Genomic DNA, 72,089 nt, shown 5'->3' with positions numbered 1-72,089 from the left:
GGTTGTGAATGCCTTGAAGAGTAAAAAGGAAGCAAAGATAGGCTATAAAGATACAATGTTGGGAGTTCAATACAAAGACCAAGACATGAGAGGAGTTCATAAACGTGGAGATGTGTGCCAACTTCCAAGAAGATTCAAGTTAATTCACTAGTTGGAATGGCACAAAAGCGAGTCACATCTTCATGTTCCTTCTCTTTGTGAAGATTGCAAGACTTCTCAAAGATACGTCAATGAAGAAAAAGTTTTATAGCCTACCACATGGACGTGTGCCCGGACATGTGGCTTCAAGAGAAGTGTGTTTGGACCGCGTTTTTGCGAAAGCACTGTAGTAATTTCACTATAGCAGTATTGTAACAATTTCACTATAGCAGTACTGTAGCAATTCCTGCAACCCACACGGCCGCGTGGAAAATCCACACAAGCGCATGAGGGCACGTGACAGGCGCGATCTAAGGCCTATAAATAGCCGTTTTGCCCTATTCTTTCTCATCTTTTGTGCGGCACTTTAGGTGTGAGACTGCTAGGGTTTGGAGAGGAGGTCTTTGCGGCTTTGGAGGCGCTTCGTCACCAACTTTGATCGATTCCTCCTCCGTCATAGCATCAAGGAAGCCACCGGTGAACCTAGCTTTGGAGTGGCTCCTTCAAGACGTCGAAGCTTTCCATCAAGGCCATCAGTTCATATATAAGGGGGTTTATTTCTATGGTTTTAATGTACTTTCATTCATTGATGATGTGTTTTTGTATGTTGCTCCAAGGAGAGCTAAAAACCATAGAGGGTATTTGGGCTTGTGAACCCTAGGATTCTCATCTTTTGTGGATTTGCTTAGTGTTTCTATTTAATCCGAGTTTGATTAAGTTTTTAATCTTGATTGTCTAATGCTTGCTTGCCTTATTGATCTTTTTGGTTATTTGGTTTGCATGATTTGTTACCTTGGTGAGAAAGAGGTCTCCATTAGGGTTAGAACCTCAAGATTGAAGAGGGTTGAGAGGCGAGTCATGAGATAGTGAGCATCTCCTTTCCCCTCCGATTGGTGTATTCTATCTCCGTTCCCTAAGCTCTATGCAACCATATTTAGTGTGAGACGTGAGATTGAGAGATTTCTCCGCCGGGACCTTGTAGGGGGTTAGGACCCTTCGCCAGGAATTAGGGTTGGATCAATCTTTAGGAATCGGATACACCTCTTGGAATCCCTAGAGTGCTTTGCGGTCATATGTGGTGTGAGGTGTTGAGATTGAGTGATTTCTCCACCGGGACCTCGTAGGGGACTAGTATCAGTGATCGGGAGGCTGGATCCGATTATATTTGGATTTCCACGACTTAACTTACTCTTCATAGAAACACTTTGCTTATCCGGTACATAATACCTGAATCCTAGGTGGAGCATTTTCCAAATACCCCACTTTTACTGATTGAGATCTCCATCCATTTCACCTTTGCATATTCGTCTCAGGTATTCATTTCTTCACACATTAGATCACCACACCTTTCCATTTATCATAAGGCTAGAAAGCAGAGAAGAAGTTAGTACTAGTAGCCCTGTTCCCTGTGGATTTGACTACCCACTCACCGGGGTAATTATTACTTCGACACCCGTGCACTTGCGGTTTACACGCATATTCGGACGTGTCACCTGCCCTTTCTTGTTTACTGTATGGCAAGGGACTTTATTTGACCCACATCAAAGGGATAAAATGAATTCTTCAAGTAGATAGATTACCTTTTTTTCTACAACTAGCTCTTTAGGCACCGATTATCTAGGCTTTGGTAGATTAGATAGGGTCGGGCAACTCTCACTCTAATCGGCAACTGGCTTTCTACCAATGGATTTAGGGAACTCACATCTTCCTCCACCAAACTTCATCCTCCTTCTCCTGTTAGGGTTTTCCACGACCATCCATGGTCCGCACAAACCCGTCAGCTGAGCACCAATCAGCTTATTCTCGTCCCCTTTCTCATCAAAGATGCCGTGATCTGTCTTCTCCGTGCCGGCCTCGCCAACGACATTACTAGCTCCTTGTCTTTCTTCGAAGTTCACCACCCGCCTACTGCTCCCCCTACCTCTACGATTACCGTACCTTCTACAATAGCCTTTTCTTTATTCTCTATTATATCTTTGTTTGCTATCAACCGATCCCGAAGACTTTTTTTTCGAATCTCAAAGACCAGGGCTTTTCTTCCTCTCCGATTGTTCCTATCTTGATTGCCGACGAGTGTGCTTGTCTTGAGCGAGTTGATCTTTCGCGGATGAAGCCTAGACACTATTGTCGAATGAAAGAGAAAACATCTGAGCAGAAAGAAAGATATTCAATCACAGTTTGATCCGTCCCGGTAAAAAAATCTGTTATAGAATTTCGACTGCTTTTTAGTTACATTTAGAGCAGTGCTCTTGGTCTGTCTGTCTCTGCCCCCTCTTCTTTGTTTCTGTGCTGTGCTGCGAGACTTTCTACGTCTTTTGTTCTCTTGGTTGGTATTCTCTATTCCTCATCTTCTATTTCTTTTTTTCTCTTTAGCTGACGCAGGCTTTCCAAAGCAACTACCCCCGTTGTCTGCTTTGCTTGGTAAACAAACGTAGCCCATGCGTCTGAATTTCTGGATAGTATGAAAGATACATCGGTGTAAAGGATTGAGTAGAGTAGGATGATTTGAAGAGATAGTTCTCTTAAGTCAGTATAATATACAATATTATTAAAGAAAGAAGTTCTAAGAAAGAAATGTGCGCAGTCTGAAGAATGAAGAAAGAACAATAGAGCAGTGTTCATTCAGAAAGAAAATAGCGCAGTGCTTTAAGAATACGAGAATCCATACTCAATTTGACGAGTGATCAAGCCCTTGTCCACATCCCGACGGTGAAACTTCTTCCAAACTTGACTTGAGGAGTTAGCTTCAGCCAAACCCTGTCACCAACCTTGAACTCCAAGGGCCTCCTCCCTTGGTCAGCATACTTCTTCATTTCATCCTGCGAGAAGCTTTTGAAAGCACCTCTTCTTTCTTCCTCTCTTGGCGGTGAGATTCGAACCCTTCCACGACCCCCTTACGCGATGATGACAACTGGGGGCTACCCATACGAGAACTGGGCCACATCAAGTTAACTTAACCAGTTCCTCTGCGAAGCAGACACATAGTGACGGAGATACTCCTACAGCAAACCATTGATCCTCTCGGTCTGCCTGCCGGGATTGCCAAGGCCTTTCCGGGACAGGCAAAGGCTGAAGAAGACCAGCTTCGCGTCTTCTCTCAGACTTGTCTTGCTGGCACAACTTCACATAAGCTTCAATGTCCTCGCCCATATCGGGCCAATAATTATGCCGAGATAACAATGCCTTCATTCTCAAGGCACTCTGCCTGCTACCGCCTGGGCCTGGGAGTTGATTGCCTTGACACGGCTGGTGTGCGCGCCAACGCTCAACCCAAACCGTGCAATGGTTGCCTCTCGAATGAAATTATGAGTGGCTCCAGTGTCCACCATGGACTGGGCTTCCCTGCCATTCAAGGTCAGTGGCACATAAAGAAGAGAATGAGAAGGGATACCTTTCACTGCCCGTCGAGTCCCCAACAATTGAAGAGGATTGATCCGGCTCCGAGTCACTGTCGCCCTCAGTGACCAATGCAGCCAGCTTTTCCCTCTTCGCGCAATCCCGCAACACCTTCAGAAACTCATCCCACGAGCCGAAGGTAGTCCGACCAGCCCGAGCATCATCGGCCTGCCGAGTTCTCCACCAAAGCTTGGTATCGCCAGTAAAGTACATACCCCACCAAGGGTACTTACTCGACTTAAGCTTTTCTTTCTTCGGGTCTCACGACCTTTGCTGCTGGGAAAGGCTGTCCTTGTTCTTCTTCTCCTTGCTTTTTCTTTGTTTTTTTCATTCGAAAGTTCAAGCAAGAGATTCAAAAAGCTCAAAAAAAGGTACTCTGTAGAGAATGAATGCGAGTCAAGCAAAAGCCTTGGAATTCTTCGGACTAAGGAAAGAAGGCGTAAACTAACTATCGGAAGCTAAGAGCACTTGTCTCAAGAGTAGAAGAACTAGCAACTTGAAGAGCTTTCCTCAAGAACCCAGGAGTCCCACATCATCCGGACAATCGACTGAGCCACATTCGAGCCTCTAGCACTTCAGTCCCTACAAACCGAGTTTATCCACTACAGCATGATAGCTCTTCCCCCTTCTTGTGGGATTTATCCATTAGACCTTCTACCCAATCCACTCAGCAGAACTAAAGTAGAACAAAAGAAGGCAAGAACTTCGAAAGCCCATTTTGAAGCGAAGAAATATAGTACTTTGCTGAGAGCACTAGACCTTCTCTCTTTTCTGGATTGATTCCCACTCAATGCCCTGATAGCTGGCTTGGCCCATGAGATCTATTGTCTTATTGTCCTGGCAAGGGCCGAGACTGAGAAGCTTGGGCTTGTGGGTGCAGGTAGTTTCAAATCTATGTTCTTTTTTGGTGAACATTGCTCATCTTCCTCTGAGATGCTCTGTACGAAGTTTATGGATTTGAGCCCTTACTATATAATGGGGCAGTCCTCTTAGGCTTTTCTAGTGACAGCGAGACGGTAGGAAGCAAATCAGATCGACTAAGAATCCTCTGTTTTCCTCTAGATGGAATGGAGAAGAGTCAACAAGAAAGGCTCAAGCATAGATAGGGCGAGGAAGGAAGATGGACCAAGCCTGGAATCAGAGGTAAATGGAGGACCACATACAAAGCATTGTCCTCCGAAACAGCGAATGGATGACTTTACTTTATAACATTTTGGCACTTCCCTTTCTTCATGAAATAGGTGTCTGATCGCTTCCCCGCAAGTGTACGGGATCGCAAAGTAATACCCCTCGTGCGAGCACGAGGGGGTCGTATTCCCAAGGGCCCGAGAAGCTACTCTTACATCCTCTTCGCTATGTTGTTCAACCTCCAAGTTTGAATCTGATAGTGATAAAACAAATAAACAAGTAAAATGCAAATAAAATGCTAACAATGAAGGTAAGATACGGGGGATAATCAAGGGAACAAAGCGGTCGTGGATGAGGATCCTCTCAGGGGCTACTAAAGTGTGCAGGATGCCAGAACTAACATGCAAATGCCTAGTTGGACCGAGAAAACCCTAGATTAGGTTAACCCGATGGTCACGGCAATTGATCCCTAATCTGGTACGAGTATTGGATATGGAATCTCTTCCACCCAAATCCAAATCCTCCTACGATTGCAATGGGAAAGGTGGTTTTCTCAAGTTAGGGTTAGAATACAAGCTAATACTTAACCCTAGAATTGGAGGGGTATAAATGCCCGATGGTCACGGTGTATTTATACGTATTTCCCTTCCAAGCTTGGTGAGTCTAACACTAGGGCAATGGTCATGCAACCTAGATTATTTCAAGTTTTTGGTGAGCGATCCGCAAGTGCATGGAGTCGTCAAGTAATACCCCTCGTGCGAGCACGAGAGGGTCGTATTCCCTGGGCCCAAGAATCTACTCTTACTTCCTCTTTGCGTATTGTCTAGCCGAATGATTCGAAGGGTTTCTCTAATTTATTACTTGAAATAAAAAGAACTACAAATGGAGTCTATGATAAGGTAGGGGTATAAAAATCAGGGGAAAAGAAATGGTCACGGATGCGGATTCCCTAGGGGCTACTAAAGTGCAAAGGATGCTAAGAATGTCATGCAATTGAAGGTTTGGACCTAGAGATTTCCTAAATTAGATCAACCCGATGGTCACGGCAATTAACCCCTAATCTGGTATAAGTATTGACACGCAAATTTCTTCGCTCAAATCCTCATACGATTGCATTAACAAGTGGGGAAATCCCTAATTAGGGCCGGAACACAACTTGGTCTAGCCCTAATGGTGGAGGGATATAGAATACCCGATGGTCACGGCGTATTCATACATGAATCCCTTCCAAACTTGGTGTGTCTAGTACAAGGACGATGGTCACGCTACCAAGTACAACCTAGCAGTTGGTTTACAGAGTTCTCATGTAAGCAACACATCAAATGCACCAAGAATGAATCACAAATACACAACAATTGCAATAGACAAAATTAAATCATCCAAATACATAAAGTTCATCCCAAGGTTCACCGGCATCCGGTGACCTTTGGGGTCTACTCTTCCATGCAAACAAATACAAGCAACAAGTCCATGAAAACAACTATAAATGGCATAAGAAAACTCCCTCAAACAATAGAAGTAGGAAGACAAGCCAAGCTAGGTGGAAATGCTTCCCACGGACGCCGCGATGAGGGGCGGCTTCCCTCATCGCTCTACAAACTCCCAAAGAAGAGATCGATGAAGATCTAGCCAAAACCGAGCTTCTCCCTTTGATTTCCCTTCTCCAAAATGTGTGATCTTGCCTACTAAAGACCGGTGAAAAATCGGCTCCAAGAACTCTCCCAAAAACTCCTCTCCTTGCCCTAGAAAAATCGGTTTCATTTATATCCTGTCAGTTCATGCGGGCATCCATGCGGGCGCATGGACCCGTGAAGCTTACAGCCAAATGCCCAGAAAACATGCCGGTGATACAGTACTCAGCTACAGTGTTTGCTACAGTAACCGAGTATTTAGAATTTCCAGCAAACCTCACTGGCACCCATGCGGGCGCATGGAGCCCGTGAAACTCATGACCAAATGCCCGCAGCAAGAACAATGACTGCTACAATAACGCCTACAGATTGCCGCTCATGGTCTGGGACCCCAAAAATGCCGCTTTTTGGTATCGAATTCATCCGATTTACATTTTTTTAGCATCGTTCGACTCATTTAAGACCTGTAACACCGAAATAACCAATTTAGACATAAAACAGGCATCAATTCGTTAACATATTCACAAATGATACAAGATTAATACATATAAAATACATACATTTAGGCGCTTTATCAAACATCCCCATACCTAAGCGTTTGCTTGTCCCCAAGCAAAACCCACATGAAAGAATAAGGGCGGAATGATAAACGACTAAACGCATAAACCTCAAGCTCAAATACTCGAAGAACCCCACGAGCACGTATGAAATGAATTCAAGGAAATGAGTTGTACAATAACTAACTCGAGAGAGATAGTCATGATTCCTCTAGAGTACTTTCCTCGTGAGTGTGTGTATGCTTCATCCCTCGCTCTCCCTATTCACACCACATTCAATTACTACTGGTGTTAAAAATGTTAAAGACACCCTCAATAGTAGGTCAAGAGTCCTTCGGGTCCACATTCAACACTTTAGTAACTAAGTGAATGCATGATTGAGTCCGTGAGAACAAATACTTCTTTCTTTCTTTATTTATCGAGTCCGCCTAACGTAGATCTGCACAAAAATATCTTATAATCTTTCGGAAGGATGCACATGCTAATTAGGGCACAAGAGCCACCCAACTTACTTGATTACAATCTACATAGACGCATTCACGCTAAATTAGCAGAGGAATACTGACATAGACTCATTTTGTTTTCATTTTTCAAAATTATTATTATTTTTTTTTATTTTTTTTTAGATAACAATTATATACATGTCTCCTGAGCACTTTCATGCAAAACTTCAGTTAGGGATAAAACAAAATGAACAAAAGAACCAAAAGCTCTTAAAAGAGCATTGAGGGATGAATTTACCACTCTAACACTTTAAATCAAAGCAGTGGGTTAGCTGGGGCAAACAAGGTAGAAGTACTGTGTCAAAGCTGTGAAGAAAACACTAGAAAGAAAACATGACTTCCTTATAACACAAATAACACTACAACTCATTACTATCATTCATTCAAGACAGGAGGTTCTTAACAATAAATCATAGCTATCACCGGTGAAGTAAGCATGCAAATAACCCATCCCCACACCTAGAATCATACATTGCCCTCAATGTACATTAATTAGCAGAACATGGTGTAAAATCCATAATAAAGAAACGAAACATGAAAAGGAAGGGTAAAGAGACTGCCCCAATTGGTTCATGAAGATTGTTTAGTGAAAGCACAGTCAATGGGCAACAAAGCCAGCAAAGAGCAAAGGAGGTGGGGCAACAATCCATGAGAAGTCCTACAAAAATAAGTAAGGTGATCACGATGCGTAAGAAAATAAAGGAGAAGGAAAACATGCATAATAGTTAAAAATAAAAAGTAAAAACAAGCCTAGTAAAAATTCAGCCTTTCCTACAGTAACTCGTGAAAAAAATAAAATTTTGCAAGAGTTTCTCCTAGACATGGAGCTTTCCAAAATTTACAAATGAAGGAAAAAAACTCAAAAGAATTAAGCATACACCACATCACAACATCCAAATATGTCATACAAGCTTCAAAGATAAGATAAGAACACAACAAAAAGCCAAGTTTGAGACAAAAACCTTGAATTAGGGGCTTGAAAGTTTGGAAGGAAGAGATCCCATGAAAAAAAGATGGTAAAAATTCCGATTAAATTCCAAGGTTGAGTTGGCAAGATGGAGGAGAGGGGATTAGAGAAGAAAAAACCAAGGAAAATGGTGGAGAAATGATGTAGAATGAAAGAGAAATGAGAGAAAACTTAAGAGGAGATGATGGAGGTTGGAGTAGAGAGAGAAGGGGGAAGAACACCCTTAAATGGGCAGCCCAGCCCATGTGGGTCCCATGCGGGCGCATGGTGCCCGCATGGGCTGGAAAATTCCAGCCTGAAAGGCACATGGGTGCCATACGGGCGCATGGCGCCCATGAGCTTTTCAGCCCGCGCGCGCAGCGTGAGGCCGAGAGCCTCACGGCCAGCCTCACGGGTGCATGGCGCCCGTGAGACCCACAGCCCATGAAAAATACTCCTCGCGAAGGGTCTCTTGCGGCTGCAATGATGCCCGCAAGGCCCCTGAACATGCTACAGTGTCCATACGGGCCGTATACAGCCCGTGATGGACCTGGAAAAATTGAAAAATTGGCATGGTTCCTCTTGCACACTCAATAAAATACTGAATTACAACCATTTAAGCTGCCGGGATGACAATGAAACACAACTAAACAATACTAATTCAAGGCCAAATACAAGCGAGCAAACCAAAGCATTAGTTGAGCACAAAAAAACATCAACAAAAAGAAAAAAATACGAAAAAACACACAAACATAAGCATTCAACCACAATATAGAAACTAAGCAACTAAAAGAAATACGAAAATTTAAGGACGACGAATTTAAAGACTTGGGATGCCTCCCAAGAAGCGCTTGTTTAACGTCATTAGCTCGACGTACCTTTTTCTTACCTCAAGGTGGATCAAATGGTAGGGACTTACCTCCAAGCCCAAGAGAAGTGCTCCAAGATGGGAAACTCATCGAGAGGCATGAAAAGACACGGAATTTACCCTTTCCCTCGAAGAATAGTCGAACGATCTCCTGCGGTGGTGATAGTGTGCAATTCATCCCCAATTTCTGTTTCTTGTCCCTCTTACACCAAATTTTCCTTGTGGTTGATTTCTTCTTATTACTCGGCCACGGAAATGTTCCCACATAGCCTACATGCTTTACATGTGTGGGAAATGGGTTGTTCAACTTGCACTCATCGCTATCCATTCCTTCCAAGAATTCATCCAAGGGGTTAATTGCCAAGAACTCCCTGCACACAATCAAGTAATAATCATATCGGTTTCATCAAGTAAAAGTAGAGGGGATCGTCGTGGTCCAAGGTGTGTTTCATGGCCACGGAAAGAGTGAGAATGACTTCCTCATCCCCCACTCTCAATGTCATTTTTCCCCCTTTTACATCAATGAGGGCACCGGCGGTGTTAAGAAACGGTCGCCCGAGGATCAATGGGACTTCAACATCATCATCCACATCAAGAATAATGAAATCCACGGGGGATAATGAGCTTGTTCTACTCTAACTAGCACATCCTCAACAACACCATGGGGCTTCTTGATAGAACGATCCGCAAGTTGTACCGTCATCCTTGTGGGCCTCATGTCTTCTAATCCCAATTTTAGAAACAGCTTGTAAGGCATTACATTGATGCTAGCCCTAGAGTCTGCTAAGGCTTTTTTTCTTGCATGCCTTCCCCAATCACACATGGAATAATGAAACTCCCGGGATCGACTCAATTTCTCAGGGAGCTTCCTCTGAATCATTGCAGAGCAAATCCGTGGTAGTGCAACTGTTTCTAATTCCTCCAATTTTCTCTTATTAGTCAGCAGGTCTTTCATAAACTTTGCATACTTGGGCATCTGAGTTAATGCTTCAACAAGAGGGATATTTATGTGCAACTGCTTGAATACATTGAGGAATTTCTTGAATTGAGCCTCGTCCTTATCTTGCCTCAGCCTAGCCGGATAGGGGATCACCGGCTTGTACTCGGGTATCCTTGGTGTTGGTAGTTGAATGGTTCCTTCATCTTGTTTTTCCTTTATCCCTTCAAGTTCACTCTCAGATGGCTTAGGGTCTTCCCGTGTGGCTACCATTATGTTTAGTGCTTGAGCCCTCCTCGGCTCGTGCTTCAACCTGCTTCTCGCTCCTGAGAGTGACGGCTTTCAAATGCTCCCTTGGATTATTTTCAGTGTTACTAGGTAAGCTACCCGGCGGTCGCTCCGAGTTTGCCCTAGCAAGTTGCCCCACCTTGTTTTCCAATGATTGAATGGAGGCTTGAACATTCCTCAAAACAGTGTTTACTTCAACGAATTGGTTGTTGATGTTCACAAATTTTGCCTCGGTATTGATCATAAACCTTGCTAACACATCTTCAGTGGTGAACTTCTTCTCGGGCTGCTGAAGAGGTTGAGGTGGAAGTCCCCTGGCGTAGATGGGGGCCGATGTTCACGTTGTTAACCCCAAGAAAAAAATTTGGGTGATTCCTCCACCCCGGATTATATGTGTTTTCATAAGGATTCCCCGGGCCTCGGGAGCTCCCCCAACATAATCAACTATCTCAACCGGGGGCATCCGAGGCTATTGAAATTGCGACCTGAGCAAGATAGCATGCCCAGACCCCACAAGTCTCGCGAAGACAAAACCGCACTGAATTTGAGCTCGTACTCAACACAAACCGATCGAATCTCTTTGTTAGGGGCCTCAACCTTGGTGGCTAGTCAGGGTGTTCTCATTTATCTCATAAATTCCAGCTACCTTAGGGGTTTTTGCCTAGTAGACCAATGACACTCATTACTTGCCATGTTTTCAATCAAGATTTCAAAGCATCCCGAGGGGTTTTTACTACTCAATGACCACCCTGCTGCAGCATCGATGAGCTGTCTGGTTGCATAATTCAGGCCATTACAAAGCATCTGGATCCTCATCCACGAGGAAAAGCCATGATGGGGACACTTGCGTAGGAGATACTTGAATCTCTTATGTGCCTCAAAGAGTGTCTCGGAGTCCCCTTGTCGGAATGTAGAAATCTCTTGTCTCATTGTAGCGGCTTTGCTTGGTGGGAAATACCTACCAGGAAATTTGTCCACCATTTCCTTCCATGTGGTGATCGATCCTGGAGCCAATGAAGTGAGCCATCTATATGCTGCTCCCCTTAGACTAAAAGGGAATAATCTCAATCTTATCGCATCATCGGACACTGAGTTAATCTTGAAGGTGGAACAAATTTGGAGGAAGCGAGACAAATGAGCATGCGGGTCTTCATCAGCCAACCCATCAAATTGTACGGAATTTTGGACCATCCCAATTGTGCTTGCTTTGATTTCAATGTTATTAGCAGGCACGGTGGGAGCATGCACACTGAATTCCTCACCGGTAAACTGAGGTCTTTCATAATCAGACAAGGTGCGCCTTGGTTCTGCCATGACTGAAGGTTCACTAATCTCAACTCATGTTCCTTGATGTTCTGAACTCTCAGCCACCTCTCTCAGTCTTTGATGCAAGGTTCTACAAGATTTGGTTGATTGGCGCGTGTCATAAGATGGTGCCTTGCACGATGAATGAGAGTCAATGATTAGGAAATAAGAGGGACGATAGTAAAAACAAAAATAAAGGCAAGTAAAAAGGAAAAAAATATGTGCAAAAAATGAATAAAAAGAAGCAAATGTACAGAATTGAAGAAATAATGGCTAAATCAATAAACTCTAAGTTTTCCGAGTATTCCTTGTGGGTCCCCGGTAACGGCGCCAAAAACTTGATGAGCGATCCGCAAGGGCACGGAGTCATCAGTAATACCCTCGATGCGAGCACGAGAGGGTCGATTCCCTCGGGCCTAAGAATCTACTCTTACTTCCTCTTTGCGTATTGTCTAGCCGAATGATTCAAGTGTTTCTCTAATCTATTACTTAAAAATAAAAAGAACTACAAAATGGAGTCTATGATAAGGTTGGGAGTATAAAAATCGGGGAAAGAAATGGTCACGGATGCGGATTCCCTAGGTGCTACTAAAGTGCAAAGGATGCTAAGAATGTCATGCAATTGAAGGTTTGGACCTAGAGATTTCCTAAATTAGATCAACCCGATGGTCACGGCAATTAACCCCTAATCCGGTATAAGTATTGACACGTAATTTCTTCTGATCAGTGACCTTGGGGGTTTAGTTGTTCATAGTCATCAAATACAACAAGAAATCCATGCAAACAACCGGACAAAAACATAAGAAACACTCTCTCAAAGAATAAAAGGCTGAAGAAGCTTCCAAAGACAACACACAAGAGGTGGCTTCCCTTGTCTTCAACCTCCTCTACACAAGACCTAGAAGTAGATCTCACAAAAATAGCTCTCTCCTCATCGAATCCTCCGTGGAAATGCCCTCAAAACCTTACTTCTAGCTCCGATTTGGTGTGGTGGTGGTGAGTGATAAGTGCTTGTGTGATATGAATGCGAAGCGTTCATTCCTTATGTTGAGCATTACTTTTTCTCGGGGCTTTTACACTAATATGTGTTTTTTTATGTTACTTTTATGCAGGTAGGGTTGTGAGGCCGAGTGTGAAGGAAATAGGCCAATGTGGATCACAATGCACCGATTTTGGAGGAAATCTTGGTAAGGATCAAACGCGAAGACATAGGTCGATGTGAGATGATAGAGTGTGTGCCAACCTCCTCGTATTCGAGTTGGCACATCCATTTGAGGGGCACAAAGGCGGTCACACTCGAGCATTCTGACTTATGCACATAGAACAAGAGTTTCACCAACGTGTACACCATTGAAGAAGCAAGTGATCCACGACGTGAACGTGTGCCCATTTGCGTTACCCCGATGAAAGTATGGAATTGGGAAGCTATTCGTGTCGAATCATCAGTAGCGAGCACTGCAGCAACAGCGCAGTATGTACTACAGCAGCACTGTTCACAGCCGGTCGAGAAACCAGAGAAACAGAGAATCCACACGGGCGTGTGAAAATTATCCACGCCCATGTGGAAATTCCGCATGGGTGTGGGGAGCATCCACGCCCGTGTAGTCGCCCGATTCCAGCCCTATTTAAAGCCGATTCGGCCCCGATTTTGGTATTCTTTTCTCCATCTTTTCGCCAACATGAGAGAGGGCTTCGGCTAGGGTTTTGAGGGGTATTGGCTAAGGTTTTGGAGAGGTTCTACGGCTCCGACATCGTCATTCCTTAGGGAAGAAGGTTGGTAGGGGAGCTCCGTCGAGGCGTATCCTATACCAGATGAGGGAATCCTTGGACGACGAGTAGAGGACTTTCCACAAGACCATCGAAAATGACTATCGAGGGGGTTTCCTTTATGGATTTATTGCTTTTTACATTCTATTTCTTTGATTATACTTAGCTCCATGGAGAGCTAAACCCCTAGTGGGTACTCGGGTATTGTGAACCCGTAGGATGTATTTGTTTCTTTGAACCTCTTTATTATGCTTTCAATAAATTGATGTTTATTGTGAGTTCCAACCTTAAATGCTTAGTTGTATGAATATTTCCCCTAGAGTGACACTAGGGTTGAGAGTTCTTGTTGGTAACCTTGTGATTGAGTAACACACCACGAGCGTTAGATAAAGCTAGGTTGGAGAGGGTTGAGAGGGTGAGTCGAGAGGTACAGGAGCGTCCCCGTTCCCCTCCGGTGTGATAGATTCTACCTCCATTCCTCGAGTTCTTTTGCGGCTATAATAGAGTGAATGGTCTAAGGGATGAACTTCACTGGGGGCTTAGTTGCGCGTGTAACGGAGTGAAGCGTTGAGGTGATCTTATTATCTAGGGCTTAATTGTGGTTAGGGACCTTCCACCTGGACCAAAGGGTTAGGTCTATAATTAGGAAGAGATTTATCACTTGGAATCCCTAGAGCTCATTGCAACTCTATGCGAGTGCGAGGTGTTGAGATTGTTCGATTTCTCCTCCGGGACATGTATAGAGTTAGGCATAGTTGACCTTAGATTTGGGACTATGTAATTAAGGATTTCCACGACTCACCATTGAATTGATTAGGAAGCATAATAGAGGGTTTCTTGCACTTGAAACAATTATCCTAGGTGGAGCATTATCCGGGTACCTCATCTTTATCGATTGCCTTACCCCTTCTTTACTTTTTGCTCCCTTTCTTGTTGCTTTTTATTGTTGAGAATTGAATCATTATCACACTCATTATCATTGATCTTTCACATAGCTAAGAATCGAATTAAGTATTTTTTTATTCCCTACTCCCTGTGGATTCGATAGCCCGCTCACCCGGGATTATTACTCGACAAACCCGTGCACTTATGGGATATACGCAAGGGGACCTTGTCAAGTTTTTTTAGCGCTGTTGCCGGGGAGTAGGCGTTTAGAGATACTTTTGCACTTTGTTTTCTTAGCTATTTACCCTTCATTCTATTTCACATCTCTTCTCTATCACCGTTCTGATTTGTTCCAAAAATTATTTCACACTTTCTTATTCTTCCATAATTTCGATTTGTTTTTTTTGTCATGTTTTTACTTTTTCTTGCAAGGATTTTAAATGATGATTGACCCAGTCGTTTCTCTAAATTTGTAGGTCGAAGCTCTCAGTAAAAAAGTTGATAGAATTGTTACTTCACGACAACAAAACATTCCTTGTTATAACACATATCATCCAATTGAAATGGGCTACCCAAACGTATTATGGGATAATGGTGAACAACATTGGGAGGCACCTCAAGAGGAAAGTCAAAAGGGTGAGATACTCGGAGAGGATGCACTTCAGTTGCAAAGAGTATTAGCTAACTTTATTGAAGCATCCGATGTCTGAGTCCAAAATATGGAGACCACACTAAGATGTCATGAAGCCTCCTATAAAAACCTTGTGCATCAATTAGGATGGATACTTGACACACTCTCCAAGGAACAACAAGCATTTGAGCAAGCAATTCAAGTTCCTTGTAGAGATGATGTGGTAGTGAACGGCAATGAAGAAGTTGGGTCAAATTGAGTACATTGGTGTAGAAAAATGGAAAGGGAGAAGCTGAATACCATTTTGAGATTTTGGACAGTGTGAATGAAGATTGTGGTTGTGAGCGAGAAAATTTTCAAGGGGATTTGCTAGTGTCATGTTACTTTCAAGCTGAAAATATACAAGAAGAAGTAAATCCTAAGGTAATGGAACAAGCACCACTCTTTCGGATTGATCAATTCATAAATTGCAAGAAAAAGATTTTGGGTTTGGGAGAAGATGTGGGTAGGAGATTGAAACCATCTAATGACCCACCTATGCTTATAAAGGGATGAACTCGGGCTTCCCTATGGATGGCTAATGCGAGATCCGCAAGTGCACGGAGTCGTCAAGTAATACCTCTCGTGCGAGCACGAGACAGTGGTATTCCCTGGGCCCAAGGATCTACCCTTACTTCCTCTTTGCGTATTGTCTAGCCGAAAGATTCGAAGGGTTTCTCTAATCTATTAATTAAAATGAAAGAACTACAAATGGAGTCTAAAATAAGGCCAGGGTATAAAATTAGGGGAAAGAAATGGTCATGGATGCGGATTCCCTAGGGGCTACTAAAGTGTAAAGGATGCTAAGAGTGTCATGCAATTGAGGGTTTGGACCTAGAGATTTCCTAAATTAGATCAACCCGATAGTCACGGCAATTGACCCCTAATCCAGTATAAGTATTGATATGGAATTTCTTCCGATCAAATTCTCACACGATTGCATTAACAAAGGGGGAAATCCCTAATTAGAGTCGGAACACGACTTGGTCTAGCCCTAATGTTGGAGGGGTACAAAATACCCGATGGTCACGGTGTATTCGTACATGAATCCCTTCCAAACATGGTGTGTCTAGTACAAGGGCGATTGTCACGCTACCAAGTACAACCTAGGAGTTGGTTTACAGAGTTCTCATGTAAGCAACACATCAAATGCACCAAGAATGAAAAACAAACACACAATAATTGCAATAAACAAAACTAGATCATCCAAATACACAAGTTCACCCCAAGGTTTACTGGCATCCGGTGACCTTGAGGTCTACTCATCCATGCAAACTTATACAAATAATACGTCCATGAAAACAACTACAAATGGCATAAGAAAACTCCCTCAAACAATAGAAGTGAGATGACAAGCCAAGTGAGGTGGAAAGCTTCCCCAGACGCAGCAATCGGGACGGCTTAACTTGTCGTCTATAAGCTTCCAAAGAAGAGATCGATGAAGATCTAGCCAAACCAAGCTTCTCCCTTTGATTCCCCTTCTCCAAAATGTGTGATCTTGCCCCCTCTGAACTGGTGGAAGTCGGCTCCAAGAACTCCCCCAAAAGCTTTCTACAAAAACTTCCTCCCTTTGTCCCTAGCAAGTTGAGTCCAATATATACCCCGTCATGTCCATACGGGCTCCATGCGGGCGCATGGAGCCCGTGAAGCTCACTGCCGTTTCCCCCAGAAAATATGTCGGTGCTACGATTTGCACACGAGTCGAGGGTCGTGAAATTCTAGCAAACCTCACGGGCACCCATGCGGGTGCATGGAGCCCGTGAAGCTCACAGCCGAATGCCCGAAGCATGAATAGTGACCCCGCTACAGTGCTGGAACCCCAAAAATGCCGTTTTTGGTGTCGAATTCATCCAATTTGCATTTTTGAACTTCGTTCGTCTCTTTTAAGATCTGCAACACCGAAATAACCAATTTACAGTTAAACGGGCATCAATTCATTAAAATATACACAAGTAATACAATATTAATACGTATAAAATACGTACATTTAGGCGTTTATCAGTGGCCTCACCCTCACAATACTTCCCACAAGGATGGTCATAATACTGCCTGTAAGGAAATCCAGACTTACACTTTTTCTGAAATTTTCATTTTCCGGGCTGCTACAGTGCATGTACAGTGCCCGGGGTCCAAAATGACGTTTTTGATGTCGATTTCTTCTTACATTCCATCGTTGAGCCCACCTAGGCTTCTTTTGTGCCTGAAACATGAAATAAAATGATTAAACCATAAAAAGGCATCAAGTTCTCAATTAAATACAATAAACATGTGCATCGGTACGTATAAAATACGTACATTTAGACGTTTATCAAACATCCCCACACCTAAGCGTTTGCTTGTCCCCAAGCAAACAAACATGAAGAACAGGGGCAAGAAGATAAATGGCTAAATGCACGACCTCAAGCTCAAGTGTAAAGGACTCCACAAGCACGAATGGACAGAAATCAAGAAGTGAGTTGTTCAATGAAATAGTGAAGTGATAATAGTTCTGCCTCATCTAGAGTGCTCCTGTGAGTGTGTGTGCTAACTCCCCCTTGACCTCCACACCCTGGATTACCCCAGGTTGCCCATTCACGCCACACAAAATGAAATTGACATTAAGACACTAAAGACATCCTCAATACTCAATTAAGAATCCTCTGGTTCCTAGGTAAAACTCTAACTTTCAAGTCGCTACGTAGCAAGCATCAGGAGAACAAGAGAGATACTTTATTTCTTTCACACAAATATACAACATACACACTTCTTTTTTTTTTTTCTGAGTCCGACTAACGTAGACTGCACGAAAAATTTTACAATCTTTTTGAAGGATGCACATGCTGATTAGGCACAAGAGCCACCCAACGTACTCGAATACAGTCTACATAGATGCATTCATGCTATACTAGCAGAGGAATACTGTCATAGACTCAATTTTTTTTTTTTTTCTCATTTTTTTTCTTCTTTTTTTTTCTTTTCTTATCACATGCACAACTATATCTCATGTCCCCAAGTATAAAACTTGCTACAATAGTTCACTTTAAGGTAGAGAAAACAATAAATGAACTCAAAAGCGCTTAAAACTGCATTGAAGATAGAATTTAACAAATTAATGCCAAAATCATAATGATGGGTTGGTTGGAGTGTACAAGGTGAAAGTGCTCATAAACATGTATAAAGGTGCAGAAAAGATGAAACAGATCTACATTCAAGCACAGATAGAGTACAACTCACAATTATCATTCTACCAATCTAGGAAGTCCTTAACAATGAAATCATAGCTATCATTGTTGATTTAAGCATGCAATTGTAAAAATACTCCATCCCCACACCGAAAGTTGTACATTGTCCCCAATGTAACTAAATACAAGGAAATGGAGTAAGAAACTTCCCGTAGTCATGTGATGAAGAGATTCACACTCGGGTCCGGACTTAGGGAAAAATAGTGTGATGAGGGTCTGCAGTGTGCCGTGACTTGAACAATGGAAGCCCAATACTTCTCACTTGTTGAGACGTCTTACGTGTCTTCCAACAAGTTGCCATGGAAGCCCAATACTTCTCACTTGTTACCGGGTATGAAAAATCTTGTGATAAGTCTTTGAATCCGGGTGTGAGTGTATATGCTTCGGTGTAAAGTCCCAAGAGTACACCCAAGTGATCTTGTGTAACCCGATGCTTCTTCCCGAATGCACGAAAGGAGATAGAACTTGGTTGGTGAGTGAATGGACAATGCTTCGCAACCTCGACGGTGCTCAAAACTTCTAGTGTTAACTCCTTGTAGGTGGGCTCTTCAATGGAGAATAATTTGTCCAACCCACTATGGGAGATGAGCTCCAAGATGATACCATCTAATCCCAACAGCTTCAAGACATCCCAATCTATTCTCCGAATGGTTCCAAACCCCTTCCGCAATAAAATTGCATAACGGGTCTTGTGCTCTTCATTCTTAAACTTTGGTTCATTGGGAGCGGGAGAAGGGTCCCTCCTAGCCTTCTTGTAGGCCACTTTCTTCACCCTCATGCCTACAAGACCAAGGGAAGAACAATTAACCAAGTTTTAAACAAATACAAGCTCAATGGAATGAAAACTAGTGAAAAATGCCAGTTCTACAGTAAACCCGAAAACTTTTTTCAAGACCCTTGTTTGTAAATGGAGCACAAAAAATTTACAATCACAAAGTTTCATTCCACACGTGTTCCACCATCAAAAGAGAGCAAAAACTCGACAGAATCAGCCCAAAAAAAGAACATCAAAAAGCTCAAGGTTTGAGAGATGAGAGATATACCTTAACCCTAGAGTAAATAGGGGTGATTCAAAAAGCTTAAAATGGCCAAGAGAGTGTTTAAACCTTGAAATTCCTTCACAAAAATAAGATTATAGGAGGAGGAGACTGATCTAGAGCAAAAAGAAATGAGTGGAATTTGGTGGAGAAATGAGAAAGTTATGAGAGAAAGAAGATGAGTGTGTGAGTGAGAAGAAAGAAGATGAGTGAGGGGCTAATTTAAACACTCACTCGGCTGTCCTTGCGGGTGCCCTTGCGGCCGCAAGAGCAACCGTAAGGGCTCTCGAGATGGCTCACGGGTGCTTTTAAGGGCGCAAGGGCATCCGTGAGAACTCTCTGGATGCCTCACGGGTGTCCTTACCGGCGCAAGGGCACCCGTGAGAACTCTCTAGATTGCCCACGGCTTCTCTCACGGTCATCAAACGGGTGATTTCAAAATTTTCATCAACTTAGCCTCCTCCAAACCTAAAAAACAATGAAAACAAAGACAAATTAAGCACATAAACGCTCAAGAATTTAATTTCATGCAGTCTAAACATCAAATCACTCAAGGCATTCTCAACGACATGGATGAAAAACATAAGAAAGACGATGAAGAAGGCTATCAAACATGCACATAAACTAAAGAACACAAACCACAACCACTCGAATAATACAAAAAGAGAAGGTAAAGAGTTCAAAAGCTTGGGTTGCCTCCCATGAAGGGCTTGTTTAATGTCGTTAGCTTGACGTGTTTTACCTCATGATCATGGTGGGACATATGGTGGAGAGTCACCTCCATTCTTTGGAAAAGTGTTGTTACGCGGAAAATAATGTTTCAATCATTGACCATTGACCTTGAACATTCCATTTTGTGGATGAGATATCTCAACGGTCCCATGAGGGAACACATGTGTGACTGAATATGGTCCATGCCACCGTGATTTCAATTTGCCGGGAAAGAGCCTTAGTCAAGAGTTGAAGAGTAGTACTTGATCTCCCTCTTGAAAGCACTTAGCCTAATTGATGTGTCAGTCATGGCTTTCGCCATTCATCTAGCTCATTAAGTTGGAGCTTTCTCTTGCGGCCTATCAAGTGGGGGTCAAAATTTAACTATTTTATGGCCCAATATGCTCCGTGCTCCAATTCGACGGGTAAGTGTCATGCCTTCCCATAGATTAGTTTATATGGTGTTGTTCCAATGGGCGTTTTGTAAGCCGTTCTATAGGCCCAGAGTGCATCGTCAAGCTGATTAGCCCAATCCTTTCAATGATGACTCACTATTTTCTCTAAGATTCGCTTCAACTCCCGATTTGAAACTTCAACCTGACCGCTCGTTTGGGGGTGATATGGAGTCGAATTATGATGGGACACCCTGTACCATTTCAGGACCTTGTCGAATTGAGAGTTACAGAAATGAGTGCCCCGGTCGCTAATGATCACTCTAGGGGCACCAAAACGGGATAATAGTTTCTTTAGAAATTTCACTACCACTCTGGCATCACATGATGGAAATGCCTGAGCTTTCACCCACTTTGAAACATAGTCAACTGCTACCAGAATAAACTTATTACCATAAGAGCTAGGGAACAGGACCATGAAATCAATCCCCCATACATCAAACACTTCGCAAAGATGGTTCCAATTTTGCGGCATCTCATCCCTTTTTGAAATATTCCCCGTCCTCTGACATTTATCGTAGTGCTGCACAAATGTCTGCGCATCTTGGAATATACTAGGCCAGTAGAATCCCGCATCCAAGATTTTTTTGGCTGTTCTGTTTCCACTGTAGTGACCCCTAGTTGGACCTGAATGACAATGCATCCAAAATTTCTTTCTTTGTTGATATGTGAGCCACCTCGGAAAAATTTTCGCCGCTAGATAATTTGCGATGTCAGCGAACCACGGGGTCTCATCCTCTGCTACCACTTGAATACTGCATAGTTGTTCCCCAGGGAATGCATCATTTATCTTTCTCCTATCCATCACATCATCAGTGGGTCCCTTATTGCGTGATTGGTGATCCGCGGCCAAGTTTTCTGCCCCCTTTTTGTCTTTAATCTCCAAGTCAAACTCTTGTAGCAAAAGTACCCAACGAATCAATCGAGGTTTGGCGTCTGATTTATTCAGCAAGTATTTGAGTGCAGAGTGATCAGTGTACACAATTACTCTAGACAACACCAAGTTTGACCGGAATTTATCGAAAGCAAGCACTACTGCAAGGAGTTCTTTCTCAGTGGTGGTGTAGTTCTCCTGGGCTGAATTTAAAGTTTTACTTGCATAATAGATAGGATGGAAATGACTGTCCCTGCACTGCCCAAGCACTGCACCAACTGCATAATCACTCGCATCACACATCAATTCGAATGGCAAATTCTAATCTGGAGAAACTACAATTGGTGCCTCCACGAGTTTTTTTTTTAGACTGATAAAAGCATTCATACACTCATCGTTAAATTCAAATGGAGAATCTTTTTCTAGTAGCTTTGTCAAGGGTCGAGCGATCAAGGAGAAATTCTTGACAAACCTCCTATAAAACCCCGTATGTCCCAAGAAGCTTCTGATAGACTTCACTGACATAGGGGATGGTAGTTTCTCAATGGTCTCCACTTTTGCCATGTCCACTTCAATCCCTTTCTGTGATATCTTATGCCCGAGAACTATACCTTCCTTTACCATGAAATGGCACTTTTCCCAACTGAGGACCAAGTTAGTCTCCTCGCACCTGTTCAAGACTCGTTCTAGATTTTTGAGACATAACTCAAACGAATCACCAAAAACAGAGAAATCATACATAAATACCTCCATGATGTCTTCCACCATATCTTCAAAAATTGCTAACATACACGTTTGGAAAGTAGCCGGAGCATTGCATAGTCCAAAAGGCATGCGACGGTAAGCAAATGTGCCATATGGGCAGGTGAAGGTGGTCTTTTCCTTATCTTCCTGGCCAATAGGTATCTAATAATACCCAAAGAGCCCATCTAGAAAACAGTAATAAGAGTGTCCTGCAAGTCTTTCGAGCATCTGATCGATGAAAGACAAAGGAAAATGATCCTTCCTCGTGGCATCGTTGAGTTTCCTGTAGTCTATACAGACTCTCCAACCTGTTATAGCTCTGGTAGGAATAAGCTCATTCTTCTCATTGGTGACAAGTGTCATTCCTCCCTTCTTTGGTACCACCTGTACTGGGCTTACCCATGCACTGTCGGAGATGGGATAAATTATACCTGCATCAAGTAGCTTGATGACCTTGTTTCTTACTACCTCCTTTATGTTAGGGTTAAGCCTTCGTTGGGGTATCGCTGTGGGTTTGTGATTGTCCTCCATGAGAATCTTGTGTGTACAAAAAGATGGACTTATTCCCTTGATATCAGCTATTTTGCACGCAATCGCCCTTTTGTGCTTTTTCAGTACAGCTAGAAGCTTATCCCTCTGCTCAGCTGTCAAGTCAGATGCTATGATGACCGGGAGCTTGGAACCATCACCCAGAAAGGCATATTCTAAATGCTCGGGAAAGGGTTTCAGCTCTAATTCAGGCAGATCTACAATTGATGATTTCAATCTCCCATATTTCCCGAGATCACATTTCTAAACTCTCTCATCCTCTGCTTCATATGAATTGTCACTGCTCGAACTATTTTCTGTCACCAGAACCTCTGCCCCAGTCGAATATAAGTCACTCACTTGAGAATAATCCATTTCCTTTGAAACTCCTGACCGCGTTAGATCTGTCTCCTCTTCAACCAGACTTGTTGATTGTGAGGGTCCATCGGAACTGTCTCTTGATTCAACACTGACAAGGTCGAATTGGCAATTAAGTGAACAAAAATTCCCTACCAGACTCGCCCCATCTGTCTCCATGTATTCCTCAAGAAATAACTGGACCTTCTACCTCTCTAGAGTTGGATTGATCGACTCCTCACAATACTGTTTCTTCCACTGATCATTATCAAAATAAAAACTGCCCCATCCAGTTGGCTCGTATGAGTGACGAGGGTACGAATCCTGTGACCAATGGTAAATAACCCGATCATTAGTCAAAGCCATAGTTAAAGAAGGCAAAAGAGACATTTACAGAAATAGAGGTCAACACACAAAGATTTACATGAGAGAAAGATAAGGGGATATGGCGGGATGAAATAAAAATAGTAAATGCAAGAATGGTAGTACAAAAACCAAACAATGGTCAAATCAACACGCTTAAAGTTTTCCGAGTATTCCTCGTGGGGTCCCCGGCAACGGCACCAAAAACTTGATCGCTTCCCCCGCAAGTGTACGGGATCGCAAAGTAATACCCCTCATGCGAGCATGTGGGGGGTCATATTCCCAAGGGCCCGAGAAGCTACTCTTACTTCATCTTCACTATGTTGTTTGACCTCCAAGTTTGAATGTGATAGTGATAAAACAAATAAACAAGTAAAATGCAAATAAAATGCTAACAATGAAGGCAAGATACGGGGGATAATCAAGTTAAGAAAGAGGTCGCGGATGAGGATCCTCTCAGGGGCTATTAAAGTGTGCAGGATGCCAGAACTAACATGCAAATGGCTAGTTGGACTGAGAAAACCCTAGATTAGGTCAACCCGATGGTCACAGCAAGTGACCCCTAATCCGGTATGAGTATTGTATACAGAATCTCTTCCGCCCAAATCCAAATCCTCCAATGATTGCAACGGGAAAAGTGGTTTTCTCAAGTTAGGGTTAGAATACAAGCTAATACTTAACCCTAGAATTGGAGGGGTATAAATGCCTGATGGTTACGGCGTATTTATACGTGTTTCCCTTCCAAGCTTGGTGAGTCTAACACCAGGGCAATGGTCATGCAACCTAGCATTACCTAAGAATTGATACACCGAGTTCTCATGCATACCAAAGCATTCAATTACACCAAGCAAGGATCACAAACAAGCCAAAAATACAATAGAAAGAACCAAGCATCCATACAAGCACAAGTTCACCCCCAAGGTTCACCTACATCCGGTGACCTTGGGGTTTAGTTGATCATAGTCATCAAATGCAACAAGAAATCCATGCAAACAACCAAACAAAACATAAGAAACACTCCCTCAAAGAATGAAGGCTGGAGAAGCTTCCAAAGATGCCACACAAGAGGTGGTTTCCCTTGTCTTCAACCTCCTCTACACGTGCCCTAGGAGTAGATCTCCCACAAAATCGTGCTCTCCTCATCGAATCCTCCATGGAAATGCCCTCAAAACCCTACTTCTAGCTCCGATTTGGTGTGGTGGTGTTGAGCTCAAAGAAAAAGGCCTCCCCCTTTCAAAAGAAACCCTAACAATGCTTATAAAGGGATGAACTCGGGCTTCCCTGCGGGTGGCCTCACCCTCACAATACTGCCCACAAGGATAGTCATAATACTTCCTTTAAGGAATTCCAGACTTAGACGTTTTCTGAAATTTTCATGTTCCGGACTGCTACAGTGCATGTACAATGCTCGGGGTCCAATAATGACGTTTTTGATGTCGATTTATTCTTACATTCCGTCGTTGATCTCACCTAGGCTTCTCTTGTGCTTGAAACATGAAATAAAAATGATTAAACCATAAAAAAAGGCATCAAGTTCTCAATAAAAATACAATAAAAATCGAGCATCGAGTACGTATAAAAATACATACATTTAGATATTTATCGATGTCCCCCCAATCTGAAGCTCTAGACTAAAAGGAAACTGAATCCGGGTCATCTTTTTCGGAGAATGACGAATCCAGGCTATGCACGACGATCAATGATGAAAGAAAATCGATTCGAGACCTTTTCCTGAGTACTCCATCTTGACTGGAAATCGGGATGATATTTTTTTTTTTGCTAAGCCCTGGAAACAAGCTTCTTCTTGCTGACTTGCCCTCTTTTTTGACTTCTTGCTTGCTGTGCCCGGTGCGAATCTCGTTCCTTCCTTTCTTTCTTTTTCGGGTCAAGGAGAATCGCTTGGTTGGGTTCTTTGGTCGCTTATTCTACTTCTTTCAGTGGGAGGACTTTCATCAGCAGCAGCAGGTGGGCTTAGGCTCAGTTCATCGATTGCTGTGAATTCAGTTTCAGTATAGAAGATTCTATTCATGAGGAGTGAGGAGTAGCGATTCGCCTTCTTTCAATAGTAGTTCTCTCTCCCCTGAATCTGATCCGATCTCTTGCTTGGTCTGGTCCTTCCATGAAGAAAAGGCTCGCAATGAGCTTGATTCTTTTAGTGAAAACGTGAGCCGAGGCTCTGCTCTCTTCTGCTGGGTCTAGGTATGTGATGGTGATGTGATAAAAGTGCTCCAAAGGGCATTCTTATTTAGTATAGTCACATCTGCCCTTCCTCTAAGTCTTTCTTAGCCAGTCTCCTCAAGGAATCCAAGGCTTGGCGGAAGAAGCGCTGTGCTAGTGAATCGATAAGTCTTTTACAGTATTATTGAAGTGAACTTTCAGCAATAGCCGAGTTCATCGAAGGAGCAGAAAAGGGGAGAGGAGGAATAGAAGAGGACAAGGCCTATAGCCTATCTATATAAGAGAAAATGGCAAGACATTGGAAGATTGACATGAGAAGCCGAAGCAGAAAGCCCACATACATGTACCAGGGATGAAGTGTCTGGTTTGATAGAACCAGGCTTTGGCAAAGCTAGTGCCTTAAGCAAGTACAGAGCTAGATTCTATATATCTAATATAATATAAGAAAAAAAAAATAGAACTAGCCAAGCTCTAAGATTAGCAGTCGATTCCATAAGCATAAGAGCCGATTTGGCATAAGAGAAAGAAGAAGACATGGGATTGGGAGTCTGTAACTATGTAATCGAGGGGCGAAGCGGTCTAGCTGCGTCGAATCGAGAGCCTGGTTCTCTCCCCTTGGCCATACGTCCTACATCTCTTCAATCGATTCTATTCGCCCCATTGCCAACTTTCTAAGCCGTTGGAAGTCAGTTTTCCTCCGTTTTGCTTGCTGCTTTTTAACTGCTCTCCTGTCTCAAGGAATCATTTCTCTTTCTTGGTTGCGCGAGTGACCGCTTTTGTGCTTGTGTAAGGATTTCCCTAGTCAAAGGCTAAGTCCCGTAATATCGTTTAGCCGGAGAAGGAGCCATTGTCTTCATTGACATTGAAATCTCCATGCTTTCATTTTTACTGTTTGTTGGAAATTCCTTCTCTTGGTCCAACAAGTCTATCACCGCGATCACCTCCCATACGAATAAGAAATCTTTTCTTTGTTTTTTCCTCCTTCTTCACAAGAGAGTCCGTCCTGTCATTAGCCCCATGAAGAGCTAAAATGGCTATGGATTTTTTTCCAGACTTTTATTAGCCGAACAAAAGAGGAAGACAGATAAGTCAGAGAAAGAGCTCCTATGGTAAATTAGACTTTGATCTCATCAACTCAATGAATAAAATGTCTAATCCTCTTCTTTCAAGCCATCAGGAAGAAACAAAAGTAGGTGTTGCGAAGGGGGAGTTCGGCTTGCTCCTCGATCAAGGTAAGACTTTGGGTAAAAAGTACCAAGGGGCCTTTTGACCGTCGATCGACTTCATCAATCTTCATAAAAAAATTCCACCTCCTTTCATTCCCCGTATCTCAACAAGGCTTTTTAGTAACAATCAATTAAGCTTAGTTGTTAAATGTACCGGATATGGAGGCAATACCAATGATATCTCTACTATAGAGTGGTATAATACATGTCATGAAAAAAGACCTATAGTGAGTGGGTATTGAGGTAATAAATAAAGCAGCTATAGATGAAAGAAAGAGCTCTGAACTAGAAAAAGTAGCTTGCTCCTAACACAAAAATACATACCTTAAAATGGATTATTGAATAAGACTTTGCATCCCATACCTTATTCCTTCCTCGTATTTGTTGGTACCCTGAGAATCTTGGGTCAATTCTCCTTTCGTACTCTCGTCACCATCCGGCTCGAACAACTAGTTTAAGAATTACTCGGTGCCGATATAGTGATTTTCTTAGGTCGGAGATTCGAGACACTAAAGATCCGCGATGGGTATTGCATCACATTTGTTGATTAATTGATCTCTTGGAAGAGTTCAAAAGCAAGGTACCCTGACTCATTATAGTCTAACTAAACTTTCAAACATTTTTTCATGGATTCTTTAGAGAAAGTCAATTAAGCATACTGCGGTCACTTCGATGTTCACAAGCTCTCACTCGAAAGGATCGAACACACAACAGCTTGGCCCAGGCTTAGGGCGCATGATCTCATTGACCACTTATGCTCATCTTGATAAGAAGACTAGACTCACTGGGCTACTGCAATGATAGCTAGCTTAGTCTTCTCGGCTAGTCTCCCTCAGATTGATCCATTGTGTTAGCCTCGGGCATGCTTCAATCACTTCCGTACTCCTAGTTGGCCATTGAGGAACGTGATGCCCAGTCAAAGGCCATTTTGTTTATCGTATTCTAGTACTAGGTCTCGCATCCTTCTTCGCTAGTCTAGGCTCGTGCTATTCAATCATATGAATTTTTTTGAGGTTTTTCTCCTCGGGAAGATTATAGAGTCTTATCTTATCCGGAAAAGGTATCCAAATCGACGGGGCCAGCTGGGACTATGGATTCTTTTATTCACATCTCCTAATCTAGAAGATATAAAAAGTTTGAAGGCGCAAGGTTCAGTTATCGGGTAAGTCTTCTTCAAGGCCTTCATCTCGCCTCCGCACCTTACCTTAATCGGTAGCCAATTGACATTCCCTTCACAGAAAAGAATGTCTTTGTCTTACAACTTGGTATCAACGCCTCGGAAAGAAATTGACATATAATAGGTTGACTGGATAGACCAAGACCTGCCTCGCAAGTCGTGGACTCGAGCCTTTCTCCTGTTAGTCGCTCGTCCCGCCTGAATTTGCCAAGGAAGTGACATACTTTATTTATCTGCCACCCATAAGCTCTAGTGCTATAAGAATAATTACTAATGGGCATTCGCATACTAAGAGCTCTTGTCCGCGTTTCTTTTAGGTTGTTGCACTCTTTGAGGTAATTACCATTCTTAGTTATAGTAGTAGGAATGTGATCTTTTCCCTTATCCGGATCTATCTACACCGTCTCCCGCTCTTACAAAGTAGTAACTATAAGATTTCTGGGTATGTAGTTTATACTGTCACTGAACTCTAAGCGCTAATAGCACCTTCTTCGGTCTCTTTCATCGGCGTGGACCGAAGGAACTTACTTAGAAAATGATTTTGAGTTCAATCACTCGCAAGTCGGAGCTAGTTTTTCTATTTCTCATGTATCGCTAAGAAGGAAGGGAAGGACAAGCTTCAGAATTGCATCCGATCCGTCAGACTTTGCGCCTTAAGCTTTGATCCCTTGTTTCACTCCGGACCGATCACACATCGGAAAATACGCCTTGGTAAAGCTCTGCCTGATAGGAAGAAGTTCTGCCGCTCACCTGACACAGAACCAATCGGTAGAAGGAAGAGAAAAGCTAAACAACTTGAGAGGCAGTACTTAATGCACTCGATTGCCCTACACAACCGTCTTAAGCAAATGAACCCGTGGAGTGGATAAGAAGGCCTTTCTTGCAGACCGATCTTCGCCGAGTTCCTCAGCTCACCCGATAATCGGGACGAGACGAATGTACTTGATTCACCTTTTGCCCAAAAGCCATCCGGCAAGAATAAAGAGCAAGAATTTCCACGTCGAGTAGGGAAGTCCCCTCACTCTCATCAGCCTGTACATACGTTTACCTTCCATTGTCTTAGCGAAGATATCAACGTACTCTCGCGTCCTAGGAAGTTTCCTTCTTTAGCCTAGAAAGCCAGGTCTTCATGAAACCCCGCCAATCCATCTTTAAGCGAGAGTCGGAAGATCTAGCCTAGGTAGGTTTCAATACGCAGGAAAACAGCTGGATCGCCCAGCTCTTATATCAAAAGCAATTCTCGCGTGAATGTATATGATCATCAAATGTAGAGGAACTTCCACCCCTTTCATTTTGTGCTCGCTCACATAGAACGGAAGACCAAGCATAGGCACACGAAGGAAATTAAAGGTGACCTCAGTGCTATGACCAGGTTCCCCCAATTGGGCTTCCTTGAACGGATCGGCTTTGGGACCATCTACCAACCCGATCGACTCGCTCGGTTTTGTTTTGAGGCAATAGATGGGTATGGGGTTAGCTTCACTTACTTCGACCCCTTCACGTGAACCTTATTTCCAAGTATTTAGGAGACACTTGTGAAAGCCCTTTTTCATTCACTACCGGTCTAGGCTGCTCATTTCTTGTTTAACTCGTGGGAGCTACCCAAATCATTTACCCATGACTTCCATTCTGCACTCGGCTTAGCCTTCATCCGAGGCGTCGAATTGGAACACACTGGTACGACAACTTTGATTGGATAGACACTTTAAACTGCAAGCAAAGATTACCCATAGCACTAATAGACTGACAGAAGGCCACTTTCAATTCTTTCAAATTTCAAGATGCAGTGAGCCATCCCACACTGCGACTGAACATGGTGTCAACAAATAACTACAATTACACCCATATGTACATTAAGACCATAATAATAATAATGCCTCTAATCGAAAGTACTGAAACTAAAAGTCTACACGCAATGAGATTAACTAGGAAGGACGAACTCAGAAAAACTTCCGACGAGGAACTAAACTAATAGAGCAGCTGGGAACAAGCTTCCAACAACCAAAGAGACAAGAAAGATTTCTTAGTAAGAGTAAGAAAAATTAGAGTACGCATTCCCTGCTTCATTAGAATGACACTGTATATCTTAGCTACCACAGCACACCTACAGATCGAAGAAGCCAATTGATATCCCAGTCGGACGCTTACCACCTGCCCACACCGGTGTCGATACCCAAAGACTTTTCAGACTAGTGCAAAGTCATACAAACGTCATTCAAGATGAAAGCGAGTGGCGCTACGGTGCTGATAAGCAGCAGCAGCCATCCATATAAAAAGTCCTATGGAGGGAGGACCGAAACACATGTGCAGGGGGGCCCTAAAGCTCTTATTAGGCCCATGACCCCACAAAGAGATGAAGGAATCAGGGAAAGGAGCTAGGTCTTAAGAAAATGATGGCCTAAGAATGGATCTACCATTCTAACTAAAAATCAGAAAGCAGCTCATTCTTCACCATCGATCCGAGAAAAAGACCAATGAATCGGCTTTCTTTCCACTCGACAAAATAGTAAAATGCCCGGTGGGGAATAAGCTCCTAGCATATTTCAGGATGACTTTCGTTTCATATTCATCAAGTCTTGAAAGATCCGAATATGACTGAGATTTCCCACGTGCCGTCACATAAATCCTTGTTCTGCTCTCGCTCATCGCTACTAACATGGTCTCGGTTGATTTTCTTTCCTTTAGCTACTAAGATGTTTCAGTTCGCTAAGTTTGAAAAGTCCAAATAGGGAAGACTAGCCACGAAGCTTGGATACGGTTTCCCGATTGGAGATCCATGGATCATGCACGCTTCTCTCCCCATGGCCTTTCGCCTCGAAAGCGTCCTTCCTTCTCAATGCCCGGTATCCATCCAATGCATGATTTTTCGATAGCTTTCACATTTTGCGGTAGACTAAACACCCACCCAATCTCGATTTGACACGATTTTTCTGTCCCACGTCTATTCCCGACTTGAATGGCTTTCCTTTGTTTGATACAAAATCATAACTTTTCCAAGCAAGATAGAATAGAAGCTTGATTTTGATACAAAAATCAAGGCAGTTTGTTTTTGTGTGACGTCACGACTCTGTCTTGATGGTACCATGAAATACCCGAGAAAGGTGGCTTTATAACGAATCTTTCTCTAAACACCCTGCCTTCATACGAGATATGTTGGTTATAGCAACTTGCATACAAGCTTCTTTTGTAGTCTTACTTGACCTCCTCTCTGACAGTTGATACCGAGAAAATCTCTCATCTTGTTGCAACAGTTGTAAGTGCCTCTTGTTTTTGTGGTATTCAATCGCCTTCTTTTTTATTCAAAATAGTATTTTACTCCTACTCTCACCTCGAATGAGAAAGAGATCTAAGGCATCTTGAAGAAAGTCAAGCGAGGAATAGATGGCACCCGCCCTTAGCTCTAATTCATTTCTATGCTTTGCTATCACAGGAGTACTCTGCAACCTGTTTATCACATTGTCTATTCCTTATTGATTGGCATCTCAAGAGAAAATCTTTCATGGTCTTTCCCAGAATTGGATTTGGATAGAGAATAGTCGGGCAACTGGGAGGGGGCTCAGATTTAGTAAGTGTTCATTCAAACGATAACAACATGACTGGCTTGGCAAAGGGAAAGCCTTGACTTGAATCACCCAAAGTTCGCAGGGCTGGAACATATCGGTTGGAGGGTTGGATTGGAGGGAAATGCCTAATGGGTTGTTTGTCCTTATGTGCTTTTCTGTCACATACTTCATTTCTATTGGCCTATTTTTGAGCGTCAACCAAACTGATGTTGAATGCCTTTCTTGATGATATCGGTAGGGGAATAGAATCTGTTGTTTGATTTTTTATAATGGGAATAGAATCCATTCTTTGCCTTGATTGACAACCAAGGGAAGGAGTATAGGTACCTCCCTTCATAGGGGAAGGCCTTTACTTGAAGCATGCAAAAGGCTGGAATAGAGCGGGAGTAATACCATCTTTTGTTTTTGAATCATCCGGCTTTCCCAGTAGCTCCGAGTTAGAACTTGACTTGCCTCGACTTTCCTTTGACTAGATTGACTAGGAGACCGGGCCTCGCTTCCTCTTTCAGGTTGATAGGGCTGGGGACACCGAGCGAGCTTCCCTCATTCTGATCATATGATTCTAGGTAGGTGAGTTCTTATATGTCAGATGCTTTAGGGACCTCGACCCATGAATACTCACAAGAAGTTTGATCACGGCTTGTCCCCTCCTTCCTAAGTTGAAACACACCTTGAGCCGGATCCAAGGTGCCCGGTTGAGTCTCAGTAGGGTGTGCTACACCCTAACGGTAACATCACTGAGGCGGCTCCGTGTGCGCTAAGAAAGATAGAAAGAAGCGGTCTAAGGAATTGTCCCACACACAAGGGGCTAAGCCTTTGCGCCGTCAAGGATCTTTCCATTCGTCGATCAACTCGGGTTAGCAATTCAAGGTAAAAAGTCCGGATCTAGGATGAAAATCTCCTTCCTCGCGCTTATGCCTATCATTCTTCTTAATGGTGGAATAGTTGAACGAAGCATGTAGGACTGATCAGTCCTCGAAAGTGAGTACAAAGTGCTTCCAAATAAATAAAGTCAAATTGGTTAAAAAAAAATCCTATCATTCTCCTATGATTGAACCTCTCTCATCCTCTTCAAGAAAACCTACCTTAGGTTCTTACTCTTGGTAGTTCGATCGTCCCTTTATTGGTGTTGGTGGCCCGTCATCAAACAAGATTCGGTATAGAGCCACCGTCGTGTTTGCGGATAGATCTTCGGCCTTCAATGGCAAACCAACCGCATATGCAAGAACTTTTCATATCATAGGACCCGATCCTTTAAAAACATTCCAATTTAAATAAAAAAAGAACTGGGAATGAGTACCCAGCTCTACACTCTGCAGGCGATAGAAATGAAAATGTCCACTCATCGTGGCTTGGCTTTCTCTTTCTATCATGTCCTTTATTATGTGTTCTCTCGAGACTCCTTCCTCGCAATTTGAAAGAAAAATCTTCTCAGTTCTATCATTCCCTTAGACCTATCTTATACCTAATTAGATCTGATCAACTAAAAAATAAACCAGCCTTTCAGAAAGAATCAATAAAGAAGAGAGGGGTTCCCTCTAGATTATGGAACTAATAAGCTCTACACGCGAAGTCCAACGTATGGTGTCTAACTTACTAGGACTAAAAGTAAAAGATAGGATGGCCTTCTTCTCTTTACCTCCTTAAATAAAAGGATTGGATTCAGACGTATTCCAAATATCCGCCCTTATACGTCCTCTCTTCTCGAAAGGGGTAACATCGCTAGTTCTATCCCATGCATTTTCATATTTAAATTCCTATTAGATTAGAAATTGTCACACCCGATGGGGAAAAGGAATGGAATACAATGAAAAGAATCAAGAAAAAGAAAGTTAAAAGAAGGGAAGTAAGAGGGAAAAAAAGGGCTTCCCTCATCTCGTGGCTAGGAACATCTATTTAGACTGGGATTCATAGTGGCAGTTAGGGGTAAGGTAGGAACCTTCATGAATCTGTTTTTGTAACGGATAGATAGCTCACACTCAGGCCTTTGAGCCTTATTGGATTCCTATTCCTGATATAACTGTTATATAACTTATAGAAAGTAGAAAGAACATTTGAAAATTTTAGAATTTGATACCCGGCCCACCTCAGAAATCTTCCTTCCTGTTCGACTGATGGGACGAAATTTATTGAATCGGTTCTGGTCTTCTCTGACAAAGTGAAGCTTTACTGGACGAGTAGCTTATTGGGACCTGAAAGAAGCTTACCTTATTGTTTTTTTCAAAGTCTAGTTATTTAGAATAAATTTGAATAGAACATATAAAAATTTAAGCAGGCCAGTTGATCAAGTCTCCACCTTGCACCTTGAGAGACATGCATAAAAAAATTGATTAAAAAAATATGACTTGAAGGGTCGCGTCGGCTATTCCATTATTGGCGGGTGGTACTGGGTCCCATGGGGAACCCGTCGTGTAGGAAGGGGGGGCTGACAAGATCCCTTTGCGTATATCCTGCAAGTGCACGGGTTTGTTGAAGTAATAATCCCGGGTGAGCGGGTCGAATCCACGAGGGAGTAGGGAGTAAAGACACTTAATTCGATTCTTAGCTATGTGGAGTATCAACAATGATAAGTGTGATAATGATTCAATTCTCAACAATTAAAAGCAACAAGTAAGAGAGCAAAAGTAAGGAGGAGGCAAGGCAATCGATAAAGATGGGGTACTCATATGATGCTTCACCTAGGAAAAATCGTTTCAAGTGCAAGAACTCTATATTATGCTTCCTAATAAATGCAATGGTGAGTCATGGAGATCCTTACATACATAGTCCCAAATCTAAGGTCAACTATGCCTAACTCTATTCATGTCCCGGAGGAGAGATTAAGTAACCTCTCAACCTCACTACTCGAATAAAGTTGCAATGTGCTCTAGGGATTCCAAGTGATAAATTGCTTCCCTAATTATAGACCAAACCCTTTGGTCCAGCGGAAGGTCCCCGGCCACAATTAAGCCCCTAGATACTAAGATTCCCTCAACGCTTCACTCCATTGCACGCTAACTAGGCCCCAGTGGAGGTTCATCCCTTAGACCATTCACTCTATTATGGCCGCAAAGAACTCAAGAAAAGGAGGTAGAATCTATCACGTTGGAGGGGAAAGGGGACGCTCCTGTACCTCTCGACTCACCCTCTCAACCCTCTCCAACCTAGCTTTTGCCCTAACGCCGTGGTACGTCACTCACTCAAAAGGTTACCAACAAGAACTCTCAACTCTAGTGTCACTCTGGGGAAATGTTCATACAATCAAGCATTCAAGGGTTGGAACTCACAATAAACATCAGTTTATTGAAACCATAATAAAGAAGTTCAAAAGAAACAAATACATCCTAGGGTTCACAATCACCCAAGTACCCACTAGGGGTTTAGCTCTCCATGGAGCTAAGTACAATCAAAGAAATTGAATGTAAAAGAAATGAATCCATAAAGAAACCACCTCGATGGTCGTGTTGATGGTCTTGCGGAGAGTCCTCTACTCGTCGTCCAAGGATTCCCTTGTCCGGTATAGGATACGCCTCGACGGAAGCTCCCCTACCAACCTTCTTCCTCAGGAATGACGATGTCGGAGCCGTAGAACCTCTCCAAAACCTTGGCCAATACCCCTCAAAATCCTAGCCGAAGCCCTCTCTCAAGTTGGTGAAAAGATGGAGAAAAGAATACCAAAATCGGGGCTGAATCGGCTTTAAATAGGGCTGGAATCGGGCAACTCCACGGGCGTGGACGCTACACGCGCCCGTGCAGATTTTCCACATGGGTGTGGATAATTTCCACATGCCCGTGTGGATTCTCTATTTCTCTGATTTCTCGACCGGCTGTGAACAGTTCTGCTACAGTCTTTGACCTGAATAACTTCCCAATTCCATACTTTCATCGGGGTAACGCAAACGGGCACACGTTCATGTCTTGAATCACTTGCTTCTTCAATGATATACATGTTGGTGGAGCTCTTGTTCTTATATGCATAGGTCGGAATGCTCGAGTGTGACCGCCTTTTGTGCCCCTCCAAATGGATGTGCTCACTCGAATGCGAGGAGGTTGGCACACACTCTAGCATCTCACATCTGTCCTATGTCTTCGCGTTTTGAACTTTAGCAAGATCTCCTCCAAAAATAAGTGCATTATGATCCACATTGGCCTATTTCCTTTATACTCGGCCTCACAGCCCTACTGCGTAAAAGTAACATAAAAAACACATATTAATGTAAAAACCTGAGAAAAGTAATGCTCAACATAAGGAATGAACGCTTCACATTCATATCGCACAAGCACTTATCAAACTCCCCAACACTTAAGCTTTTGCTTGTCCTCAAGCTAACATTTAAACATTCTGTGCATCAATGAAGAAAATATTGAAAGTGCTTGGCCTTAGGTTCACCGAGGTATACAAAGAAAGTATTCTACAAGTAAGGAAAAATTTCAACACTAAATACGAAAAAATCAATGCTCTATCTAAAAAAACTTTAATCAAAAAGGACAACAAAACCCGAATTTCGTGTAAGTGTGTGAACTCACTCAAAACAACCCAAGTTATACTCCTCAAAGTTCTAAGTACAAGGGACTTATTTATCTATAAAAGCGATAAAAATTTTAAAAGATGGTAGTAGCTTCACACATCCTCTAAGTTAGCCCTTTCCAAAGCACCCGCTAAGGTGGCTTTCACACTCTCGAGGTGGTAGCTCTTTCTACCGGAGTGATAGCTTTCACTCATCCTATGAGATAGCTCTTTCTCTCATTAGGGGCATAGCTAGTATCCGACTTATGAGAGTAGCTTCATACTTCATAGGTAGTAGCTCTTTCCACCCAACAAGCACAATAAAACTATTTTGTTTCTTTTTCTTAGTATTTTTCCAATTTCTTTAGCACAAGAAAATAAATCTAACTAGTCCCTTGAACATCGAACATGAGTTTCCAATAGAGTTCAAAGAGTGAGTAGTGCACTAAGTGTAAATCGGGCAAAAATTCCTAGAAATTCAAGCAAGAACTAGAGCATGAAAACATTCAATGTTAACAATTCTCCTAGACTTAAGAACCGCCATTGGCTATGTGAGCATATATCAATTAAGAACAACGAGAAAAAGATGCGCATTATGAAACCCCTCCCCCACACTTAAGTTGTACATTGTCCTCAATGTACTCATGCAAGCTCATTCAAAAATATATCATTCAAAAAAATAGATGTGGGAGAAGCAATCAAAACAATACTCCCCTGACTCCTAGTGTTGCGTTTGATGATGCTAATCCGTTGGGAGTAGTGTTCCAATGGGTTGTGAAGCTCACACGGCCAAGTGCCGAAGCACCTTGACCGTGCCCATGACTAAGTCTCAATTCCCAAGATGACAAGACCATCTGCACGCATACACGAGAGGGTTCAGTGAAGCTCAAGAAAAACAAAAATAATTCGAGTGTATAAAAGATGAAGCAATGAATACAACTCGATAAATGCAATATAACATAAACTTAGAAGTAAAAATCCTTTCTGAGTGAACAAGTCTAAAAACAAGAAAATAAAATAATGTAAAATGCATGAAAGTAAAAGAAAGGTCAAGTGTCGGAGTCGCTCTCGGGCTCCGCTGCTGCTGCTTCTGAAGTGGAAGCATATAGTGGGTCCTCCGGTGCTGGGGTCAAGGATGGAGGTGATGGAGAAACTGAGGATCTGGGTCTCAGGAGATCTCGAAGGAATTTGAATCGGGTCATAAGAGCCGTGTCATCGAGCCGATCTGCAAAAGCCCGAGCTCCGCTATCTCGAGTCCGAATCTCTCTAACATCGGTCTCCAGCCTCTCAATACGTTCATAGGCTCGAGTACCCAAAGTGCTGCGGAAGATGGAGGAGTTCTGTGGACACCCCCTGTAGTATCTCCGCTCACTCCCTCGGGTGGTCTCGAGATGGTATGAGTGAGAATATAAACCCCTGTCCCAAACCTCCGTACCAACCCCATCATCCTGATCGTATCGAACGTAAGAGGGGTGGGCACAACTGTCCTCTCAGCACCATGTAGAGCGTCGCCCAAACCCATTCCCAGAATGAGTCTGGTGATATAAGGGCCCGCAAATAGTAGACCCACTCTCGTCGAATGACCACGGTACTAAAAAAACATCTCGCTAGAATGCACCCTAAGTGAAGTGGTATATTAGCGAGCCATGGAGTATAAGAAAAAGCGGATCCAGTCTCGTCAAAGTGGGTCATGTTATCTCGCTCGACTTGTCACTGCACTGCCGATAATCAGCGTGTACATATTCCCAGAATCGAACCGGGACAAACTTGAGGCCTTCGACAATCCCGGTTTGTACTCCCCACGCACACATAAAATCCTATATGCATGATATGAAGTGATCGACACTCGAAAAATCTCATCGGTAGTCGGCCATACTCCACGGTACCTGTATAAGCGACATCGTGCAGGCCTGTCCTAATCGAAAACTCAGTGACTCTCATGGAGAATGGATGTCCGAATGCCCGAAACTGTATCGCCTCTGTAGTGTCAACTCTCCCATGCAGCAATCGAAAACTCAAAGGATGCTAAAACCTCTAGCGTAAGTATCGGTAAGCTTGCTCACTAATCGTCGCAGACCTCCTCCAGACTTCATACTCGCCAAACGATCTCATCAATCTCATTAATTACCTCGTCATAACGCAAAATAGAACTCAAATGACCAAACTTCGCCAATTCTTCATAAAACACATGATGAATTTGAAAAACCCACAATAAAATTATAGCACAAACATCTAAACATTAAAAACACCAACACTTAACAGTTTATTCATGTAAACAACTAAACTGAAAGATACGAAAATAGTAAACACTTGGGTTGCCTCCCAAGAAGCACTTGTTTAACGTCATTAAGCTTGTCGTATCTTTCTTACCTCACGGGGATTCATGAATGAAGGTTGCCCTCTTACCCATGGCTTAGAAGCATGATGAGTAAAGTCTCTTAAAGATAGAGGGTGTACTCTCGGGCTTCGGACCACCTAGCATTGGTTCGTCCAACTTCCTTGGCTCATGTACATCTCCAATAATCTTGGAGCGTTTTTGGTGGCGTCTCCGAGCCCTCTTCATTTTCCGGAGCACCTTCTTCAAGATCCCCGGTGTAAATGTTACTTCTTTAGTCGAACCAAGCATCATTACTTCTTCATTGCTCTCCTCTTGGTCGAACAATCCTTCATATAGATCCGGGTTGAACATTTCCTGCATATATTCATCAACAATTTCATCAGTAGTGTCTAGAAAGTATAGAGTATCATCAAAAATCGAGAGAATGCCGCGTGGCTTCAGCAAGGCGGTATGTGAGCTTATCATCTCCAACTCTCAAAGTGAGCTCCCCGCCATCCATGTCAATCAATGCTTTGGAAGTCTGCAAGAATGGTCTCCCAAGTATCAAAGGTACATCTGCATCCTCATCGACATCTAGCACTACAAAGTCAACCGGAAAAATGTACTTATCCACCTTGACAAGCATGTCTTCAATGATGCCTCTCGGGTGTTGCACCGTTCGGTCCGCCAATTGTAAAGTCATCCAAGTAGGCCTAGGCTCACCAAAGCCTAGCTTTTGGAAGAAAGTATATGGCATGACGTTGATGCTCGCCCCTGAATCTGCCAATGCCATTTCCTTAACTAAGTTGCCGATGTTACACGGAATGATGAAGCTTCCCGGGACTTTCTTCTTGTTCGGCATGTTCTTTTTGCAACACCGCCGAGCATGAAGCATCAAGCACCACTCAAGCACTCTCCTCCAATTTCCTCTTGTTGGTCAATAGGTCTTTCGAGAACTTCGCATACTTAGGCATTTGAGCCAATGCCTCAACAAAAGGAATGTTGATGTGGAGTTGCTTGAACAAACTCATGAACTTCTTATACTGTTCATCCCCTTGGTCATTCTTTAATCTAGAGGGATAAGGGATTCTTGGCCTTAAATGTGGGGTTGCCACCTCATTCTCTTTGTTTGCTCCCTCCTCAACCTCTACAACCTCGGGTGTGTGTTCTTTCGGCTTCTCACTCGGAAGCCTCCCTTCAACCTAACGACCACTTCTCAAAGTGATCACCTTCACATGTGCTCTAGGGTTGGTTTCCGTGTTGCTTGGTAAACTTCCATGTGGCCTTTCAGAGAGAGACTTCGCTATTTGCCCCACTTGATTTTCAAGATTGTGCAAGGAGGCAGTGTGATTGTGAAGTGTAGCCTCGACTGATTCAAACCTTGTATTTGTCGATTGAACAAATCTAGCCAAGTGCTTCTCCAAATATGTCATTCGGGTTTCCAAGCCCCGAAATTTGCTTTTTCCACTTGAGGGAGCTTGTTGTTGTTGTTGGAAACCCGATGGCCCCATAGTCTTCCGTGGTCCTTGATTACTCCATAGAAAAGTTGGGATGATTCTTCCAACCTCGAATTGTAGGTGTTGTCTGTATGGATTCCCTTGAGGTCTCATTCCATTACCTACAAAGTCAACGTTCTCAATTGAAGAAACATCACCAATGACGATTGGACAATCGGAGGGAGCATGTCGTCCAGCACAACCGGTGCAATTGGTCATGGCCGCAACTCTATTCGAAGCTATAAGATCTAGCTTCTTACTCAAACTCTCCACTTGGGCCGCCAATGAAGTTACCGCATCAATTTCATGGAGACCGGCCACCTTTTTCTTCTCCCTAGCGTTCCACTGGTAGCTATTTAACCCCATTTCCTCAATCTATTGTCGAGCCTCATTGGGGGTCTTGTAGCCTAAGGTACCTCCTGCCGCCGCATCCAAGAGTTACCTTATACTCGGGTTCAAACCATTGTAGAAGGTTTGAACAATCATCCACTCCGGGAATCCATGTTGCGGACAATTGCGTAGGAGTTCCTTGAACCTTTCCCATGTCTCAAATAGACACTTCAATTCCAACTGCACAAATGATGAGATCTCATTCCAAAGCTTTTGCTCGATTTTTCCGGGAGAGGGAAATAATGGGCTAGAAAAACTTCTACCATCTCCTCCCATGTAGTGATTGATGCTCTAGGTAATGAGTGTAGCCAATGCTTTGCTTTCCCCTTTAAGGAAAATGGGAAGGCTCTCAACTTGATGGCATCATCCATCACACCATTTATCTTCAGCATGTTACACACCTCGAGGAAGCTCTCTATGTGACTGTTTGGATCCTCATCGACCAAACCGTTGAATTGTGCGGACTGCTGCAGCATATGGATGAATGCCGGCTTTTAGCTTGAAGTTTTGAGCTGTAATTGGGGACGCACAATACTCGATTGTGTCCCTAACACTCGAAGGTCAGCATAATCGGATAATGTTCGTTGTTGCTCATTTTCGTTACGCCATGTTTTTTTAGATCCTTCTACTTCCAAATCATTTGGATTATGCTATTCTTGCACGAGTTCTTTCCCTTTTTCTTCTAAGTGTATGCGTTCAAGTCGAGGGTCTCCTTCAATCAATATTGATGGATTTCCCTAGGGTCATAACCTAGAGCTGCACCAAAAAAATAAAGAAAAAGAAAAATCGAAACGATGATAGAATAAGAAGATATGGATTAGAATGTGTGGTGAAATAGCTAAGAAAAACAAAGTGCAAAGTATCTCTAAACGCCTAGCTCCCGGCAATGGCGCCAAAAACATGACAAGATCCCTTGCAGTATATCCGCAAGTGCACGGGTTTGTCAAAGTAATAATCCCGGGTGAGCGGGGTCGAATCTACAGGGGAGTAGGGAGTAAAGACACTTAATTCGATTCTTAGCTATGTGGAGTATCAACATTGATAAGTGTGATAATGATTCAATTCTCAACAATTAAAAAGCAAACAAAGTAAGAGAGCAAAAAGTAAGGAGGAGGCAAGGCAATCGATAAAGATGGGGTACTCATATGATGCTTCACCTAGGAAAAATCATTTCAAGTGCAAGAACTCTATATTATGCTTCCTAATCAATGCAATGGTGAGTCATGGAGATCCTTACATACATAGTCCTAAATCTAAGGTCAACTATGCCTAACTCTATTCATGTCCCGGAGGAGAGATTAAAGTAACCTCTCAACCTCGCACTTTTCGAATAAATTTGCAATGTGCTCTAGGGATTCCAAGTGATAAATCACTTCCTAATTATAGAACTAACCCTTTGGTCCAGGCGGAAGGTCCCTGGCAACAATTAAGCCCTAGATACTAAGATTCCCTCAACGCTTCATTCCATTGCAAGCGCAACTAGGCCCCAGCGAAGGTTCATCCCTTAGACCATTCACTCTATTATGGTCGCAAAGAACTCAAGGAACAGAGATAGAATCTATCACATCAGAGGGGAAAGGGGACGCTCCTGTACCTCTTGACTCACCCTCTCAACCCTCTCCAACCTAGATTCATCTAACGCTCATGGTGTGTCACTCACTCACAAGGTTACCAACAAGATCTCTCAACCCTAGTGTCACTATTGGGGAAATGTTCATACAATCAAGCATTCAAGATTGGAACTCACAATAAACATCAATTTATTGAAAGCATAATAAAGAAGTTCAAAGAAACGAATACATCCTAGGGTTCACAATCACCCAAGTACCCACTAGGGGTTTACCTCTCCATAGAGCTAATTACATTCAAAGAAATTGAATGTAAAAAGCAAATGAATCCAGTAAAAGAAACCCGCTCGATGGTTGTGTTGATGGTCTTGTGGAGAGTCCTCTACTCGTCGTCCAAGGATTCCCTCATCCCGTATAGGATACGCCTCGACGAAGCTCCCCTACCAAACCTTCTTCCTCGGGGAATGATGATGTCGGAGCCATAGAACCTCTACAAAACCTTGGCCAATACCCCTCAAAAACCCTAGCCGAGCGCTCTCTCAAGTTCGGGGAAAAGATGGAGAAAAGAATACCAAAAATCGGGGCTGAATCGGCTTTTAAATAGGGTGGAATCGGGCAACTCCACGGGCGTGGGACGCTACAGCGCCCGTCTGGAATTTCCACACCGGCGTGGATAATTTCCACACACCCGTATGGATTCTCTGTTTCTCTGATTTCTCGGCCGGCTGTGAACATTTTACGCTACGATGATCGCTACGATGTGCTCGCTACATTTTTCAACCCTGAATAACTTTCCCAATTCCATACTTTCATCGTGAGTAGCATAAGCGTGCACATATTCACGTCTTGAATCACTTGCTTCTTTCAATGATATACATGTTGGTGTAGCTCTTGTTCTTATATGCATAGGTCGGAATGCTCGAGTGTGACCGCCTTTTGTGCCCCTCAAATGGATGTGCTCACTCGAATGCGAGGAGGTTGGCACACACTCTAGCATCTCACACCGTCCCTATGTCTTGGCGTTTGAACTTTAGCAAGATCTCCTCCAAAATAAGTGCATTATGATCCACATTGGCCTATTTCCTTCATACTCGGCCTCACGACCCTACTGCGTAAAACTAACATAAAAAAACACATATTAATGTAAAAACACTGAGAAAAGTAATGCTTAATATAAGGATATGAACAGCCGCATTCATATCGCACAAGTACTTATCGAGGCGACCCAGCTGAATTCACATCGAAATCACCAACATGAACACAAATGAATTTTGTATAGAAAAAAAAATGAAGCACTTCTATTCTTGGAGCTGAGGTATATAAACAATTGCTTTTTGGTCCCTTTCGTCCAGTGGTTAGGGACATCGTCTTTTTCATGTCGAAAGACACGGGTTTCGATTCCGTAAGGGATAGGTAGTTATTCCCGGCCGGTGGTATCATTGCTGAGTGATCACTCGCTATCTGGCTAGAAAAGATGGTCCGGAAGCTTCCTCTCTCCCAGCAAGCAAGCAAGATGAGATGAGATCACCACTTCTCAGTATCAGTAATGGACTTCCTTGAATTCTTCCTTAGCCTTAAATTAAATGTCCTTCCTATCATAGATTCTCGAAACCTCCGACATCAAGAATTTCAATGCATGCGTTCTGTCTCTCCTCCCTCAGCCACACATCTCTTTTCGTTCGCCCCTCTATGTAACCGTCTCCTCAATGAGCGTAGATTGATGGAGATTGCTTTTCTTTTGTGCCGGTCAATATGTATATCCTCTTCTTCTGGCATAGTTTTGTTGGATCAAAGATCAGCAGGTGATCCATCCTTTCTTCTCTGCCGTGGTTGATGCATTCTTCCTTCCATTGACGTCGAATCGACCTTCCAAAGCCGCCAAGAGCTGAAGGATCCTCAGTTGTTTTCATTTATAAATGAATTTGAATTGAGTTCTTCCTTATTTCTTATGTGGTCAAAGAACCATGTGGTAAGAAATTCAGTGTATCGTTCGAAGCCTTGATTCCTGCCTGCTCGCTTCCACACACGCCTTGCATTCTGCATGGTTGCCCTTCCATCTCCCCGCGGAGGGCGAACCCTGTTCCTACTTAGATAGAATAGGAGCCCTGCTAGAGGCCTTTTTTATATTTATAGGGGGCGCCAATTTGCTCTCTTATACAAGACAGACGTTGACTGCCGCAAATCAAGTCTTATACGCCCTCTGCCCTATAGATTTATAATGTAATAGGGAGCACCTTGCTTTTGTCATCCATAAGAAGGAGTAGAGGGGTCAGCGAGTGGGTCTTTCCTATCTTTACAAAAGGTAAACAGCCCCAATGTTATTCAGCGTGGAGAGCCTGCATGACAAGAGCAGGCAACAGGCATGGTGCATGGGACCAAGACTTCTTTTTCTCGCCACACCAGCCACTTCATTCAATCAATGATATGTCCTCTTCTGGGACACTGGCATTCATGACTCTTTTCTTTCGTTTTCAATTGAATTGGGGACTTTCTGAAAAGGCCGGCTTATTACGCTGCTTACTTATCTAACGTATACACTTCGCTACGCTTACTCATTTTTTTTCAAGACAAAGAGGGCGCTTCTTATCTTACACCACCACTTCTAAGAGACCACTCTTCTACTTTGAAAGCGCTACAGCTAACCGCTTGCTTGGTACCAAGTGGTTGGTTGGCAAAGAATAATAAGCAAAAAGCAACTAAGCCTTTTTTTCAACACAGAGCCGGGAATAACGGCCGGCATAGAAGTCTCTTGCATGCAAGGAGATGCTGCTGCTGCTGGATGTCATGGTTACAGGCGGCCATGATCCTTCTATCTGGAACAATCAATCGAGGGCACTAACTGCATCAATCATCGCTTAGTGAGCTATTAATTGCCACCAATAGTGCTTCGTTTGCATGCAAGGTGGCAGCGCCAGGTAGACGCGCGCGGGCGAAGGAGATGCATTTTTAGTACTGGTGGTACTAGACAAGCTCTAGGGGAATAATCCCTTTCTTATTTCTTTCTGCCTTTCTTTCCCATGACGATTAGGAACGGGCAAATCAAGAATTTCACTTCAAATTCTGGACCTCAACATCCTCCTACTCATGGTGTTTCATGATCAGTATTGGAAATGAATGAAGAAGTGGTGGAACGTGCGGAACCACATATTGGATCACTCCAGTGCGGTACGAAGCCACTGATGCTGAGTAGGCTCCTATGCCGCTAGCTATGTCCTGCTCAGTCCCCCGGCAGGATGGAGGTTCCATAGCGCATCATGAGCACCGGGCAAAGGGGCGGTTGAGCAACTCAAGCGAACCGCCCTACCTGACACTTAATAGGGATAGAAGCGAGAAGGTTGTGAAGGTGGCCTCGTTATCCACACATCCGGTTTGATGAATGGAGGACCGACCGACCTGGATTTTCACGAGCATTGGCGGTTGTTGGAGTGCCCGTCAAGGGCGCTAGCGCATACACCGGGGTGATCATCACCACCTGCACCTCACATCTAGGCACAGTGAAATGTGTAACCCGCCTGCTGTCCAAGTCAACCGCTTAATTTACTTTTTTTTCCATAGCGCCTAACAGAAGGTGGCAGCAAGGGACAACCCACCCATATAGACAGCCTGCGGGGAGGATGGCACTACTGGCAAAGACCTTCTGGCTAAAACGCCGCAGGCACGAAGCGTGGTAGGCCTGTGCCGTGGGAGCATAGGAGAGCCCGGACGGTGGAAGAGCCAGGGGAAGCCGGGTTATTTGACAGAAATGGAAGGCTTTTTCTGAGCGGCTCATTCATTATTGGAAAAAAGAGGAAGGGAGCAAGCCAATAGATCAATGAATAGATAGAGTCAATGGTAGACAGCCAGCGCTGCCTACCTGCGAAATAGCTTCCTTGGTCGAGCACTCTTAATTTCACTACTGGATTTGTGAATGAATGTAGGGATGGGCCACCTCGAATGGTGGGGCCTCATGCGAGGAGACATGCACATATGGTTTTCAGGGGGATCCGGCCGAAAGACAGGCCGGCGCCCACCCGACTAGAGGGACTGAGAAATTTATAGAGTACAAAACGTATCTTCAAGCTTGACCTTATTCTGATCGTTCAGAGGGTGATCGAGGAGTCACTGAATGATGTCCTCCGCTTCTTTCGGAGGTGCTGACCCGCAGCGAGGCAGATATGACTAAGTGACATATTGAATATGGCGACGACAACAGCATGTCGTAGAAGGAGATAACAGGTGGAGCCAATGACCCACTAAGACTCACGTATCTACAACTACATCCCCGAGCGGCAGTCAAACAGAGGTGTGAATGCAAGATGCCAACGGAATGATCGGCCGGACAGAGGCTAGGGCTGCTTCCTTAGCACCGCGTCCTTCCTTGTGTGTCGGAGATACAAAGCGAGTGCACAGAAAAAGAACAGGAACTGGGTCGATCTATTCCATGGCGAAGCATAAATGCACACTCACATGATTTTTGCCGAGAGATAGGAGCATTCGGTGGAACCGGTGAACTACACTTGCTTCTTGATAGATGTGTAGGACAGAGGGCTCATGGTACCTGCTGCCCACCCTTACTCCGCTTTGATAACCGTGTGAACGGAGAGTTGGCAGAGCAAAAGGGAAGGAGGCCCTCATACAGAGTCGCACACTTGAGCAGTGCGGGAGACTATAGAATGGGTCGAGTAAATTCCCTTGGGGCCAATAAAATCACAGACAAAATCTTTTTTTAATTTAATTTTTAAAAAAAGTCTTTCTTTTTTTTTATTTGTTATAAAAAAATGAAGACAGAGGTAAGTACTTCCAATGGCAAAGATAGGCGGCTTGGTAGGGAAGGAATGGTCAATAGTCAAGTCAAGGATAACTACTTTGTTGGCGAAACAATATGGGGCCAGTGATTCTTTGAGCCAGCCTTTTTTTCCAACGCCTCGGGAAACTGGTAGAGATAGATGACAGCACCTTTTTCTCCACCGGGAAGGCGTACTTCTATTCTTCTTCAGGTTCACCTCCCGCCTGGCCTAGAAATAGAACCCAGCCCCTCTTCTGGTCCATTCATTTTTGTAAGCAGGAGGGATCCAAGCTAAACCCCCTCCTATTCGAGGCCACGTGGCCTCGCCCCACAATCACCAAACCTTCCTTTTCCTCTTCCTTCGGTTTGGCTCCACGAACGCGCCACCTAGGAGCCCCACTCATATTCAAAAGGTGCCCAGCTTTCAAGATGATTATAAAAAGTAGTTAGGCTACTATTTTTCCAATATCATGGAATAGCATGGCCCCGGGCTAAGGTCACTCCAGTGGGAGAGCCGTGTTATGGGTGACCTTATTGCACTGTTCAGAGAGCACTTGTGTATGTGATGCAAGTGAACATGTACGAAAAAGCTGTCATAAAGTTTCGTTGTTCGTTCTGTCATTGACCCTATCTATGTTTCTATGATGGCCCAAGAACACACTCATTCTTCAGCCGTAGAAAGACTTTTGAATTGCGAGGTACCATGACAAGCTCAATATGTACGAGTGTTATTCCGTGAAATAACTCAAATTTCAAATCATTCACTTGCTTCAACTACTCATGCTATGGATATGGGAGCATCAACTCCGTTCCTTCGGGCTTTTGAGGAGCGGGAGAAATTGCTGGAATTCTATGAAAGAGTCCCGGGAGCCAGGATGCATGCTAGTTTCATACGACCTGGTGGAGTGGCACAAGATCTGCCTCTTGGCTTATGTCGAGATATTGATTCCTCTACACAACAATTTTCTTCTCGTATCTGGAAACAACGATTAGTGGATATTGGTACTGTTACTGCACAGCAAGTAAAGGATTAGGGATTCAGTGGTGTAATGTTAAGAGGTCATGCGACATGAAGACATTGATAGCAATATGGGGGAAGTTCCCATCAGGCAACAACAGTTCTGCCTGACCCTACCCAAGCATGCATATGTTGTCAGTGAAGATTTTGTGTGAAGCCTTGGAGACGACATACCCGGGGCTAGGGTGAGCTGAGGGGGGACAGCGTAAGTGAGCGAATGTGTGTAAGCCCAGTCAAAGATTCCTATTCTAGGCGGGGTGGACCATCTACCTTCGAATGGTGTTGGTTCGTAGGACCGTGAACGGATTCGCCTCTGGCCTCTGGGCACGTCGGAACCGCATGAGTTCACCGGGGTGGAGCGCGGTCCGCCAAAATCGGCATAGGTTAGGTGCTATTGATGGAACATGGTAAGGCCATCTTTCCCCATATGGAAGTGCTGCGGACACATAGAGATGTGGGTAGAGGAAGTCTCAAAAAGTGAAGGCCGAGCTGTAGGTCACGTGACCTGCTCCGAAAAGGTGGCTGACTAGGCTTTCTCCTGGATCAAAGCAGATCAGCTCGCCGAATTCGTCCCTCGAATCGGGCGCCCCGGAACATCGAATGAAAATAGGTGGACGGGTTCTCTTTCTATAACCCTATTTATATGAGAGGCCCGGCCCCCTTCCCCCTATCCCTCTCTTATATTTAGGAGCGGGATCGGCCCAAGAACGACTTTGTGGTGGTACGGAAGGCATGGACTCCTCGAGCATCCCGCACCCTCAGAGAAAGAAACTCCTCAACCATCACAAGAAAAAACAAAGATGACGCTCTGTGTCTGACTCTATTGGTCATAGTTCCCTGCTATTATGGCCGGTGCTCGTTTGCGTACCCCAAAGGGAAAGGATGCCTCTCGGGGCATCTGAGAATGATTCGAGCCGTATAAAGGGAAACTCCCACGTACAATTTCTTTTTTTGGGGGGAAGGAGCCCGACAGGGTTCCCCCACTGACTTGGCCCAGGCCTAAGTGAAAGTGAAGTGGTGGGCCTACCCATCCTAACCTTGGCTATACTGGGATTCGCAAAGAGTAGCACCTTATGATATTCATGACCAATCGGATCTTGATGTACCAGTAGGTACCAGAGGAGATTGCTATGATCGTTACTGTATCCGTATCGAAGAGGTGTGACAAAGTGTTCGGATCATTGTGCAATGCCCTAATCAAATGCCTTGTGGCATGATTAAAGCCGATGATCGTAAGCTATGACCTCCATCATGATGTCGAATGAAACTATCCATGGAATCGTACGCCGTGTGAAACGAAACGTAGATCATCGCCGTTCTTAACTGAGACTTAGGTTAAGTTCTGTCTCGGAACCATCGTGGGGTTAGGAGTAAAGCATCCCGGGGTTGGCGCATCTCATTAGGGGTTGAGAATCATTGGGAACCCCAAGATCTTTCTTCGGAAGAGTTTTCTTTCCCGTCCCCTCGCCCCGGCATAGCGCTTCGCTTCCGATTCTTCGGAAGAAGAAACTGACTTCTCCCTTTTTCATTGATCTGGGGAAAGAGTACCCGTCTACCAGTTGGGAAGCTAGACATCAAGGTTGTGACTTGATGAGGATAACTAAGCTGACACACCGGAGTTGGCTGCTGGCACAAAAGGGTGGTGCCTTACCGCACCACAGGCGCACGCGCGGTAGCGTTCGTGGTGGTGCTTCAGGATTCCAATGTACTGCGTCGAAGATCAGAATGAGCTTACCGGCGGACCACTGCCGTCCCATTCTTGAGTGAGCTGTAGCGCATCCATCTTATCCACTGAACTAGCGTCAAGTATCGCTTCGAGTCGAAGCACTAAAAGAAAAAGACAAGGAAAGTCGGCGACATAGGAACCACGAGAACCCAGGAGGGGGAAAAACAATGTACGGGATACGGGATCCTCATAGTAGGCTGGACCAAAATCCAGCCGAGAGAGGGCAGCCTTTAGAAGCAACAACAGGTTGGGAAACCAAGAGAATGCTTCGCGTTTTCTTATTTTCTTCCCGGCACAAAGAGAGGGATTAGCATTATAGACCCCATTAGAAAGCACTAACACCTTCCTCGTTGGGGCTCCGCGCACTGGGAAAAGGCTTTCACGATGGGAACAGGAAACCGGCCACTAGTTACGAAGTAAACATAAGGTCTCGAGAGGTCCCTCACAGTCAGGTGCGATGCAATTGCCGCCTATTAGTTTAGTAAAGTACCCCTCCTCCTAAATTGTTTTCTTTACGGGGTTGAGGAGAAAAATGGCTTGATGAACCCTTCCATTCATCACGCACCGGCCCCATTCACTTGCAACTCTTAGAGGCTGTATATACACAGTGCCCCACAACTATCAAAGTAACGTGGGGTTGAAACATGAGAGTGCCCTCCCTTTCTGTCAAGTAGATACTTTTTTCGGAACGCAGTCCGGGATAACCGTGACCTTATATATAGAGAAAGATATATCTTTCTATATATATCTTCGATGCTGTTATTTTGAAATGTCCACTTCAACCGCTATTTCACCTCCCAAAAAGCTAAGTTGGCTTGACGAGCGCAGATGAGGAAGCGGGAGCAAGAAAACCAAGAATCTCTTTCTTGTCCTTCTACTTATACTTAAGGGCCAAAGAGAAGGGCTTTTGCTACTGAGAAAGTGAACGGTCAGCGCGAGGGTTCAACAACTTAGCCGAGCGTTAGCGAAGCCCTTCTATGGATAGGAGCGTCCTTTATGCTGAGCCTCGGTAGCGAAGCACTTAAGATGAAGCGTCGGTAGCAAAGCTGACAATGCAACGCATTAGCGAAGCGCTGTAGTAGGGCCGAAGCCTATGTGCTATAATGCTGAACCAAGGGTGCTCCGCCTTATCTATAGAAGTAGTCAACTGAGTTCTGAACGAATGGGATCCTTGGTAGGTAATGGTCAATCTATAGATAGAAAGCCCTATGATGGGAAACTACCACGTTAGGTCTGGAGAGAGATGGGACCGATTATAGTTTAGGGGGAGCAGATGCAAGCCTTTTCTTTCAATAGCCGGCAAAATTACTACAGGATCATCGGTCTACTCTACCTCAATTCACCATTTCGAACCTTATACAGAAGGTTTTTCCGTACCAGCTCCTTCTACCTATAATGCAGTTAAAGCACCAAAAGGAGAATTTGGGGTTTTTCTTGTCAGTAATGGAAGCAATCGTCCCCAGCGTTGTAAAATAAGAGCACCTGGCTCTGCCCATTCACAAAGGACTCGATTCTATGTCCAAACATCACATGCCAGCAGATGTAGTAACCATCATAGGTACTCAAGATATTGTGTCTGGAGAGGTAGATAGATAGGACTACGTCTTGCTCGATCAGGACCCTAGCTTTATTGTGAGCCAAAACACCCTTCCGAAGCATCTTTTTCAGTCTCCATCTCAATCGAAGGAGAAGTCTCAATCACCTTTCTTTGACGTTCTTTCTTGAACTGATCCTCGGCTCTACCAAAAAAAACACCTAGTTCACTCGCTAGCGCATCCATGGTTGAATGGTTAAAGCGCCTGACACGCGTCCAATATGCGTAAACCGTAGTGCAGGGTGTCAGTAATAATTACCCGTGAGTGTAGTCGAATCCACGGGGAAAGGGGCTACTAGTACTAACTTCTTCTCCTTTCTAACCTAATGATAAATGGAAAGGTGTGGTGATCTAATGTGCGAAGAAATGAATACTGGAGATGAATATGCAAGGGTTAAATGGATGGAGATCTCAATTAGTAAAAGTGGTGTATTCGGGCAATGCTCCCCCTAGGATTCAGGTATTAGGTACCCGAATAAGCAAAAGTGTTTCTATGATGAGTAAGTTAAGTCGTGGAAATCCAAATATAATCGGATACGGCCTCCCGATCACCGATACTAGTCCCCTACGAGGTCCCGGTGGAGAAATCGCTCAATCTCAACACCTCACACCACATATGACTACAAAGCACTCTAGGGATTCCAAGAGGTGTATCCGATTCCTAAAGATTGATCCAACCCTAATTCCCGGTGAAGGATCGTAACCCCCTACAAGGTCCCGGTGGAGAAATCTCTCAATCTCACGCCTCACACCAAATATGGTTGCGTAGAGCTTAGGGAACGGAGATAGAATACACTCAATCGGAAGGGAGAGGGGACACTCCACTATCTCATGACTTACCCTCTCAACCCTCTTTAACCTTGAAGTTCTAACTCTAATGGAGACCTCTCTCACATCAAAGTAACAGATCATGCAAAATCCAATCAACCACAAGGATTAATTAAACAAGCAAGCAATGAGAATACAAGATTAAAAACTTAATCAAAACTCGGATTAAATAGAAACACTAAGCAAAATCCACAAAAAGATGAGAATCCCTAGGGTTCACAAGCCCAAATACCCTCTAGGGTTTTAGCTCTCCATGGAGCAACATACAAAAACACACCATCAATGAATGAAAGTACATTAAAACCATAGAAATAAACCACCTTATATATGAAACTAATGGCCTTGATCGAGAGCTTCGACGTCTTAAAGGACCCACTCCGAAGCTAGGTTCACCAGTGGCTTCCTTGATGCTATGATGGAGCAGGAATCGATCAAAGTTGGTGACGAAGCGCCTCCAAAGCCGCAAAGACCTCCTCTCCAAAACCCCTAGCCGTCTCACCCCTCAAGCCGCACAAAAGATGAGAAAGAATAGGGCAAAACGGCTATTTATAAGCCTTAGATCGCGTCTGTCACGTGCCCTCACGCGCCCACGTTGGCTGCAGGAATTTCCATGCGGCCGCGTGAGCAGAGCTATAAAACGTTTCTGAGGCCACATGTCCGCACACGTCAATAGGGCAAAAATTGACTGTAGTACTTTTTCACAAAAACGCGATCCGAACACTCTTCTCTTGAGGCTACATGTCCGGGCACACATCCATATGGTAGGCTATAAAACGTTTCTTCAACAACGTATCTTTGAGAGGTCTTGCAATTTTCACAAAGAGAAGGAACATGAAGATGTGGCTGCCTTTGTGCCTTTCCAACTAGTAAATTGACTTGAATCTCCTTGGATATTGGGGGAAGAAAATGATTTATGGATGTAATAAAATGTGCAGTGTTTACAGAAAAAAGTATTCGGTTATTGGGGAAGAATCAATATACTTCTAATGTCGAATCAGAATCAACTAGGACAGAAATAAAGCATTGGGTCGAACTCTTCTTTTGTGTCAATGTAATATGGTCATCGACTCCCGAGAAAGGGTAGAAGAATGGGACCTATTATGGGACATACAATGCATTATAGACCCTTCAACCGGGTTATTCTATTACACCTCTTATAGAAAAAAGAACTTTATGGAAAATACATACTTCATTTAATAAAGAAGAGGGCGATACATTTATACTACACTTCTACCCCGAGCATACCCAATGGAGCCGTGGACAGTCAAGTGAAATCCAATCCATGAAATAATTTGATCTATGGAAAGCATCATTGTGGTAAAGGTCGTAATGCTAGAGGAATCATTACCGCAGGGTATAGAGGGGGAGGTCATAAGCATCTATACCATTAAATCTATTTTCGATGGAATGAAGTAGACATATCTGGTAGAATCATAACCATAGAATATGACCCTAATCGAAATGCAAACATTTGTCTCATATACTATGGGGATGGTGAAAAGAGATATATTTGAAATCCCAGAGGGGCTATAATTGGAGATACCATTGTTTCTAGTACAGAAGTTCGTATATCAATGGAAAATGCCCTACCTTTGAGTGCGGTTTGAACTATTGATTTACATAATTGGAAGTACCCAATTAAATTAGGTTTATGACGAACCCTAGAAATCGATCACTGATCCAAATTGAGTACCTCTATGGGATAGATCTCAATAGAAAACTGTTGAGTAACGGCAACAAGTGATTGAGTTCAGTAGTTCCTCATAGAAAATTATTGACTCTAGAGATATGGAAATATGGGGAAGACAAAATTGTTTGAAGCACGCACAGAACCGGAAGCACCCCTTCTTTCAAAGAGAAGAAGACGGGTTATTCACATTTAATTTGATGGTCACAGGCGAATTGAAAGCTAAGTAATGGTAATTATAAAGATCCTAGGGGGGAAAATAGAGATGTCTCCTACGTTACCCGCAATATGTGGAAGTATCAACGTAATTTCATAGAGTCAATTGGTCTGAATGCTACATGAAGATCATAAGCCAGATGACGGAATGGGGAGACCTAGGATGTAGAAGATCATAACATGAGTGATTTGGCAGATTTGGATTCCTATATATCCACTCATGTGGTACTTTATCATACGATTCATATAAGATCCATCTGTCTAGATATCATCATATACATCTAGAAAGCCGTATGCTTTGGAAGAAGAAGTAGGAAAAGGGCGGGAAATTTCTCTTTGAGAAGTAACGCTTTTTCTTCTTTGTCACTAAATAAATAAATAGGAATATTTTAAATTTCATTTTATAAATTTTCAATAATGTGATGGGCGAACGATGGGAATTGAACCCGCACATGGTGGATTCACAATCCACTGCCTTGATCCACTTGGCTACATCCGCCCCTTATCTAACTAAAGGATTTTCTATTTTTTCCATTCATCATTATTTATTGTATTTATTATTCTGAGATTCATATACATTAAGACAAAAGTCTTATCCATTTGTAGATGGAACTTCAACAGCAGCTAAGTCTAGAGGAAAGTTGTGAGCATTACGTTCATGCATTACTTCCATACCAAGGTTAGCACGATTAATGATATCAGCCCAAGTGTTAATGACACGGCCTTGACTGTCAACTACGGATTGGTTGAAATTGAAACCATTTAAGTTGAAAGCCATAGTACTAATACCCAAAGCAGTAAACCAAATACCTACTACAGGCCAAGCAGCCAAGAAGAAATGTAAAGAACGAGAATTGTTGAAACTAGCATATTGGAAGATCAATCGACCAAAATAACCATGAGCAGCTACGATATTATAAGTTTCTCCCTCTTGACCGAATTTGTAACCTTCATTAGCAGACTCGTTTTCAGTGGTTTCCCTGATCAAACTAGAGGTTACCAAAGAACCATGCATAGCACTAAATAGGGAGCCGCCGAATACACCAGCTACGCCTAACATGTGAAATGGGTGCATAAGGATATTGTGTTCTGCCTGGAATACAATCATAAAGTTAAAAGTACCAGAAATTCCTAAAGGCATACCATCAGAAAAACTTCCTTGACCAATAGGATAGATCAAGAAAAACAGCAGTAGCAGCTGCAACAGGAGCTGAAATATGCAACAGCAATCCAAGGACGCATACCCAAACGGAAAACTAAGTTCCCACTCACGACCCATATAACAAGCTACACCAAGTAAGAAGTGTAGAACAATTAATTCATAAGGACCACCATTGTATAGTATAACCAATATGCTACTTCCCATGTATATCGGGAAAAAATGCAAACCTATAGCTGCAGAAGTAGGAATAATGGCACCAGAGATAATATTGTTTCCATAAAGTAGAGATCCAGAAAGAGGTTCACGAATACCATCAATATCTACAGGAGAAGCAGTGATGAAGGCTATAATAAATATAGAAGTTGCGGTCAATAAAATAAGGTCGGGATCATCAAAACACCAAACCATCCAATGTAAAGATGGTTTTCAGTGCAGGTTATACCATTGCAGAAGAGACCCCATAGGCTTGTACTTTCGCATCTCTCTAAAATTGCAGTCATGGTAAGATCATGGTTTAAGGACTCCCAAGCACACGTATTAAATTAACTCTTTCTATGTAGATATAGATAAGAGAAGGCCTATTATTTAAAAGTATAACATGCCCGTATGTTAATGTCAACCAATCTCAAGTAGGGTTGTGGATCGCCCAATGTCCTTCTCTCTTGCTGTCCTATCTCCTCTAGGGTTACCAGCTGAGCTACGGGAAAGACAAGATTGCTTGAAGGTCAGGTCCATAAGACTGGATCTCAGTTCAGCATAACGGAAGAGGGGGATCCACTTTCAATTTCAAAAGGAAGGGATTTGCGGCTTTCAAAGAGGGCTTCTTCTTGTCCCATGTCCTTTTCTTCTGGTGCAGTAGTTACAAGGCAAGTATGCTCCACTCTTCCATACTCTTTTGAATCATCTATAAGAAGAAAATCGATCTCATAGCTCTCTAGCCTCTTGCAACTCTACTATTTGGGAAGGTGGAGCAGCAGTCACCCCATGCTTCCTTCAAGTGGATACTGGATCAGATCCAATCGGCTTCTAAATGCAGGAAGGAAAAAGTACACCTTTAGAGTAAAAGTGTGATCATTTATACCTAAAAAGGAAAGTCCCCTCCTCTAAAAGTGCCCCTTTAGAGTAAAAGTGTGATCACTTATACTTGAGTCTGTCTCTAGTTTTCGTAGAGGGTCGATCAGCTCTTCGAATTTTCACCAGGTAGTGGCACCATTAGGAAAATCCGAGAAGGATAGACATCTCTATCCAATGTCATTCTCTTGCTGTATGTCCTCAGACTGTGTGGTGCTGAGGGACTCTCATCGCAATTGTATAGGTGTGAAAATTTAATCTGATGTCCAGGGGTAGGGACGACTGCTCTAATCTAAGAAGAGACCCTATGTAGGAGAATAACTATAGATATGCTACGGTCAAATAAGTTAGCGCGGGAAGAAAATCCCAATAACTCTTTTAATAAATCACAAATGAACAAATACATAAATATAAGGTTCTTTTCTACGGTATCCAACAATACTTGGCGTTACAAACTCATTGAGTGATTTGCCATTAAAAGATGAAGATAAAAACAAATTAATAAGGTTTTGGGAGGAGTTTTACCAATATTATTTGAGCAAAAAAGAACCACAAAGTTGAACAAACTATAAAGCATCTAATTCTGCCTTATACAAAGAAAAAGTGTTTTCCCGTTTAGAAAGCAAAAAATGTAAATTAACTGAAGACGAATTACGTGATCTCCAAATTACTATTGAGGATAAAACTATGAACTTTGATGAGGAATCGATCTATAGTAGTACTAAAAACATTATCAAACTTTTAATTGGGAAGGAACTAGAATGTGCTAGGGACTATCTTAGGAAATGACGGCTTGAAGCTGATGATATGGAATTGCTTTCTGAGTTTGGTCAATATATGCTTGAGGCACTAATAGTTCATGTTCTAGCAATTGTTTTTAACCCCGATGATTCCCAGGTTATGGTTTGTGTTGCTACTTTGGTTGAACACTTAGAGAAATTCGGTCGCTTACAATAAAAATTATTTAAATGCAGAAGGTGTAAACTAGATTTTTCATCTCTGAAAGCTTGGACATTCAGTGAAAAAAACCAAATTAGCTAATCTTTACCCATTCGAAGCCGCTTTAGTACAATTCATGGAGTCCAGAAAATTGATCCAATATATTAGTAGTTTGTCTGGGGAAGCTGTGAGCATTAAGAAAGGAGAAAAATATTATCTTCCTACTCATCTCTACGTTGTTTGCAACTTTGGTATTTCATTACTACCGGTAAAGCTCAATTTACCAATGGTAAGCAGACCTCTAGATTAGACAAGTGCATGTCCAGTGGGGGTAAATCCTAGAACTCTTTCGGATCTCTCAGGGGGGTACTTAAGTGGACCCACAGGTGAAATATTATATCGTTACCGACTCTTATGTAGTGATAACATGAAGAATTTTCATATTGATATTGGCAAAGGAGGAGACTACAAGGCACTTTGTAGTGTTATGAACAAGCTCCAGCATCAGCCCTTTCAAATCAATAGTGAGTTTTACAGTATGTCATAAAAAATCAAAATAGATTAGTCTCATGTGGGAATTTAATGCCTGAATTTCTATCCACGATGAATATCAATAAGATATCTGATAAACGCCTAAATGTATGTATTTTATATGTATTAATCTTGTATTATTTGTGAACATGTTAACGAATTGATGCCCGTTTATGTCTAAATTGGTTATTTTCGATGTTGCAGGGTCTTAAATGAGTCAAACAATGCTTAAAAAAATGCAAATCGGATGAATTCGACATCAAAAAGCGGCATTTTTGGGGTCCCGGCACTCTGTAGCGACGCCATGGCGAGTCATTGTCCTTCTTTGCTGCCTTTTTGGTCGGGAGTTTTCCACGGGCTCCATGCGCCCGCATGGATGCCCGTGAGGTTCTTCAGAATTCTCAAGCCTCGGGGACTGTAGAAAAAAACAATGTATTAAAAAGTCCTGTAGTAAAAACACTCATGGTCGAGCACCTGTAGCACGGCGGGTTTTTGGGCATTTGGTCGTGAGGCTTCACGGGCTCCATGCGCCCGCATGGAGCCCGCGATGGACTGACGGGGTATATAAGAAGCTGATTTCTTCTAGGGCGGGGAGAGGAGTTTTTGGGAGAGTTCTTCAAAGCCGATTTTCACCGGTGTTTGAGAGGCAAGATTACATGTTTTGGAGAAGGGAAATCTAAGGGAGAAGCTCGGATTTGGCTAGATCTTCATCGATCTCTTCTTTGGGGAGTTTGTAGAGCAGCGAGGGAAGCCGCTCCCCATTGCAGGCGTCCGTGGAAGCCTTTCCACCTAGCTTGGCTTGTCTTCCTTCTTCCATTGTTTGAGGGAGTTTTTATTATGCCATTTGTAGTTGTTTGCATGGATTTGTTGCTTGGATTTGTTTGTATGGGACGAGGGGTCAATGGCGTGACCATCGGGTTGACCTAATCTAGGAAATCTCTAGGTCCAAACCTTCAATTGCATGACATTCTTAGCATCCCTGTGCACTTTAGTAGCCCCTAGGGAATCCGCATCCGTGACCGTTCCTTTCCCCGATTTTTATACCCTCTCCATATTTTAGTCTCCACTTGTAGTTATCTTATTTAAATTAATAGATTAGAGAAACCTTTCGAACTGCATCGACTAGACAATAAGCGAAGAGGAAGTAAGGGTAGATCCTTGGGCCTGGGGAATACGACCCTCTCGTGCTCGCACGAGAGGTATTACTTGACGACTCCGTGCACTTGCGGATCGCACTCATCAATATCCCTCTTACTTAGAGAATTCTACATGAAGGATGGGGGTTTGATTCATTAATCTCTTGGAAGAGTTCAAAAGTAAGGTACACTGACTCACTGTAATCTAACTGAACTTTCAAACATTTTTCCAAGGATTCTTTAGAGACAGTCGATTAAGCATACTGCGGTCACTGCGATGGTCACAAGCTCTCACTGAAAGGATCGAAACACATAACAGTAGGCCCAGGCTTAGGTTGTATGATCTCATTGACCACTCGTGCTCATCTCGATAAGAAGACTAGACTCCGCTGGTGTACGATAGCTGATTGCTAGCTTAGCCTTCTCGGCTAGTCTCCCCTGCATTGATCCATTGTATTAGCCTGGGCATGCTTCAATCGCTTCCGTGCTCCTAGTTGGCCATTGAGGAACGTGATGCCCAGTAAAAGGCCAGTTTGTTTATCGTATTCTAGTACTAGGTCTGGTATCCTTCTTCGCTAGTCTAGGCTCAGGCTATTCAATCATATAAATTTTTTGAGGTTTTTTCTCCTAGGGAAGATTATAGAGTCTTGTCTTATCCGAAAGGTATCCAAATCGATGGGGACCAACTGGGACTATGGATTCTTTTATTCACATATCCTAATCTAGAAGAATAAAAAAAAAGTTTGAAGGCGCAAGGTTCGTTATCGGGTAAGTCTTCTTCAAGGTCTTCATCTGTTCTGCACCTTACCTTAATCAGCAACCAATTGACATTCCCTTCACGGAAAAGAAAGTCTTTGTCTTTTAACTTGGTATCAACGCCTCAGAAGGAAATTGACGTATAATAGGTTGACTGGATAGACCAAGACCTGTCTCACAAGCTGTGGACTGACAAGGTCCCCTTGCGTATATCCCGCAAGTGCAAGGGTTTATCGAAGTAATAATCCCGGGTGAGCGGGGTCGAATCCACAGGAAGTAGGGAGTGAAAATACTTAATTTGGTTCTTAGCTATATGAAAGATCAATAGTGATTATTGCGAAATTGATTCAATTCTCAACAATAAAAGCAACAAGTGAGAGAGCAAGAATAAAGAAGAGGGCAAGGCAATCGATAAAGATGTGGTACTCGGATGATGCTTCACCTAGGATAATCATTTCAAGTGCAAGAACTCTCTATTATACTTCCTAATCAATGCCATGGTGAGTCATGGAAATCCTTACATACATAGTCCCAAATCTAAGGTCAACTATGCCTAACTCTATACATGTCCCGGAGGAGAAATCGAATAATCTCAACACCTCGCACTCGCATAGAGTTTCAATGAGCTCTAGGGATTCCAAGTGATAAATCTCTTCCTAATGCTTTGGTCCAGGCGGAAGATCCCTAGCCACAATTAAGCCCTAGATACTAAGATCCTCTCAACGCTTCACTCCATTGCACGCGCAAGTAGGCCCCAGCGGAGGTTCATCCCTTAGACCACTCACTCTATTATGGAGGTAGAATCTCTTCGTAAAGAACTCAAGGAACGGAGGTAGAATCTATCACGCCGGAAGGGAAAGGGGACGCTCCTGTACCTCTCGACTCACCCTCTCAACCCTCTCCAACATAGCATTGTCTAACGCTCGTGCTGTGTCACTCACTCACAAGGTTACCAACAAGAACTCTCAACCCTAGTGTCACTCTAGGGGAAATGTTCATACAATTAAACATTCAAGGTTGGAACTCACAATAAACATCAATTTATTGAAAGCATAATAAAGAAGTTCAATGAAACGAATACATCCTAGGGTTCACAATCATTCAAGCACCCACTAGGGGTTTAGCTCTCCATGGAGCTTCGTACAATCAAAGAAATCGAATGTAAAAGCAATGAATCCATAAAGAAACCCCCTCGATGATCGTGTCGATGATCTTGTGGAGAGTCCTCTACTCATCGTCCAAGGATTCCTTCGTCCGGTATAGGATACGCCTCGATCGAAGCTCCCCTACCAACCTTCTTCCTAATGGAATCACGATGTCGGAGCCATAGAACTTCTCCAAAACCTTGGCCAATACCCCTCGAAACCCTAGCCGATGCCTTCTCACTAGTTAGGGAAAAGATGGAGAAAAGAATATTGAAATCGGGGCTGAAATTGGCTTTAAATAGTGCTGGAATCGGGCGACTACATGGGTGTGTGTGATGTCACACACCCCTGTGGAATTTCCACATGGGCGTGGATAATTTCCACTCTACCGGAAATACTCCTGAATTCCATACTTTCATCAGGGTAACACAAACGGGCACACGTTCGTGTCGTGGATCACTTGCTTCTTCAATGGTGTACACGTTGGTGGAGCTCTTGTTCTATGTGCATAAGTCGGAATGCTCGAATGTGACTGACTTTGTGCCCCTCCAAATGGATGTGCCCACTCGAATACGAGGAGGTTGGCACACACTCTAGCATCTCACACCTGACCTATGTCTTCGCGTTTGAACCTTAGTAAGATTTCCTCCAAAATTGGTGCATTATTATCCACATTGGGCTATTTCCTTCATACTCGGCCTCACAACCCTACCTGCATAAAAGTAACATAAAAACACATATATTAGTATAAAGACCTGAGAAAAGTAATGCTCATCATAAGGAAATAATACTTCGCATTCATATCACACAAGCACTTATCAAACTCCCCTACACTTAAGCTTTTGCTTGTCCTCATGCAAAAAATTAAACATTACGTGCATCAATGAAGAAAAATATTGAAAGTGCTTGGCCTTAGGTTCACCGAGGTATACAAAGAATGTATTCTACAAGTAAGGAAAAATTTTTAACACTAAATACGAAAAAAATCAATGCTCTAGCTAAAAACTTGAATCAAAAAGGACAACAAACCCGAATTTCGTGTAAGTGTGTGAACTCACTCAAAGCACCCCAAGTTATACTCCTCAAAGTTCTAAGTACAAGGGACTTATTTATCTACAAAAGTGATAAAAATTTTAAAAGATGGTAGTAGCTTCACACATTCCTCTAAGGCAGCCCTTTCCAAAGCGGCCGCTAAGGTGGCTTTCACACTTTCGAGGTGGTAGCTCTTTCTACCCAGTGGTAGCTTTCACTCATCCTATGAGATAGCTCTTTCTCTCATTACGGCATAACTAGTATCTGACTTGTGAAAGTAGCTTCATACTTCATAGGTGGTAGCTCTCGTCCACCCAACAAACACAAATAAAGCGATAAAAACTATTTTTCTCATTAGGGCATAACTAGTATCGACTTTTTTTCAAAAGAGTAAACCTAACTAGTCCCTTTAACATCAAACATGTGTTTCCAATAGAGTTCATAGAGTGAGTTGTGTACTAAGTGTAAATCTGGCAAAAATTCCTAAAAATTCAAGCAAGAACTAGAGCATGAAGACATTCAATGTTAACAATTCTCCTAGACTTAAGAATACAATCATTGCAACTAAGGTGAACCGCCATTGGCTATGATGAGAATATATCAATCAAGAACAATAGAAAAGATGTGCGCGTTATGAAACTCCCCACACACACACTTAAGTTGTACATTATCCTCAATGTACACAGGAAAACTCACTCAAAATATATCATTCAAAAATAGATGTGGGAGAAGCAATCAAAACAATACTCCCTTGACTCCTAGTGTTGCGTTTGATGAAGCTAATTCAATGGGAGTAGTGTTCCAACGGGTTGTGAAGCTCACACGGCCAAGTTCCTAAGCATCTTGGCCGTGCCCATGACTAAGTGTCAATTCCCATGAAGACAAGACCATCATGCACGCATACGAGGGGGTTCGAGTAAAGTTCAATAAAAAAACAAAAATAACTCGAGTGTATATAAAAAGATAGAGCAATGAATACAACTCGATAAATGCAAAATAACATAAACTCAGAAGGAAAATCCTTTATGAGTGAACAAGTCTAAGATGAAGAAAGATAAAATAAAATGCATGGAAGTAAAGAAAAAAAGAAGTCAAGTGTCGGTCTTTGCTCTCGGGGCTCCTTTGATCTGTCTGTCTGAAGTGGAAGCACATGGTGGGTCTATTGGCTCGGAGACGAGGATGGAGGTGCTTTGGAGGAACCGGCAGGGGCCGGAAGGGTCCTCAGTGCAGGACAAAGCGATGAGAGCAACGTCTTGCTCTAGGATCTGCTGTAATATGTCAAAAGCGTGCCATGAACTACGTGTCTTGAGTGGCCCATCTGATAAATGCTTGAGTAGACATATTTTTTTATATGTTTTACATGCATTGAGCATCATTTTTACTATGGTTTATGTCTCATATTGTGTATTTGGTGTTCTTTTTATGCATATAGGTTGTGAATGCCCTGAAGAGTAAAAAAAGGAAGCAAAGATGGGCTATAAAGACATAATGTTGGGAGTTCTTGTTCAATTCAAGGACCAAGACACGAGAGGAGTTTATAAACGTGGAGATGTGTGCCAACTTCCAACAAGACTCAAGTCAATTCACTAGTTGGAAGGGCACAAAGGCAGCCACATCTTCATGTTTCTTCTCTTTGTGAAGATTGCAAGACCTCTCAAAAATACATCGATGAAGAAAAGTTTTATAGCCTACCACATGGACGTGTGCCCGGACATGTGGCCTCAAGAAAGAGTGATTGGACCACGTTTCGCGAAAAGCACTGTATCAAAATTACTCTTCACGCCCGCTAGAAATTCCACGCCCGTGAAAAATTCCACGCGCCCGCGTGAAAATTTCTGCACCCGCGGCGGCGTGGAAAAATCCACCAGGCGCATGAGGGCATGTGAGCGGGCACGATCTAAGGCCAATAAATAGCCATTTTGCCCTATTCTTTCTCATCTTTTATGCGGCTCTTGAGGGGTGAGGGCGGCTAGGGGTTTGGAGAGGAGGTCTTTGCGGCTTTGGGAGGCGCTTCATCACCAACTTTGATCGATTCCTCCTCCGTCATAGCATCAAGAAGCCACCGGTGAACCTAGCTCGAGTGGGTCCTTCAAGACGTCGAAGCTCTCCATCAAAGGCCATCGAGTTCATATATAAGGGGTTTATTTCTATGGTTTTAATGTACTTTCATTCATTGATGGTGTGTGTTTTGTATGTTGCTCCATGGAGATCTAAAACACTAGAGGGTATTTGGGGCTTGTGAACCCTAGGATTCTCATCTTTTGTGGATTTGCTTAGTGTTTCTATTTAATCCGAGTTTGATTAAGTTTTTAATCTTGTATTCTCATTGCTTGCTTGTTTAATTAATCCTTGTGGTTGATTGGATTTGCATGATTTGTTACTTTGATGTGAGAGAGGTCTCCATTAGAGTTAGAACTTCAAGGTTAAAGAGGGTTGAGAGGGTGAGTCATGAGATAGTGGAGTGTCCCTCTCCCTTCCGATTGAGTGTATTCTATCTCCGTTCCTTAAGCTCTATGCAACCATATTTGGTGTGAGGCGTGAGATTGAGAGATTTCTCCGCCGGGACCTTGTAGGGGGTTAGGATCCTTCACCGGGAATTAGGGGTTGGATCAATCTTTAGGAATCGGATACAACTCTTGGAGTCCCTAGAGTGCTTTGCAGTCATATGTGGTGTGAGGTGTTGAGATTGAGCGATTTCTCCATCGGGACCTCGTAGGGGACTGGTATCGGTGATCGGGAGGCCATATCCGATTATATTTGGATTTCCACAACTTAACTTACTCATCATAGAAACACTTTGCTTATTCGGTACCTAATACCTGAATCCTAGGGGGGAGCATTGTCCAAATACCCCACTTTTACTGATTGAGATCTCCATCCATTTTACCCTTGCATATTTGTCTCCGGTACTCATTTCTTCACACATTAGATCACCACACCTTTCCATTTATCATTAGGTTAGAAAGCAGAGAAGAAGTTAGTACTAGTAGCCCTGTTCCCTGTGGATTCGACTACCCACTCACCGGCGTAATTATTACTTCGACACCCATGCACTTGCGGTTTACACGCATATTTGGACGCGTGTCACCTGCGTAGCCCTAATCTCGGTAACCTCGGCTCGGGCCACTCCTATAGCATTCTTGAGCCTCTCAAAGCAATCATTGGCTCGAGATGGTGAAAACATACGCACTTGGGGTGGTTCCTCGGCCGCTGGAGGTGCCTCGGTCTCCATCGATGCTGGTTAAGGCTCGAGAGCGAGCTGAGATGCTCCGGCTTCATCATCTTCATCCTCAGCTATCTCTGGGGCTGGCAGGACTAAAGTAAAAACCCTTGTCCGGACCCTGCGGACCATGCGCATCAATCACATCGTCTCTAGACCCAAGGGAGCGGGTACACTTGTCTTCTCGGCCCCGTGAATTGAATCCAAGAGACCCATGCCCAGCACTAAACTCGTAATGTAAGGGCCCAAGAAGATCGCCCCTAGTCTAGCATATTGTCTCTGATGTCTGATGTAATCAGCTAGGATGTGCCCTAAGTGAATGCATGCAGCTCTACCATCGAGTACAAGTACAGCTGACTCGATGGCTTAAGACACCGATCATCGTCACCATGACCATTCACCGACCTACTCATGATGGCTTGCAAATGTCTGTATGCAGGGCGGGAAAGGCACGTGGCCTTGGACACCCTCGGCTCGTACTGACCATGACCACATAGCACTCTGTAAGCCCTCTGCGGGGTCAAGGTTCCAGGATAATCAGTAGCCAACTGTGTATACTCCTCTGTAGCTGTGAATGCCTCCTCATATAAACCAAGTAATATGGAAAACTGTGAAATGCTCAAGCTATGATGGCGTCCAAATACTCTGAACTAAATGGTGCCCAAACTGTCGAAGCTCGCATACGCTCTATCAAACTTGAATGAGGAGAGCACCTTCAGTGCAAACTCTCAGATAGTTGGCTCTCTAATCGTCAACAACTGCCGCCACCCATCTTCTGAGACTAGATCTTCAATCTCCTTGGTGAACTCATCACCCTGCTGAAGCTCCCGCAGTATAGTAGTGTCCAGAAATTGAGTCTGTCTGAAATGGAGACTGGACAATCGCTCATAACGGACCTGATGTTCGGGAATCGTAAATTGCATGTCCTCGGGCTCAGATGATGACTCACATGGCCACTTATCAGCTTGCTTCTTTGACCTAAGTGCCATGATCTGCAAAATTTAAACAAAATTGATCAAACAAGTTGATAAGATAATACTGCAGAAATCCACACGGTCGTGTGCAATTTCCGCACGCCCGTGTGGATCTACGGGGCGTGAGAACCGCACGTCCACGCAACAACAATCAAAAAATTCAACTTAATACTACTTCTAATTTCGTCCTAAACATAAATCATTGTTCCAATTGAAGAAACGAAGCATTATTAATCAGATTAATCGATAGAAATCATGAATTGATGAATAAGATGATGAAAACGAAATTACCGATGAGGAGAAATAAGAAAATGAAGAGCCGGCCGGAAAAACTTCGCTAAAATCTCACCAAACTGGCGCTATGGACTCGGAGAGTACTGTGAGAGTGTTTTCATGTGAACAGGAATCGCGAAGAGGGAGAGAAACCATCCTTTTTTAAATAGAACTTGCGACTTCTGGCGTTTTGTGTATCCACACGGGCGTGTGGAAATTCCGCATGCCCGTGCGTCTCACATCAAAAACTCCAGAGGGGCGTACTCGGGTAAAACTCTCAATGACTTAGAATAATCTCACATGGGTGTGTGGAAAATAACTACGCCCGTGTGCAAGACCCACAGGGGAAGACGCATGCCCATGTGGCTTCCCTGGACATCCAAGAAAAAATATCAAGTTTCACACACGCCCATGCGGAAATTCCCCACGGGCGTGGGCATTCACATGCCCCAACTCACAAGGGCACCCTTGCGCCCTGTGTTTTCTCGGGATGGAGGAGCAACCTGTAGAGTTTCCTGCAGGCGTTCAGAAGTACCGCCCGTGCGTGGTTCCTAAGGTTGTCCACAGGGGCGAGTCCACGACCACTGCATGTGCTCTCGGGAAAATCGCCCAACTCTGCGAGATTCACGCCGTGCGGAAATTACCCGCAGGCGTGCGCCCGGGTCGCATGGTCAACCACAGGGGCAGCCGAATGCCCCTGTGCCTTCTCTGGATGAGCTCGCAGTACACATCCATGGGCGTGTGGAATTTCCACACGCCCGTGTGTTTTCAATGGATGACTTAGAAAAACCAGCAGGCTCTGCAGAACTAGTATGAACATGTTTACACACTTAGATCCTGCCCTATTGTGGAAAATATTCCAGATAAAAACACAAAATAGAACTCAAACGACCAAACTTCGCCAATTCTCAACGAAACACACAATGTATTCTTCTAAAAACCCACAATAAAATCGCAGCACAAACACTCAAAAATTGAATCACCAACACTCAACAGTTTATTCATGCAAACAACTAAACTAGAATGTACGAAAATAGTAAACACTTGGGTTACCTCCCAAGAAGCGCTTGTTTAACGTCACTAAGCTTGACGTATCTTTCTTACCTCACGGGGGTTCATGAATGAAGGTTGCCCTCTTACCCATAACTTGAAAGCATGATGAGCAAACTCTCTTGAGGGTAGAGGGTGTACTATCGGGCTTCGGACCACCTAACAATGGTTCGTCCAACTTTCTTGGCTCATGTACGTCTCCAACAGTCTTGGGGCATTTTTGGTGGCATCTTCGAGCCCTCTTCATTTTCCGGAGCACCTTCTTCAAGATTCCCGGGGTAGATGTTTCCTCTCCGATCAAACCAAGCATCAAGTACTTTCTTCATTGCTCTCCTCTTGGTCGAACAAACCTTCATATGGATCCGGGTTGAACATTTCAGTATATATTCATCAACAATCTCATCGGTGAGTGTCTAGAAAAATACAAAAGTGTCATCAAAATCAAGAGAATGCTTTGCATGGCTTCACAGAAGGCGGTAAGTGAGCTTATCGTCTCGGACTCTCAATGTGAGCTATCATCGTCCATGTCAATCAATGCTTTGGAAGTCCGCAAGAACGGTCTCCCAAGTATCAAGGATACATCTGCATCCTCATTGACATCTAGCACTACAAAGTCAACCGGAGAAATGTACTTGTCCACCTTGACAAGCACGTCTTCGATGATGCCTCTCAGATGTCACACCGTTCGGTCTGCCAATTATAAAGTCATCCGAGTAGGCCTAGGCTCTCCCAAACCTAGCTTTTGGAAGAAAGTATATGGCATGACGTTGATGCTTGCCCCTGAATCCGCCAATGCCATTTCAACACCTAAGTTGCCGATGTTACACGGAATAATGAAGCTTCCCGGGTCTTTCTTCTTGTTCGGCATGTTCTTTTGCAACACCGCCGAGCATGAAGCATCAATCACCATGACACGTCTTAATATGCGTGTGTGTCTCGCAAGTGCACGCGGTGTCAGTAATAAATACCCGGTGAGTCGGTGAGTCGAATCCACGAGGGAGCAGGGGCTACTAGTACTAACTTCATCTCTGCTATCTAGCCTAATGATAATGGGATAGTGTGGTGATCTAATGTGCGAAGAGATGAACACGGAGACGAATATGCAAAGGGTAAAATGGAAGGAGAATCTCAATCGAGTAAAAAGTGGGGTATTCGAGCGATGCTCCCCCTAGGATTCGGTATTAGGTGCGGATAAGCAAAGTGTTTCTATGATGAGTAAGTTAAGTCATGGAAATCCAAACATAATCGGGTCTATCTCTAGATCACCGATACTAGTCCCCTCGAGGTCCCGGTGGAGAAATCGCTCAATCTCAACACCTCACACCACATATGACCGCAAAGAACTCTAGGGATTCCAAACGTGTATCAATTCCTAAAGATTGATCCAACCCTAATTCCGGTGAAGGATCCTAACCCCCTACAAGGTCCGGCGGAGAAATCGAGCAATCTCACGCCTCCCACCAAATATGGTTGCATAGAGCTTAGGGAATGCAGATAGAATACACAATCGGAGGGAAAGGGGACACTTCACTATCTCATGACTCACCCTCTCAACCCTCTTCAATCTTGAGGTTCTAACCCTAATGGAGATCTCTCTCCCACCAAGGCAACAAATCATGCAAACCAAATAACCATAAGATCAATAAGGCAAGCAAGCATTAAACAATCAAGAATGAAACTTAATCAAACTCGGATTAAATAGAAACACAAAGCAAATCCACAAAAAGATGAGAATCCTAGGGTTCACAAGCCCAAATACCCTCTAGGGTTTTAACCCTCCATGGAGCAACATACAAAACACACCATCAATGAATGAAAGTACATTAAAACCATAGAAATAAACCCCTTATATATGAACTGATGGCCTTGATGGAAAGCTCGACGTCTTGAAGGACCCACTCGAAGTTAGGTTCACCGGTGCCTTCCTTGATGCTATGACGGAAGAGGAATCGATCAAAGTTGGTGACGAAAGCGCCTCCAAAGTCGCAAAGACCTCCTCTCCAAAGCTGTCGCGTCTCACCCCTCAAGAGCCGCACAAAAGATGAGAAAGAATAGGGCAAAACGGCTGTTATAGGCCTTAGATCGCGTCATGCACGTGCCCTCACGCCGCGTGTGGATTTTCCACGCGCCGCGTGGGTCGCAAGAATTGCCACGCCGGGTGCGTGAATGCAATTTTGCTACGATGAATGCCACAGTGAAATTGCTACAGTACCTCTAGACACAATGTTGGGAGTTCTTGTTCAATTCAAGGACAAAGACACGAGAGCAGTTCATAAACGTGGAGATGTGTGCGACTTCCAAGAAGATTCAAGTCAATTCACTAGTTGGAAGGGCACAAAGGCAGCCACATCTTCATATTCGTTCTCTTTGTGAAGATTGCAAGACCTCTCGGAGATACGTCGATGAAGAAAAAAGTTTTATAGCCTACCACATGGGACGTGTGCCCGGACATGTGGCCTGAAGAGAAGAGTGTTCGGATCGCGGTTTTGTGAAAAAGTCACTGTAGCAATTTTCACATCGCTCACGCGGCCACGTGGAAATTCCGCACGCCGCGTGGAAATTCTGCGAGCCCAGCGGCGCGTGGAAAATCCACACGCGCGGCGTGAGGGCACGTGACGACGCGATCTAAGGCCTATAAATAGCCGTTTTGCCCTATTCTTTCTCATCTTTTGTGCGGCTCTTGAGGGGTGAGACGGCTAGGGGTTTGGAGAGGAGGTCTTTATGGCTTTGGAGGCGCTTCGTCACCAACTTTGATCGATTCCTCCTCCGTCATAGCATAAAGGAAGCCACCGGTGAACCTAGCTTCGGAGTGGGTCCTTCAAGACGTCGAAGCTCTCCATCAAGGCCATCGGTTCATATATAAGGGGTTTATTTCTATGGTTTTAATGTACTTTCATTCATTGATGGTGTGTTTTGTATGTTGCTCCATGGAGAGCTAAAAACCCTAGATGGTATTTGGGCTTGTGAACCCTAGGATTCTCATCTTTCGTGGATTTGCTTAGTGTTTCTATTTAATCCGAGTTTGATTAAGTTTTTTAATCTTGTATTCTCATTGCTTGTTTGTTTAATTAATCCTTGTGGTTGATTGGATTTGCATGATTTGTTGCCTTGGTGGGAGAGAGATCTCCATTAGGGTTAGAACCTCAAGATTGAAGAGGGTTGAGAGGGTGAATCATGAGATAGTGAAGTATCCCCTTTCCCCTCCGATTGGTGTATTCTATCTTAATTCCCTAAGCTCTATGCAACCATATTTGGTGGGAGGCGTGAGATTGCTCGATTTCTCCGCCGGGACCTTGTAGGGGGTTAGGATCCTTCGCCGGGAATTAGGGGTTGGATCAATCTTTAGGGAATTGGATACACAATTTGGAATCCCTAGAGTGCTTTTGCGGTCATATGTGGTGTGAGGTGTTGAGATTGAGCGATTTCTCCACCGGGACCTCGTAGGGGACTAGTATCGATGATCTAGAGATAGACCCGATTATGTTTGGATTTCCACGACTTAACTTACTCATCATAGAAACACTTTGCTTATCCGGTACCTAATACACGAATCCTAGGGGAGCAATGCCCGAATACCCCACTTTCTTCGATTGAGATTCTTCTTCCATTTTACCCTTGCATATTTGTCTCCGGTGTTCATCTCTTCGCACATTAGATCACCACACTATCCCATTATCATTAGGCTAGATAGCGGAGAAGAAGTTAGTACTAGTAGCCCTGTTCCATGTGGATTCGACTCACCCGACTCACCGGGTATTTATTACTTCGACACCCGTGCACTTGCGGTACACACAAGCATATTCGGACGTGTCAGAACCTTAGTAAAATTTCATCCACAATTGGTGCTTTATGATCCACATTGGCCTATATCCTTCATAGTCGGCCTCAGAACCCTACCTGCATAAAAGTAACATAAAAACACACATATTAGTGTAAAAACCTGAGAAAAGTAATGCTCAACATAAGGAAAGAATGCTTCGCATTCATATCACACAAGCACTTATCATGGACTCAGGCCTTCCTCCTGTTAGTCGCTCGCCCTGCCTCTCTTCTCGTTATAGTTTTCCCGAAGTCACGCTAAGGCTTTTTCGAGCTCACTTTAAGAATTGAGTATTTCCTGATTCTATTTAGATAGATAGATTTCATTTCGAATGTAGGTCTTGTCTGAGTCATCTAAGAAAATTTCCGCTCCCAGCGTACGATCTAATGGACCCAGGAAAGTCTTTTCTCACCTTCCTTATGTTATGATTGAAAGGTGTGGTTCGCAAGGTTCGTTGGATGGCGGAATCACCTTAGCTGTAGGGGGGAGAGAGAGATCAACCCTGTTGTTTGCGCTACTTTCTTTTTCTCTTTATCTCGAGCTCATCCTTTACCGGGATACTTCACTTATTATTTATATAGATATAGTAGCGGACATTGGAAGAGATGGAGCCTGAGATTTCCCTTCCAGCTGCGGGAGATAACCGAATAAAAGAGCTCAACTACAGTCATTGATCCCAGTGGGAACCTTCATTAGTGGGAAATCTCCTTCATTAACTAAAGTACTACATCTACATCTGGCTTCTCCTTCCTTGATACAGTACAGCTAATAGCAATTTCAAAAAAGACAAGACATACCTTATCTAATGAATGGCATGCTTGGAAGTCCCTCTCATTGCCAAGTGTATCCGATATGCCTTTCTTGCCATTACCAGCCTTGGTTGAATAGACGACCAATGCTGCCTGCTCGACCAAGCCTAGCCAAAGACGTTGCCTAGCCAAGGACCTTTCGGATGGTGTTGGCAAAGCAGCTGCCTACTGTTTGTTATTGGTAAATGTAGACGACCCGAAAGAAGAGCTATCGTCGTGGACAGATAGACCACTTACCATAAGAAAAATAGAATTCTTATGATGAAAATCATAGGGAAATCACCAATAGGCGTACCAAAAGACGAATTATAGCACTCAAAATTGCTCTCTCGATAGAAAGAAGGATTTCGGAAGAAGGCATTCGGATCATTATCGGTAGGCGCCTTACCAATGAACTACTTACCTGGACTAGAGGGAGACTAAAGACATCTTTCTTACTTTAAGAGAATTGGTAGGATGCTTTTTCCTCCTTTCCCGAAGCAAGTAATTCATCTAGGGCAGCTCTCTCAGTTGGTTAGCTAGTGTCATTGGCCTTCGGCTTCTGGCTTTCAGACAAGTAGCTAAGTCGTCTTAATCCAGCGACGAAAACTCCTGAACTGCGCTAGGAGAAGCGCTCAATCCCGTCGCTTC

At 43.5% G+C, this 72,089-nt stretch overlaps 1 protein-coding gene, 2 non-coding genes and 1 pseudogene across 3 annotated transcripts; 3 read left to right on the top strand and 1 right to left on the bottom strand.

Moving 5' to 3' along the window:
- Positions 1-11,218: 11,218 nt before the first annotated feature.
- On the top strand, positions 11,219-11,325 carry LOC120269800. The gene has a single exon (XR_005539435.1). It is a non-coding gene; the product is annotated as a small nucleolar RNA R71 (small nucleolar RNA).
- A 28,920-nt stretch (positions 11,326-40,245) lies between these two features.
- Positions 40,246-40,352, top strand: LOC120269632. The gene has a single exon (XR_005539277.1). It is a non-coding gene; the product is annotated as a small nucleolar RNA R71 (small nucleolar RNA).
- A 4,372-nt stretch (positions 40,353-44,724) lies between these two features.
- LOC120268353 lies at positions 44,725-50,839 on the top strand (annotated as a pseudogene).
- A 3,265-nt stretch (positions 50,840-54,104) lies between these two features.
- LOC120268352 (photosystem II protein D1-like) lies at positions 54,105-55,203 on the bottom strand. Its single transcript, XM_039275786.1, is given in 5 exon segments — positions 54,105-54,724; positions 54,726-54,755; positions 54,757-54,795; positions 54,797-55,084; positions 55,087-55,203. Coding segments are annotated over 5 exon segments (1,065 nt in total). The 3' UTR covers positions 54,105-54,133.
- Between the last annotated feature and the right edge of the window lie 16,886 nt (positions 55,204-72,089).

This window comes from Dioscorea cayenensis, chromosome 9 (assembly GCF_009730915.1).
Source record: "Dioscorea cayenensis subsp. rotundata cultivar TDr96_F1 chromosome 9, TDr96_F1_v2_PseudoChromosome.rev07_lg8_w22 25.fasta, whole genome shotgun sequence".
Classification (NCBI taxonomy): domain Eukaryota; kingdom Viridiplantae; phylum Streptophyta; class Magnoliopsida; order Dioscoreales; family Dioscoreaceae; genus Dioscorea; species Dioscorea cayenensis.
The sequence above is the reverse complement of the archived record's forward strand: the minus strand, read 5'-3'. Positions and strand labels throughout refer to the sequence as shown.